This window comes from Pelmatolapia mariae, linkage group LG3_W (genome assembly GCF_036321145.2).
Source record: "Pelmatolapia mariae isolate MD_Pm_ZW linkage group LG3_W, Pm_UMD_F_2, whole genome shotgun sequence".
Classification (NCBI taxonomy): Eukaryota; Metazoa; Chordata; class Actinopteri; order Cichliformes; family Cichlidae; genus Pelmatolapia; species Pelmatolapia mariae.
Genome location: NC_086229.1, coordinates 4,792,600 through 4,864,688, shown reverse-complemented (window position 1 = coordinate 4,864,688; position 72,089 = coordinate 4,792,600). Strand labels below are relative to the sequence as shown.

The 72,089-nt window shown below is 41.1% G+C and overlaps 1 protein-coding gene across 1 annotated transcript; it reads right to left on the bottom strand.

Annotated features, from left to right (window-relative positions):
- Positions 1–38,639: 38,639 nt before the first annotated feature.
- LOC134620210 (alpha-2-macroglobulin-like) lies at positions 38,640–71,349 on the bottom strand. Its single transcript, XM_063466256.1, has 36 exons — positions 71,270–71,349; positions 71,010–71,190; positions 70,758–70,911; positions 68,754–68,806; positions 68,642–68,662; positions 67,928–68,093; positions 67,768–67,852; positions 67,522–67,669; positions 62,471–62,588; positions 62,268–62,377; positions 62,004–62,171; positions 61,539–61,766; positions 60,178–60,241; positions 59,938–60,083; positions 59,462–59,611; positions 58,593–58,736; positions 58,372–58,486; positions 58,151–58,274; positions 57,605–57,830; positions 56,957–57,083; positions 55,881–56,002; positions 55,732–55,783; positions 55,382–55,465; positions 52,162–52,338; positions 51,836–51,911; positions 50,779–50,935; positions 50,181–50,255; positions 46,327–46,489; positions 46,065–46,252; positions 45,366–45,578; positions 44,746–44,870; positions 44,545–44,635; positions 39,175–39,243; positions 38,989–39,094; positions 38,804–38,848; positions 38,640–38,691 (listed from the first exon to the last, which is right to left on the bottom strand). The coding sequence occupies exons 1-35, from the start codon at positions 71,347–71,349 to the stop codon at positions 38,811–38,813; spliced, it is 4,344 nt and encodes a 1,447-aa protein (XP_063322326.1). The 3' UTR covers positions 38,640–38,691; positions 38,804–38,810.
- Between the last annotated feature and the right edge of the window lie 740 nt (positions 71,350–72,089).

Sequence of the window (72,089 nt, the reverse complement as noted above, 5' to 3'; positions counted from 1 at the left end):
CATGTACAAATTCCAAAACACAACGGAAGTGCTCCAGGATGCTAGGGGCAGTGTTGAGCTTTTGTTACCTAGTGGCTACACAAGCCAAGAAGTATCAACGACTGGATTTGGTGTGTGGTAGTAACAGGTAAATGAACATTTCTTTAAAATTATTTGAATATATATGAGTGTTTGTGTATAAATCCACAAACAATACACATATGCTTTCAATTGTGTAATTAAGTGGTCTAGGTAGCTCTGTTTTGGAAGTTCAGTTAATGCTAGCAACGTAGCTGTTTAGTACAGGTGTTGGAAATCCGTCTGTGTATATACACCTAAGCTTAGGGCCGCTCTTTCCCGTTTTAACAGTCCATTGTAAAACAAAAAAGCTGTTTTTTTCATGGAAAAATGTTTTGTTCATACTGTGGCCATAATGTAGGAGAAGTTATCAAGTTCTGCGGTTCATGTGGCAAAAATATTGAGTTTTTGGCGTTTGTCGACAGCATTATGTATTTCACAAATAATGTTAAAATAAAGGCTGTCTCAACCAGTCTATAAGCTGCCATTTGGCTGTTTACAGTTTATTTACAGTTGAATGCAGTCCTAATTTACTATATTATTTTATGTTATATAAATTGCATACATGTTATTTTCCAATCATTTAAACTAGTAATGTATATATCTGTGAAGATTCTTAGTTGTCCAGGTTAGGATTATAGTTGTAGATGTTATTTTTCTTGAATTTACTGAGGCCCAAAGAAGCAGCATATTAATTTAGTTTAATAATGAGAAAATACATTGGCTTTAAAATGTCATTGTTATTTAAAACTGCACATTTCTTGTCTGATGATCTATTGTAACATTTCCCATCTTATTTCTTTTTTGTTTATCAGGATCAATTCAAGAAAAGAATTCAAACGAAGACCTCATTCAGAAATATTTCAGAGACGGTTACTCCCAAACAGAAGATTAGTCTGACCACACTAAATATAGATTAAAAAGTTTATCAGTGTCCCACAAAAAACATTACTCACTTCAGGCCTTGATTCGTGCTGCAATAATAGAAGAGCTGAAGGGACCTCGTGAACATTATGGATAGCGTTCAATGTGGCAGACGCTGCGTCAGAAACACCCTCTTTCTGTGAAAAAGCATGATGTCATGGTGATGATGGCAGAGCTCGACCCATCTGGAGTCAAAAAACGCTCAATGTACGAAGAGTTTACGATTCACCTGGACCAAACCACACTTGGCATGTTGATGGATATGACAAATTAAAGCCATATGGTTTGGCTGTCAGTGGTTGTATTGATGGCAATTCGCGGAAGGTATTATGGTTGGTTTGCAGAGCAACTAACAGCAACCCAGAAGTCATAGCTCAACACTACGTTCAGTGTGCTTCAGAGTTTGGAGTCGTACCAGTGCTACCAGACTGCGGCACTGAAAATGGGATGATGGCAGGAATGCATTGTGCCTTATGGTCATCTCATCAGGATTTTTTTGCAGGAACTGCCAGTCATATGTATGGATCTTCAACAACAAACCAAAGAATTGCAAGCTAGTCGTACTTCAGAAAACAGCGGTAGGTTTTAAATTGTTGCCAGGAACCACTATATTAACCAGATAAAACTGTGGCTGTAAAATATAGTCAGTGATGCAGAAGCCTTGCTGTGTATCACACCACCTTTCCTTTATAGCTTCAATGTGTAGCCAGCATAAGCTAGAAAAAATAAACTGTAATAGTCAAGGAAGAAAGTAAGATGAATAAAAGTCTCAGGCAAAAAGAAACACTTTAATATGCAAAAGGTGCTATTAAATGGTCATTTGTAGTCTAAGAAAATATAACGTAACTAAAGTATCCAAAATGCACGCACTTTACATAAACTCAAGAAACTATTTCATAAACTTAAGAAACAGCAAGGCTTTGAAGGCTGGTGCTTTGTGAACTAACGGTATGTTTTTATGTCTTTGAACGGACCTTTTGAGTGAGATGGAAACACACCTCTTTAATGGTAGTTATAAACACATGTGCTTGGTGCGCTTTATATTCATGGCTGTGCTTCAAAGGGATCTGGATTAAATTAAAAGAAAGTGGAACACGCACCTGATACGCCCGTTAGCCAGTCATGCTGTCCATCTGGTAAAGTGAATGTGATGTAGTACCTGCCTCATAGGTCTGTATCACTCTTGTCAATTCAAAATGTGAAAAATTAAAATTCTGTAATTTAAGTAGTTATCACAAAAATGACACTTTAGACCACCTTTTAATCTATGCACTTGAACATATGGTCTGCTTATACTGTATGGTCATAAAAAGCTGACACCACAGCGTTTGCACCACCAAATATTTGGACTAAATAGGTCTACTTTTAAAGTTAGGGTTAGGGGGTAGGGACAATAACGTCACATTAGAAAGGTATAGTAATCATCCACAACTATTTTCAGTTGCAGATGATAAAGGATGCAGAAAGTTTATTCATGCAGATCCATATGACAGAGAATTTGCATCTTCTTTTTGTTTTCATATTTTAATTTATATTTAATTGTGCTGTGGTTTGCAGTGTTTTGTGTTGTTTCACTTTAAATTTGTTTAAAAGGAAAAAGCTGAAAATTTAAATAGTTAAAAGCTGAAATGTAAATAGTTGGTTTTTGTATTATATGATTTAGTTATTACATTTTATGTGGAGTGAATAAATAAATGCCCCCTAGAGACAAAGCACATACAAACTCCAAAACACGTAAAAACTCCAAAACACGTAAAAACTCCAAAACACGTAAAAACTCCAAAACACGTAAAAACTCCAAAACACATAAAAACTCCATAGCACGTACAAAGATGCTGGGCCTCCCTGCTGCTGCAGGACCCTGGGAGGTCTGCTTCTCTTCACCCCAGAGCAAAGTGAAACATCTCCTGGATCTGGGGGTGGATTGCCCCTTTGAGGGTGATGGTACCTGGACCTGGGGATATAGAGTATGTTTCCATATAACTCTTAAACAGTTATATGGAGAAACCTTTTGAATACAAGCGTGCGCACGCACACAGGTGTGCACACAGGTACTCACAGACACACACTGTCTTTGTTGGCCTGTCATGCATTGTTTCCATCTTTCTTTCTTCCGTCCGCTTGTCTTGTCTGTTCTGATTGTGGTAACTTAAAATAAAAAATAATAAATAACAATAATATATAAATAAATAATAATACAAATTCCTAATAAAAATCTAATAAACTGTAACAATCAAGTGGATCAGTGTAGAAAAGGGTCAACTTCGGAAAATCAAAATGTTGTGCATTTTTCTTGGCCTTCAAACAAAATTTCTGACTGTTAGACAGTGCCAGACAGGACAGGCAAAAAAAAAAAAAAGAACAAATGTAGAAGTGTGAACAAACGCAGTTAGTAACACCATCTAACACCATCACTCAGCTCTGTGTTGTTTCCTTTCTCAGTAACTGTTGTCTATTTTTGTTGTGGTGCTTCCTTGTTCCTGTTTTCTTCTTCTTACCACTTTAAATCATTTTGTCACAATCAAAACTGAGCCTCTTACTCAGTTCAGACTCAGATAAAATAGTGATTTCAGTCACAAAGCAGGGTCACTTATTGCATGCTTTAGATGTCTTTCTGTGTCTTTGATAGTCAAAACACAAAACAAAGTTGAATTACAGGTGGTGAGTTTGTGGTGTTACGGCTTTTTAGCAGCTGCTCTTTTAATGGATGAAGACAAAAATGTGTCATAAATGACATAAAAAATATTTATCTGGATATGAAATATAAGTAGACCAAAGTATGTTATTAGTCTAGAACTACACCTTAGGATGGAGCTCATACTGCTGATCATAAATAGAAGTGTCTAAACACTTTATGATGTCTGACTGAGAGTTCAGTGCTGGAGGATTTATCTTCACTGTTAGCAAGGAAATAGTGTTTGATCTTTAACCCAAGCCAATGCCATCGCAGTAAATTAGTGATATAAAGACTTTGGTGAAGGCAATTTATGCCTGATAGCTGCAAAGAAACACACGAGTGAAGCTTAGTTTGTAAAGGTGGGCTGCCAACCTCTCTAGGTGCACCCATCTCTCATTAGATGACAGCTGTGACAGGCTTCAGCCCACTCTGAATTGGATTAAAAGGTTGAGGAAATGGATGAATGGAAATGTAATGAGCACCTGTTTCAGGTGGTGGGACAGGTGATAAAGTAACGTGATGATTTTTAGCTTTGTAAATGAAAACTAAAGGCTGTGGCTCAGTAAAGTAAGCCCCGCCCTCACCAACCCCTCAGTGTGGCGACTTGAGTTCAGCCAGTGAGACTCTGCATGTCTTAAAGAGGAAGTGATGAAGCTGAAGGCGTCTCCGTGCTTCACAGACTGATGTTCAGTCGTCATCCAGACATAATGAAGACTCCATGTGTCTCTCTGCTCCTCGGTGAGTCAAACTCAGAGCTGCTGCGCTCTTTCATTTATTATCCATTTAATAGAGATTCACTGCACTGAACAAAGAAATAACAGGAAGCTCTTCCTGACTCACAAAGCTGGAGATGAAATTTGATCTAAATTGTCATTAAACTGGATTGAGCCGTTCTACTTTTAAATACTCTAGGAACAGCAAGTAGGCCTGTAGAGTGAGAGCGAAGTGCTCTAATAGGGTGATATGGTACTACAAGGTCATTAAGATAAGATGGGGCCTGATTATTTAAGACCTTGTATGTGAGGAGCAGGATTTTGAAATCACTTCTGAATTTAACAGGAAGCCAAAGAAGCCAAAACAGGAGAAATCTGCTCTCTCTTTCTAGTACCTGTCAGTACTCTTGCTGCAGCATTTTGGATTAACTGAAGGCTTTTCAGTGAGTTTTTAGGACATCCTGATAATAGTGAATTACAGTAGTCCAGCCTGGAAGTAATAAATGCATGAACTAGTTTTTCAGCATCACTCTGAGACAGGATATTTCTAATTTTAGAGATGTTGCGCAAATGGAAGAAAGCAGTCTTACATATTTGTTTAATATGTGCGTTGAAGGACATGTCCTGGTCAAAAATGACTCCAAGGTTCCTCACAGCATTACTGGAGGCCAAGGTAATGCCATCCAGAGTAAGACTCTGGTTAGATACCATATTTCTAAGATTTTCAGGGCCGAGTACAATAACCTCAGTTTTATCTGAATTAAGAAGCAGAAAGTTAGAGATCATACAGGTCTTTATGTCTTTAACCCTGTAATACCCATCAAAAAATAACCAAAAAAATTCAGATTTTTTTGGAACTGAGATGTTTATTAAACCTTCTAACAAAATCCACTTTTCTTTTTTATACTAGCTGCTACTGAAGGTAATGACCTCATCTACAAATGAATGTTTTTAAGGGGTTCATGAAATAATAATAAAAAAATACCTGAATCATTTAGCACCTACATGCTTTAAGTATTCGTACCCATTGAACTTTTACACATTTTGTCACCTTACAACCACAAAATTAAATGTTTTTTATTTAGATTTTCTTTAATAGCCAAACAGAAAATAAGACATAATTGTGAAGTGGTACGAAAATTAAACATGATTTTCAAAATTTAAGCAAATAATATGAAAAGTGTGGCTTGCATTAGTATTCATCCCCCTGTACTCTGATACTCCTAAATAATATCAAGTGCAATCATTTGCCTTCAGAAGTCACGTAATGAATAAAATAAACACGATTCTGATTACCGTATTTCCCGGACTACAAAGCGCACCTGAATATTAGCAGCACAAGCTAAAATCAGGGGAAAATCCTGTTTTGTCCATACATTAGCCCCACCTGACTAAAAGCCACAGGTGTTTCAATGTTGACTTGTCATATGTAAGAGAATATGCACAAAGGGAATTGTCAGGAAAGAGATGGCTGTTTGGAGACACATCCCTTTTATTAATATTTTGAAAAACTAATTAGGGGTACATATTTGCACAACTCTTTAGGTATATGTACAAGTACCGGTAATTACAAGTACGAAACATGTACTGTGCTTCATAAATGAGTAACAAATGTAGTACATAACAATAACCTACAGCACACCAGAAAAATAGATTCAGCCTACCTTTTAGGCTCAGGTGCAGTGACACGGCTTTAACAAGAAGAAAAGTCAGTCATTCACCACCATCTTCCTGCGCACTAAAACCACCAAAGTCCTCTTCTCCAGTGTCAGATACGAACAGGCTCAGGATGGCTTCGTCATCCACTCTCCGCTTCTTTCCTTCATTGTCACTTTCAAAACCAAACAAATCCTCGTTGTCAGTGTCGGAGTCGAACACCCTCAGAAGGGCCGTGGCGGTGTCCTCCTCTCCATCATGCAGCAGTCCAGCCCTTCGAAATCCGTTGGTGATCATGGATGTTTTCACACTTTTCCACGCTGTCAGAATCCACTGGTGGAGTTGAGCATAACTTGCTTTTCGCAAGTTTATCGCCGCTCGTCATCCACGCCTCCCACTGAACGCGTAGCACTACTTTGAAGTTTGTTTTTCGCGCTACTTCGTACGGCACTACGTTGCCTGGCGGATGGACATGTGACCAACATACCACTCTTGAACCCCGATACTGTGTGTCTGGTCACATGCCCTTCCGCCAAGCAACGTAGTGCCGTACAACAGCGGAACAAACAAAACAAATCGTCTTACGATATCACAAAAATCATGGACAATCCATAGAAAAGCCGCACCTGACTAAAAGCCGCAGGGTTCAAAGCTTGTGCAAGAAGTAGCAGCTTATAGCCCGACAATTACGGTAGATAATAGAGTTAACCTGTGTGTAATTTAGTCTCATTATAAATACAGCTGCTCTGTGACAGCCTCAGTAGTTTGTTACAGAACATTAGTGTACAAACAGCTTCATGAAATCCAAGGAACTCCCCAGGCAGGTCAGTGATAAAGTTGTAGATACATTTAAAGCAGAGATAGGTTATAAAATAATATCCCAAGCTTTGAACATCTCAAGGAGCGCTGTTCAATCCATCATCCAAAAATGAAAAAGGTTTACTACAACTGTAAACCTATCAAGACATGACCGTCCACCTAAACTGACAGACTGAGCAAGAAGAGCTCTGGTCAGAGAAGCCTCCAAGAGGCCCACGGTCACTGTGGAGGAGCTGCAGAAATCCACAGCTCTGGTGGGAGAATCTGTCCACAGGACAACTGTAAGTGTGTACTCCACAAATCTGGCTTATATGGAAGAGTGGCAAGAAGACAGATAATGTTGACCGAAGGACATAAAAAGTCCCATTTGCAGTTTGCAGGAGCCATGTAGGGACACAGCAAACATGTGGAAGAAGGTGCTCTGGTCAGACCAGACCAAAGTAAAACTTTTTGGCCTGCATGAAAAGTGCTACGTGTGGTGGAAAAATAACACTGCTCACCACCCTGAACGTACCATCCCCACTGTGAAACATGGTGGTGGCAACATCATGCTGTGGGGATGTTTTTCTTCTGCAGGAACAGGGAAGCTGGTCAGAGCTGGTTTTGGTGTAATTTAAGTGTTAAAACATGTTTAATTCTGAGCTACATTTCACTTTTGTCCTCCAAGACTCTGGCGTCTAACATCACCTACAGCATTTCCGTTCTGTCTCTGCTCACACTCACCTCCCTCATAACTAACTTTCATGTTGTTTTATAATGTCTGCAGTTCCCTCAGTGTGACTGTCACAGATGTCTGCCTGTCTGTTTGGTCACATTCACTCACCTGTGCAGGTACACAAGGTGGTGGAGGAGCCTCTGACCTTTAGTGACCTCTGTCCTCCTGTTGCAGGTGTGTGTGTGCTGCTGCTGTCTGCACTGACTGTTTCTGCAGGTGAGTTGATGGAAGTGAAAACAATCAGTGAGACTCCAACAAGAACACAAATACATTTACTCTGTGTGTGTGTGTGTGTGTGTGTGTGTGTGTGTGTGTGTGTGTGTGTGTGTGTGTGTCCTCCAGTGTCTCTGTCTGTCAGTCCAAACCTTCAGCAGTTCTTCAATGGATCTTCTTCAGTGTCTCTGAGTTGTGTTGATGATGGACAGACAGCTGATGGATGGACAGTGAAGAGGACCAGAAGAGGACTCACTGAGGACTGTGGAGCAGCTGGTTCAGGGTTCTGGATGAAGTTTGGTTCCTCGTGTTTTGTGGATGTTTCTGCTCCCAGTGAAACCTTCTGGTGTGAAGACTCCTCTGGACAGCGGAGTGACAGAGTCTCCTTCAGTGTCCAATCAGAGACTAAAGGTGAGATGTTCCAGCTGTGTCTCTGTCTCTGTGTGACTCTGCTCTCATTAACTCTGTTTGTCTCTGCTTGTCAGAAAAAAATGTTATACTGGAGATCCCTGCACGTCCTGTGAGGACAGGAAGTGATGTCATTCTGCTCTGCAGGCAGAGGAATGGTGCCACAGTCAAAGCTTATTTCTACATTAATGGGCGTCAAGCTGAAAATAAAACTAAACCAGAGCACATCATCACTAACATCACGCAGGCTGATGAAGGTCTCTACTCATGTTCTACTGATGAGGGTGGAGACTCCCCTCAGAGCTCTCTGAGGGTCAGAGGTCAGAAAACTGACATCACTTCCTTTTTAAAAAATTATGCAACATTGTGACCTGATAATAAACTGACTGAACCATCTTCATCACCTCTCCTGCAGATCCTCCGACAATCATCCATCCTCCACCTCCTCACTGTCCTCCTCCTCCTTCCTCTCTCCTGGTCCCAGTTGTAGCAGGTCTGGCCTTTGTGGTTCTCCTGGTTCTGGTTCTGGGTTTGGTTCTGCTCCTCTGCTGGAAACTTAAAGGTATGATAGCTCCCAGTCACCTGATATGAACAGATATAATCTTATTACTGTGCTGACCTTCTGACCCTAAATAGATTAACTTACTGGGCCACCTCAGTTGGGGGGCTATAATGGTCCAGACATGTAGCCATGATGGGTTTGAATATATAATTAAGAAATGTTGGTCAGTGATGCGTCAAATTTTTCTGTAACCTTTCAAAATAAAACGTATTTGGGTCATTTTTGATACTTAAAGCTATATTATTCCACAGAATCAGTTTGTTTTATCAGTGTGGAAGATGTCACAATGTAGTATGAAATGTTCAAGAGTAACAGTAGGATCACATTTGTAAAACATTCTCTAAAATTAATTAGATATATATTCAGAAGAGGAGGCATTTCAGGTATATCCAATGTGTTATAAATCTGTCTATCTCAGTTCAACATTTTTCATTTTCATTCTTTTTTTCCATTTTAAATACCGTTCAAGTCTTTAGGATGTACCGTAGAGCAAGCAAAAGTGCCCTAGCTGATTCTAAGAAGCATATTATATTAAAATAGAGTATATCATATTCACCACAGAGTATTGTGTTCCAGACAAACATGCTGCTGATCCACAAGCTGTCTACTCTGATGTGAGGACTCAAACCGGTGATGATGATGATGATGATGAAGTTTCATGGTCCTTGTGGTGATTTTGGACACTTAGATTTCCAAGTGTGTTATATTCTCTTAATTGTTTGTTGTTTCTATTGTTCTATTATGATTATTATTAACATTATTACTATTCTAATATTCTGTTATTGTGAACTCAAACTCCATTCCTCGAGGGGCAGTGTCCTGAAACTTTTCCATGTATCCCTGTTAGTATAGAAATTGGCTGTATCCCAATTCAGGGTCTGCAGCCTTAAAGTACGCAGCCTTAACGGTCCACAAGGACCGCGTACTCAAAGACCGCTAAGGCCGGAAGTGCGAGGCTTGTGAAATGGAACAGTCTACCCTCCGTCACGCTGCCCAGGTTGCCTAGCAACTATGACACTAACAGTTGGAAACATTTCATACATATTTGACAGAAATAAAGGAGGAAATCTTTTGTTCATTTGTTTCTTCATGAGCTTTGATTTGATAAGTATGTGAGGCTGAGACCACGGGACTTTAAAACATTATTGTTGGGCTTCATTTCTGTACTGAACAGTCATTTTAGGATTAGTTAGTAAATAGCAATTAGCTGATGTTGTTCATGAGACTAAAGTCATCTCACTTTGGTAATGTAAATTTAATATGGCCAATATTAAAGTTATTATTTCAATCAGTATTAGCTATTACGTAATTTATTTATATGATGAGATGAGATGATGAGATAGCCTTTATTTGTCAGTTGCAGGTCTTTTGCCCACAACCGAGATGACAGACCTTGCCGACCGTACATACAATACACAAACATCACATTGGGGAGACAGGTCAGGCTAGGTAGTGAGGAAAAAAAACATCAAAATATGTAACACAAAAGGATAATACAGGAATGCACAGATATCAACACACCATAGCACAATAAACACAGACAAGCAACATGGGAAAGAGTTCCAGTGTGTACATCTGATCTGGGACCGCTGCAGTCTTTCGACTGCGCCTCCAACTGACCCGATGTCCACATCAGAGGGGAGGTAAGCGTTGGAGGTGGCGTTGGATCCGGGGTAGAGAGGGTGATGCGTCGGGGAGTGCTTATTAGTATCAGTATATGTATGTGTGTGCGTGTCCAGAGTTCAGCTGAGACAGTGTCCTTCACCCTGCCAGGCTAAGTAAACAGTCTTCCAGCCAACCCAGGTGGCCTTGCATTGGAATGGGAAGGAACAGACTAAACACAGTCGTTATCAGGGTGTTTTGTTCAGCTCCGGCCTTGCAGCTGGCGCCAAAGGGGTATCTGCATAAGTGATGTTATTTTTTTACTTTAGTGTGAACAGCTCATATGAATTCCAAAGCAGTTCTAACACTGGTCTCTCAATCTCCCGTTGGAGAGCCGCGAGCTTCGCCATACTTGCGTTCTGTGATGTTGTCACTTCTTGTGCTCAAGGAGACAATTTTTGAGAACTCACGGCAGTGTGCCTCCCCGAGATGTCATCCAATTTTGCGCCCAGAGATGTTATTCCTGGCTAGCCCTTCCGAGATGTATCCAGTCTGCAGTCAGAGACCTTATTCTGAGTATTCACAGCAGCCGTAGCCTCTCCAAGATCTTATCCTGACTCAGTGAGCCCATTTTGAGAAACTCCCGCCTCTCCCATCGTTCCAATTCCAGCGGGCAGCCTTGTGGGGGTTTGAACAGCCGGTTCCGCTTTCTTAATTCTTCGATAAGTCAGGGCCAAGCCAGCTCCAATCAGCAAGAACCATGTTACCATGGTTCCGAATAGGTAGATATCTTCAGCAGTCAGGCTCACCCAAGCCCAAACTTCTCATTGAGAAAGGGGTGTCAATTGCATTCAGAGACCAGTTGATCCAATCCATAATTCCTCCTTTAGGTTTTAGAGAACAGACTGTGAGAGAGTGTTCCAGGGAAAATACAAAAAAAACACGAGATTAGACAAGGACATAAGCAGGGAAGATAAGGGAGAGGAGAAAAAGTGCATCCGCCTCCTCCTAGAGCCAAAGAAGAAGTTATATTTCCTGTCACCTTAAATCTTCACTCAAAGACAGGTTCCTTTGACACTGTATATATAAATGTATTATATATAAGAGATAAATATTGTTCTTTTAATATGTTGGCATTACTAAATTTCTCTCAGTGCTTACTTTAAATATCCATGAAATCATCACATTCTCTGTAAGATTAAGGTCAACTACTGAACGGCGTATATTTTAAAGTAAAGGCTTTAAAACCAAGTTAGGACAAACGTCACTAATGCAGGGCTCTAGACTGCGACCAATATGGTCGCAAATGCGACCAAATTTTTCCGTGGTGCGACTAAAAAAAACATTTGGTCGCACTGGTGTGACCAAATGTTACCAACATTTGGTCGCACCTGTTTGGGTAACAAAAAAAAATCTCTGCAACTCTCCATGTTGTCAACAGCAGACACACATTATGCCCCTATCGTGGACTAAACCAATCAGAGACAGTCAGGGGCGGGACCTCTCTGATTGGCCGTGGTCCAGTGGAAAGTGCAGGTAGAAGAGGGAGGTGAGTAGCTTTAATAAGGCGATATCAATTCATTAACGGATTCCACACAAAGACGTAAACACAGAGCGACCCGACGCATCAGAATCAGCTTTGTCTTTCTCGGCTTTCTCACCGCACGGCCCGCAGACGGACACGCTGTCGGAGCTTAGCGATTCTGATGCGTCGGGTCCGCGCTGTGTTTACGGTTTTTTGCGCTGATTCTGAGCTGCAGGTTTTGTCTCTCCAACCAAAATTCGCCGAGCCAAAAAGAAGCAGCAAACTGCGCTTCACATTTGATCAATGTCGTCATGAATTCCCTCTGACTTTTGCTGTTTTGCTTCCACCACGATAAAAATTACACTTCCTACACAGCTCCCTGTGTGTACTTCAAGAACAGTTTCCCGTCTCAAATCTCTGTTTTCTGGATTATTCATTTGCTTATTACCCACCAGTCTACCGTTGTTTACAGCGCTGTCTTTTTCTTTTTTCATGTAAATGACGTCCGACAAGAAAGCCTAATTTCTGCTGTTCAATACTGAAGAAATTTAAACTTCTTAAAATTATGCAAAATTGCAGAATATTGCAGAATATTTTTAAGGTTATCTGCTATAAAACGCCAGACCAGGAAAATCTCCTTCATGTTTTTCTGTGTTTTATTCTCAGTTACTTTTACACAAAGGCATCTGCTGTGATGTTCACAATTCTGATGAAGTCTCACAAGTGTCAGTACTGATAAATGATCAGAATTATAATATTTCTGACTGTCTGAGGCTAAACTGAATCGAATCAGGACTTTGAGAACTGGAATCGAATGGATTATAGAAATCAGTGATGATACCCAGCCCTAGTGAGCAGCCTAGGCCCGACAGAAGTGGATGTAGCTGTGGGTAATAAGAAAAGATGAAAAGAACTATTGATAACTTTTGTGTTAAGTTAAGGACTGATCAGTCTGAAATTCATAGCCAGCTCTGACACAGTGCCATCAATCTTTGAATGCTGAAAAAGCAGCAGTGTATCCAGAAAACACACTTCATGCTGCAATAAATGCACTGCCCAAGTGTCCCCTCTCCCCACTGCCTTTCAGCAGCATGCAACAGCAAACAGGTCGTCAGAGGAGGCCAAGATGATGATTAAGTTTAACATTTTCTACAATATTGACAAAGCACTTTAAGCACAACATTGTTAGTTAATAATTTAGAAATGAATATTGTCTGTATGGACCTCCCCCCAAAGAAGGTGCACATGTAAAACTGCGGTGTTAAGCGAAGCGGTTGAAAAATTTGAGTGCGCCTAACTTTTGTGCCGGTACGCCTAACTTTTGTGCCGGTACGCCTAAATCTTTTAAGTTAGGCGTACCGGTGCGCCCATGTCAAATAGTTAGTCTAGAGCCCTGCTAATGTCACAAAACTTTGCCGACATGTGGCCAACAGTAATGATTTAATGTTCTTCGTTATTTAACATTTGCACATAAATAAGTGACATAATATTCAGTACTTACTTTTGACAGTTTATTCTTCGGCGGCCCCTTTTCCGCCATTTTTTTTTCGGCAAAATTATCCACACCCAACGCCGCGCTATGCATTCTGGGATATGTTGTGCCACAAAGTCTACACCGCCACATCCTTAAAATTCAAGGAAATGAAGGACGCATTTGAGGGCCGCATTTCGAGCAGCCTTTGAATTGGGACAGCCTTCGTTGTGTCGCTGTGATGTAATCGGCCTTAAAATGCAGCCTTTGAGGCTGAAGACTCTGAATTGGGATACAGCCCTTGACTGGATGTTGAAGTGGCAACCCCTGACCCTACGCAAGTAAATTTAAGTAAATGTAAGTGTTTGGAAAAATTTACTTCTAAAAGTACTTTTATTGAACACGTTCATTCACTCATGAGCTGCTGTAACATGAATCAAATGGCTGAATTTCCACCTCAGCAAAACTGTGAGCATTAAACACAGAAACATGCAGACAATCTAATCACTCAACACTCAATATTATATAAGGAAAGACCATCTCTGAATCGAGGAGGGGCCCTAAGGGTTCATCTGTCACCATCTTACAATGCTGTGATTGCAGCCATTCCCCAACTCTCTGTGAATGGTACTCATGGACATTGATCAGTGTTCTTTGATCAATGGTGATGAGAATTTGCATAATTATGATTAAGGAACTGACCTCCCAGCCCATTGTTCCTTCAGTGGGCTTGTTCCAGTCATTATGCAAATGTACTGTTTATAAGATTGAAACCTGCAGTCAGCTGAGACTGAGGAAGTCACTTGGATGAGTGACGAAACGTTTCTCCCACAAAACGCTACGTGCAGATGAACAGAATCAACTTTTTGGAAATGATCTAAGTTACCCTCTTAGATAACTTTATTCAATAGTATTTTATTTACATAGGACTAGTTTTACTATGATGCGTTCTATCTTTAAATGGATTTGAATACTTCATGCCACCTCAAAATCAGATGTTTCTGTAGATGGCTGGCTGTGTGGCAGGCATGGGTAGGACTCCAACGCAGGACTCAGAGTCACTTAACTTAAAGTAGCAGCTTTATTTCTGATTTACCAAACTCAAAATCAGGTACAAAGAAACAAACAAAAGACAAACTACAAACTAAGACGGTATCAACCAGAAACTAACGACTAATAGTGATGGCCCGCTGTGCATGTGTCAGAAAAAAAAAACTCAATGGTATGTATTCATTTTAACTTCAATTCAGGTTGGAGTTTTTTGTGTGTGTGTGCGCAGCACCAAGTTTTTGTCTGTGGAGACTGTGTCAGCAGTGCGCTTAAAGTAGGGGTGTCCAAACTTTTCGCAAAGAGGGCCAGATTTGGGGACGTGAGAATCTGTGTGCAAATGAAGGATTTTTTTTTTCATTTCTTCACACACAAATACATTTTATTTTTAATTATTAATTATTTATTATTAAACATTTTTACCAAGATAAGATATTTGAAGAACACATAAAATGAAGAAAATATTAACATGTAAATTCAAAGCATGTGAGCAGGAAAATAACATGAGCAATTAAGTTATTCAAAAGTACAAAACATTGTGCAGCATATGAATCCGTACAATTGTGTGTGTGGGGGGGGCAGACAGACATATCAACATATCAACAGCCGTCAAGTCCACAGTGTGTATGTTGCAGTTCTCCCAAAACTGTTTCTTAATGCATAAGTTCTTTTCTCCAGAGTTAGTATAGACGTCAGTCCACTGAGATAATCCACATATTGTTTTGATCTTTCCAGCACTTAGCAATACATCGCTTGGCTTCCAAAAGTTCGATTGTTAACAGAGCTCTAATGTTTGCAGCAGGTACAAAATTGTTTGGGTATACATTTAAATTACATAGTTTGGGATCAAGTGGAATCACTTCAGCAATGATTTAGCTTAACAATTTTTTTTACCTTTTCCCGAAAGACTTTCACATGTGGGCACTCCCATATGAAACAAAGATCCCCTATCCACTCCACATTTGATACAGGTGTCTGGGATGTTTGGGTTAAAATGATGCAATTTTGAGGGGGTAATATACTGTCTTGTTAAGCATTTATATTGAAGTAGTTTAGATTGTACATTGATTATCTGACTCTGGGCCAAGGAGCATGATTTATACCACTCACCACTCAGAGATATCCATTTGCAAATCATTTCTCCATGCCTCTTAAATAGACTGTGTTTGATTGTCCCTTTTTTGCCAAGAATTGGCATGGCAGGTGCCACTCACGTTCATTTCATTGTCTACTCTAAAGAAAGAATCTGTAACTGTCAGGTGCATCCCGTGCTGTGTCTCTTAATATCAGATGAAACGTCTTCACACTACAGTGGAGTCAGGCAAACATTGGAAAACTCTTGCTTCTTCTCAGGACAAATTTTCTCCACCATTTTCATCACTAAGTCTTTAATGAATTCACACTCAGAAAAAGGTTTGCAGTGCTTGGCAATCAGCCTTCACACCTCGTAGCTTGCCTTTGTGGTATTTTCATTTGACTCACGGGCTGTTGTGAAAAAGCACTGCTGTGCCATTAAAACAGCTTCCAGTTGATTCAGATTATCATCACATTCCTTCCCAGTTAGCTTGTCGTAGTTTCGTTTGGTAGTACCTCTTAATATTGAATTCCTTGAAAACAGCCACAGTCTCTTGGCAAATTAGGCAGACATAGTTGTTTTGTATTTCAGTGAAAAAATTCAACAATTTCCACTTGTCCTGGAAGTGGCGGACCTCGCTCCCAACTTTCCTTTTTGTAGTTACACTTGTCTTTTTAAAAATGGCATTAACCCTTTAAGACCTACCATAGAACAAGCCCACCAGACCTTATCTTTACATTTTTACATACTGTAGTGCCATTTTTTTGGAGTGTTTCAACTTACTATACATCAATACAACCCTTATATCCCAAATTTTAATAATATGTGTGTAACAAATCCATAGTAACTATAGAAATTGCTAAAAAAAAAAAAAAAAAGTGCAATTAACCACAAACAAAATTGAAAAACGTTTGTTTTTCACATTTTTTTTGATACAAAAATATCAAAGCTACATTACTCAAAATTGTAAATGAAAAAAAGTTGCACAAAGTCCTTTCAAACTACATAAAATGTATTTGGAGTTTTTTCATGAATTCATTTTTGAGATACAATCATTTTTATGACCAGTAGTAAAAAACGAAAATCAATCAAATGCATATCAGGCACAATTTAACAACATGACAATAAAAATACAACATCAAAATGAACTATTTATAATATTGCAATCAAACCTAAAAGTGTTACAGGAATTTATATACAGAAAGGCACAGTCAAATATTGTTGTTCAGTAGCCCTGGTGGAGCATAACCAAAAATAAATAAATTCATATTTTACACAATTTGGCAACATGACAATAATTAAAAAAAAAGGTAGTTTACAATAGTGCAGTAAAAGTTCTAAGTGTCACATTACTTTTAGAGAGAGAAAAACAGTCAAATATCATTCCTCAGCAGCAGTAGTGGAGGTGTGATAGGCCCTGTGACAGTTCCTGTCCACAGTGACGCACAGAGCCACTTTGCATGTCACCTCACACTTGAAGGCTGTGCACTTCCCACACAGCCTGTACTTCCGGAGCCCCTTTGTGGCTTTGTTTTGACCAGATGCCCCTTCAACAATGGCAACTAGGATGTGTTGGTAGCTCTTCGTTCCTGATTGTGAGGACACCCCACAGAGTTCAGCAATCAACTGCTCCTGGAAATCCTGGTGCGTCATTGGCTGCTGCTCCAGTCTGCCACAGAGCTCCTTGCTGACCAAATAGTTGTTTGTGACAGAAATGTGTACAAAGTGGTGCAGCACTGTCACATACCACTTCCTGCTCTTTGTCCACGAAGAATAGGAGCCAATCAGCTGGTCTGACAGGTCAACTCCTCCCATAAAGCGGTTGTAGTCCTTTACAGCTGATGGCACTGGCACCTCAACTGCTCTGTGTTGTCCTTCAGCCTTGCACATCCTTTTCACAGTGTCCCCTGAGAAGGCACTGTGCAGAGCTGAGCACACACTCACGTCCCTTGTGTCCATCCACTTGATAAAAAATGAGAGGGCCCTCTCTGATCCACCCGATCCACTCTCTGATCCACCTGACGTAGTCTATGCAGGCAGTCCTGCACAGGCTACGTCCCCTGTGGTTCCTTTATTTCTGTCATTGAGAGTGTGTTTCGCAGGGTCACTCATATGAATATTCCAAGTGATAGTGAGGAACTGGTCTCTGGTCATGACCTCAGAGGGATATTGCACATGAAAAATCGAAGTTACGTGCCAGAAATCTCTCATTTTAGGCAGCTTTAGAACCCCCATGTAGAGTTTTATGCCAATGTAATAGTAGAGTTCAGCCTCTGTGAGATCAGTCCATGTGAATTTTTTGCCTGCAGCAATATTTTTAGCTACATTTTTATTTGTGTTGACACAGTGTTTTTATAGTAGCATGGTCAAAGTATATCCAGGGGCGGATCTAGAGAAATTGTCTTAGGGTGGCATGAGGGTGGCAAAGAAATCAAATGGGGTGGCAAAATCGAAGCCTTTTTTCCCCAAACACATATGCAGGTGGTTACGTATGGTTAAAATGATTCAAATGCAGTAAGTACACACGCTTTTCATATAAATATAGTCTATAACTTAATTATTGTCTGTAGCCCACATAATTACACACTTTAGTTACATAACACGTGAGTTTTGATCTTATGTACTGTACAGCCTGTATAAATAAATATGTAGCCCAATAAGTATAAAATCCAGAAAGCTACACAACATGGGGCGGTTCATTTACAAACACAAGTCTAACTTAAGTTTCACACTGTTTTTGTTAGAAATCAATCACATTGTTACAGCTTAAATTACACTAAATGTCAGAAATCTGCACTGTCATGAACAAAAATTTAATTTTTGTTCATGACAGATCGAAGCGTGGCCGTTCCGCTCGGCCCTAAAGGGTCAACAGATAACATAGATTGTTAAAGACAAATTTTAATTAATACTAAAATTTTAAAGGGAGGTTCACATATAATACAATAAAACTCTTCATTAATGGATTGCATTTATATAGTGCTTTTCGGGGCCCTCAAAGCGCTGTACAATTCCACTATTCATTCACTCTCACATTCGCACAGCAAGGCTGCCATATCACGCCATCGGCCCCTCTGACCATCACCAGTAGGCGGTAGGTGAAGTGTCTTGCTGAAGGACACAACAACCGAGACTGTCTGAGCCGGGCTTGAACCGGCAACCTTCTGATTTCAAGACGAACACACAACTCTTGACCCACGATCGAGCAACATACTTTAAAAACTCTTTGCATTCAAGCAAATATTGGAAATTTAACTCCAGTCTAGTAAAAAGTAAGAATTACTTTTAAAAATTGTAGGCGCTAGTTCATGAAATTATTAACTCTGAAGAAATAACAACACCAATTAAGAAATGGGAGTTCTTAAAATATAAAATATGCCAATTCACGAATATAATAATATATATATATACATGCCAATATAAAATATGCCAGATCTTGAATTAGATGAACTTGATATCATTAGGCAGTTAAATCTACTGTCTAATAAAACATTTCCCTACCCTACTGATACTGACAAACAAAAACTAGTAAACCTTCAACTTCAACTAGATGAATTATATTATTCAGAAAGCTCGGGGAGGATTAATTAGATCTAGAGCTAAATGGATAGAGGATGGTGAAAAAAAATCATCATAGTTCTGTAGTCTTGAGAAAAGAAGACAACAAAAAACAACATCCCTAATAGTTAACAATAAAGAAATTGCAAATGACAAATTAACCTCCTTGGAAATCTTCAAGTTCTATAGTGCACCTATATACACACCTACACTGTAAAATGTAATATTGTGTTTAATTAAAAATATTAAATAGGCTGAACTCATTTTTTATCAATTTGTTATTAGAACTCGATTTAAATAAGTTACCAGTACTTTTTATGCAAAAACGCTGATAAACTCCATTTATTTGAGTTGTCTTAACTTAGAAAACCTAAGTAAGCTGGAAGTTTTGCTTCTCAGTGCGGAAGGATGAAAGATGTGTTTTGAAAATGCCACGTGACTACCGTCCTCCTCCCTCCCGGATCAGTCATGTTCATGGCGCCAGCATTTTTTATGGAATATATTGAGCAAACCTGGAGATATTATTGTTGTCATTGCTGTGGATCTTTACTGACTTGGTGAGTAAATGTTTACTCTTATTCAAACTGATTTTGTGGCTTCTCTTAGTTTAGCACAAGGTTTATAATCTTGCTAGCTAGTTAGTGTTAGCCTAGCGTTGCTGCTGCCGCTGGGCTCATGTTACTTAAAAATTAACACCACAGCCTTAAAAACCTTACATAAAACTATGTCGGTGAAATTTTCTGTTGATTGTTTGAAATAAATAAGTGAGAAAAGAGCCCAGACAAAATTCTTCGGGAGGTGCAGCCGTTAGGGGTGGGGTGGGTGTGGGGGGTGGATAACAGAGCTCTCCGAAAACGTGGAAGCACTTTTGCAAATATGTGATATTTTGATAAATTAAGTAGATATTTGAGCATTACACAGCTACATTCTCGCCTGAAAATATCTTGAAAGGTTATTTTGTGACCCAGAAAGGGTAGTCTGGGGAAAAGGAGGATCGCATTTGTCGGCTATGTTTGTCAGAGGAGCGCGGCTAAAAAACTTATTACTTTTTCTGGGTCACAAAATAAACTTTTAAGATATTTTCAGGCGAGAATGTAGCTGTGTAAAGTTCAAATATCTGCTCGATTTATCAAGACATCACATATTTGCAAAAATGCTCCGACGTTTTCAGAGACGTCCATTTTTTTCATGCTTTGTGGCAGCTTTTGAACATCTGTGGCATCTATTAATGCCAAATCTAGCCTTTATTTAACAACATAAGCAAACTCTATGTTAAAATGATTGCACAGCCATTAAGGATCAAATCAATGTTCTGTTTTTTCTCCCTCTGCTTGCTTCGTACTGTCTTTGAGGCCGATCGGGACCAACACTCCTGCTGTTGGACAGAAAGACATCAACTCAGTGGTAAGTGTTTTGGTTTTCCAATATATTAGCAACTGTCAGTGACATTTATATTAATCAGGCTGAACTTTAATCATACTTTAGATCAGCCTGTTTTACTTATTGTTTTGTTTGTGCTTTGGTTTGGGGAAGTTGTTTCTTTACTGATCTTTTCCTTTCTTCTGTTATTAGACTTGAGATATGACTGCACTATGCTGTTGCTGTGACTCCAGTTAATTCTACAAGACATGCTGTGTAAGTAAACAAACAACAACAGTTTGGTCTGTATTTCTTGAAAGATCACATCCCCCAAACTTAGTTTAGAGGGTCTACACTGTATATAGTGAAGTCTGCAAGTTTTCTAACAGCAAAATTTGTTTTGTGCCCAAAATCATTTTGCACATCATTAGAATGAAAGTTATTGCCCATGTTTGCATAGCCCTTTTTAAAATGATGCTTTGATGACATTATTGTATGTTGCGTGGTGGTCACAGCTATCCAGACTGACAATTTGGGACATTGAATGTCACCTCTCCGGTGGGGAGGGAGCCTGAGATTGTCTAAATTGGAGTCTGTTTTATACCAGAAGCAGAAAAAAATGTTTTAAGAAAGCAATTAAGTTAAAATATGATTGTTTGCTTGCAGGACACCAGGAGAGATGAGTCCTCCGTCACAGATGGTGTGGTCAGTGAAGATGGTCGCCTGCAGGTTCAAGCTCATTGCATCTCCAACCCACATCCACTGCCACTGTACTTAAGGGAAGTTAAAGACTTTCTTCTGCACTTACATTTGGATCACCTCGATCCATGACAGTCATTCAGGCAGTAATGCCTGGACTGGAAACAAGCCATCCTTAAAATATTACAACATTCCAGCTCCTGTGTTGGAATGGAAAACAAATGTGTTGTTTAAATTAGAGACTGCACTTGTGACAGAACAACAAATATTTTATTTTGATTATATAAGTAATGTAAGTACAAAACAAACTTGTGGTAGGCCTAAACTTATTTTCAGAATAATTACATCTGAGACTTTGTTTCATTGTAAGATTATAACAGTGATGGCAATATAATTGTTTGTTGTTCAGCAGAACAGTGTCCAGTATGTTGGCTGTTGTACTTTGTTGTGTTTGAAAATAAAAGTTGGGCTGATTTTAACATCATTACAAAAAGTGTTGTTAATTATTTTTAATCATATTCAGGTTACCACAAATTGTTTTTTCATTTAGTTGAACTTGAAATGTTTGTTAGTAGGTAAACAATTAGTATTGTACAGTCAGAAATATCAAGTTATTCTTAATACTGCAGACTTGCAATGAATAAGTTGTCCTAACAGTCATCTTAAGTAAGCTTTACTTAGTTTTTTTGAGGCAACGAGTTTCCATAATTTTTTTGAGTTCTGGGAACTAAAAAAAGGCTGTACAGTGTACTCAAAATGAGTAAGTTGCCCTAACTTGGTCATCTTACGTAAACTTGATCCAATTTTTTTGAGTTCTGGGAACAAATGAGCTTGTACAGAATACTCAAAATAAATAAGTTATCCTAACTTAGTCATTTTTAGCTAAGCTTTACTCAATTTTTTTGAGGCAACGAGTTTCCATAATTTTTTTGAGTTCTGGGAACTAATTAGATTTTACAGTGTAGAAGACTGACATTCAGGACCTGATCCCTGACTCAAAAGTGCAGGGATCAAACCCTCTCATCCACCAGGCGAAAACCCAACGTGCAGGCAGCAAGCCGAGGGGATACTAGGAATCCCACCCCAACCCATCACCTCTTACCAAGACCAAATCCAGACTGATATAGAATAGGGAGACTGGTTCCAGAGTACAAGCCATGCATTTCTGTGAGCCCAACTATATCTAGCGGGGACTCTTCGCTCATGGCCACCGCCCGACCCACATTGTATCCAACCACTCAAGCACCTCGTGCGGGTGGTGGGCCTACAGGAGAATGGGCTCATGCCCCTTTTTTTGGGTTGTGCCCAACCGGGCCCCACAGACTAAAGCCTGGCCACCAGACACTTGACATCGGGCACCCTCGGTGGGCCTCACTCTTTGTCTGGTCCCTCACCCAGGACCAATTTGCCATGAGAGACCCTATCATGGTGGCCAAAGCCCCCGGACAACATAGCCCCTAGGATCCCTGAGACACACAAACCCCTACACCATGATAATGTAGCGATTCACGGAGGTGATGTAGAGATGAGAGTGAGGACCCAAGCACAGACAAACGGATGAATTAGAAGGTTTAAACTGAAAACAAGTCTTTATTGGCCACTACACAAAAACTCTACAAAAGGAAAAACAGAAAGGGGCTTAACAAAACCTAAACCGGGTGCAGCTAAAGTAAAGACATTTTGTTTTGGACTTGGTATGTTGTGTGTCTTTACCTCTGTTCTTCGTTGGATCGTCTGTGTATCATTTCTGGTGATTCATCTGTGTTCCCTCCCCAATGTTCTGTGTCTCAGGCTCCATGTTCCCAGTTGTAAGGTTTTTTGTAATGTTTTCCATGTTTCCCGTTTTCTACAAAGAGCACTGGAGCAGAACAGAAAACAGGAGTCATCAGAGGGTGCTGCATAAAATGAGATGTATCAAAGTCACGGGTTAAAATTCAGACAGAGGTTTTTTTGTTTGTTTGTTTGGAGGGTTTTGCCACAACACCGCAACAACTGCAGGAGGTCCAAAAGTTGCGGTCATGGTACTTCAGCCTATACCTAGCCTAGCAGTGAGAATATTTTTAAGTGTCAGCTAATTTGAAATGCAGCATTTCTTTATTTCTGAAGTGGGCCACTGTTTTCTTGTTGTTGTTGGGTTTTGTTTTCACAAAACACTGAAACGACTGCAAGTGTCTATAACTTCAGCGTCCAGCTAGTTCTACTCAACAGGAGCGAGCATAAAGGCAGTAACATTTGTACGTGTCAGGTCATTTGAAATTCAGTATTTCTATCAGCTCAACAAACATCAACAAACACACAAACTGTTTGTGTGCAGTTTGTCTCACAGTGTGTTGCAGTTAAAGGTCCAGCTGCTTATTTCACAGCGAGAGAAAAGAAAGAGAGCTAACTTCACTCAGAGATGGAGAAAGGTAAGCAAGAGGACAGGAGAGGAAGAAGAGTTTTTTAAATCTTTACATGTCACATTATGTTTATTCATACTATGAAATCAAACTGAGGCAGACTAACTGTGTTATATAAAGGCTGTGTGAAAATCCTCTGCAGGTTAGTGCAGGATAAACTGGTTAGTGTGCTGCACTGTGATGGGTTTAGATCAGCTGGTTACAGTCTTTACACTAAGAAAATCTAGTGCAGCTCTCAATAGCTCTCCTGCCGAATCCACTTTAACTTCTGACTGTACACATTTTTCCATTTAGAGGCACATTTACAATGTAGCCAACAGGGAATATTTTTATAGGGATATATTTTTATTTTTTTTTATTTTCAGCTTTTTTTCCTGCTTATTTTCTACCCAACTAATTCAAGCTGAGTATCTTTATCAGAATTAAAATGTACTAATATAATTTAATTATTATTTTATTAATACAGCAAAAGGTTCAGTTATTTTGGAACAAAGAGTATAAACATCCTCCAAAGAACTACTTTTTCTCACGTTGAGTACATTTCAAAGTGTGTACTTTGTTACTTTTACAAATGTAATCAGTACTTCAACTTTTACTGGAGTATTTTTTAACAATAGTATCTGCACTTCTATTTAAATACAGAATTTCAGTACTTTTACCAAAAGGCTGGTGCTCACAAATGGATTAAACCAAAGATCTCATCAATCTCTGATGCTTTCTCTAGAGACGATATAACATTTAGTTTGATTTCACCACATAAGAATGATGAAAAAACAACATTGTTTTATGTACAGCCAAATCTTTCACACAAAAAATAGTATTATAAAATAATCCCCCAAATATTATTTTTTAAATAATTTTAATTATATATAAATCTTAAAATTTGCTAATAGGAGATAAAATATACATCCCCTTCTTTTTATTGTTTTTCTTTCCCTCTGTCTTTAAATATGCAGTGTTTAATTTAGCATTACATCCTGTTAATATGCCTACATTTGTGTACATATCCATATTCACTGTTTATGTTTTCTTTTGTTACATTGTTTTTGTTACGGCAATTGATTATATCTTATGTGCCTAAAAGATGATAATAATAAAAAAAACAACAACAACAGGTTAAACCTTCAGTCTAATACTGCAACCTGTTGATAGAAAGGCGCCATAACTGCTACAGTATCATTGTTTAGAAATCTTTTGAAACTCTGAGATTAAATAATCTACATTTCCAGTAAATGCACCAAGAGTATGCATTAATTCACACAAATATAATGACACATCAGTGGGTCTTATACCCAGTAATATCCAAGCAAAATCAATAATGTCATTAAAAATGCTCCAAGATTCAAGATTCTTTATTTATTCTTTATTCTTTATTTGTCATGTGCATAGTTATACAAGTACAGGGTGGGCCATTTATATGGATACACCGTAATAACATGGGAATGGTTGGTGATATTAAAGTCCTGTTTGTGGCACATTAGTATATGTGAGGGGGCAAACTCCTCAAGATGGGTGGTGACCATGGTGGCCATTTAGAAGTCGGCCATCTTGAATACAACTTTTGTTCTTTCAATAGGAAGAGGGCCATGTGACACTTCAAATTTATTGGTAATGTCAAAAGAAAAACAATGGTGTGCTTGGTTTCAACGTAACGTAACTTTATTCTTTTAATGAGTTATTTACAAGTTTCTGCAAACAGACTGCTGTTGAGTCCTAGATCCCTGAGCTTTGTGAACAGTCTACTGGGCACTATTGTGTTGAACGCGGAACTGTAATCAACAAACAGCTTGCATAGTTACCCTGTTTCTTGTCCACGGCTGAGCGTGGTGTGCAGTACGTGGGCGATAGCATCCTCAGTGGATCTATTGGGTCAGTAGGTGAACTGGAGCGGATCTGTGGTGTTTGGGATGGGAGGAGATGATGTTCTTCAACAGCCTCTTGAACACCTTCATAATCACCAAAGTCTGTGCAACTGGACGGTAGTCCTTCAGGCATGAAGGCTTGGGCAGAGGGATAATGGTGGATCTCTTGAAGCATGTGGGGACCAGGGACTCATTGAAAAAGGAAGTGAGCACACCTGCTAGCTGGTCAGCACAGCAACGCAGCAGATGACCAGTGCTTTCCTTGTGCTCACTCTCCTCAGCGCCGCTCAGACGTCGTGCTCCACGATGCTGATCGCTGGTCCCTCACTGATTATGTCACAGTCCTCAGTTGTCAGGCAGTAGTTAGCATTAGCCGCCTGACTAACCTTGAAACAGGCGTAAAACGCATTCAGCTCATTGGTGAATGCAGAGTCAGCGTTGATTGGCGCAGTGTCCCTGACTTTATAATCCATGATTGTGCATAGTCCATGGCGAGATTGGCGTTGAAGGTGGCAGTCCTGGCGTTCACTGCACAGCACGACTCTCGCAGTGGGGATGACCCCATCCGCTAGCATGTTCACGAAGCTTACTGCTACTTCCGTAAACTTGTTGATGTCGACTGTGCCCGGAACATGTCCCAGTCTATGTCATTGGGCGCGTCCTGTAGCGTAGCTTCTGATTAGACAGACTAGCATTTCACCTGACTACCTCAGCCCTACGTATGTTTTGTTATACTGAAGAATGAGTAAGATGGCGTTGTGGTCAGAATTTCCAAAAGCTGGGTGTGAAACAGCTTTGTAGCCCTGCTTGTATGGCGTGTAGCAATGGTCCGACATTCTATCTTATTAGATTCTACAATAAAGACTTTTGCAGCTGATCAAACACACAAACCCACACATGTGCAATAAGACTGCTATATGTGCAATTCTTCTTCTGACGAAGTTGTGTGTTTGTATTTTCCTACTCAGTTGTATATACTATTTGTATTTCTATTTTATTCTATTGTATATATTATTCTATTCTATTTTATTCTATTGTATATAGTATTTTATTTTATTTATTTTATTTTATTGTATTTTATTGCATTCCAGTGTTTTCTAATTTCTGCTACATAACTTTGCACTTTTGCTGTAACAAAACAAATTTCCCACCTGTGGGACTAATAAAGGCCAACTTATCTTATCTTATCTTATCTGGCCAATGGGCATTGCCATTATGTGTTGCATCCTTCTCCCATGTGCTCTTGTGCTGTCCTCATACTGTTCCCTTGCCACTGAGAGTACATTCACCATCTTACAATGCTGTGATTGCAGCCATTCCCCAACTCTCTGTCACAATCAGTGACCATGATTGCCATTCACAATTTGCATATTAATGATCCTAAACTGAGCTCACAGTCCATTGTTCATTCAGTGGTGCTAGTTTCAGTCATTATGCAAATGTACTGTTTATAAGATTGGGGAAACCTGCAGTCAGCTGAGACTGAAGAAGTCACTTGGATGAGTGATGAAACTTTTCTCCCACTGAAAACGTTCAGATGAACAGAATCAACCGTTTGGGATTTTCTTACCTGAATGATTAAGCATGCTTTAAAATGTTTCTGTTAAAAAACATGTGTGAACACATCTTTCTCCCAGGAGAATTATTGAAGTGAAACTTTAGTGTTCTGCAGGTGCTTCACATCACAATCTTCATGATGAAAAAAATTGTTCTCTCATTAACAGATGTCTGTGCTGTCACTTATTATGAAAATAGACATAACCTGGGTTCAAGCGTCCTCTTTTTCCTTCATCTTTGTTAATTACCATGGATCATAGTGACCACAAAAGATGTGTCATATAATCCCCATAAAAACAGCATTTTTTACAGAAATGATAATACAGATAATTGCCATGTTAAAGAAAAGAAGGAGAGTAGCTCACAAACCCAAAAGGTGGTGGTAATAAACAAATGTTTATTGATAAATGGATATTTACTTGAGAAAAAGACTACACTGTGAAAACAAGTGAAAAGCTGATTTAAGAAAAGTTTCACACTCTATTTTTACCAAGATGTCTGTGTAGGTTGTCAGTCACCCAGGTCATGGTAATCTAAGGAATTTAGAAAGAAAGCAACCCTTTAATTTACATGGAGACATTTAATCTGAGAAGCTTCTTCAGTTCTAAGAACAATTGGTGGAGAGTAGAGATGGTCAGTAATGCGTTACTGTAATCCAATTACTTTTTTCAAGTAACGAGTAAAGTAAGGGATTACTATTGCAAATAAGGTAATTAGATTACTGTTACTTTTCCGTAAGCACGCTGAGTTACTGGGTTACTAAAACCGGGATTTTTTTTGCGAGAATGTCTCATGACAATGACGTAAGTGAGTGCGACGTTCGTGGCAACAGCTGTGTGCAGATCAACAATGGATAATATATCGAGTGCGGGAGAGGGTATGAGCGTGCAGCGTTTAAAGCGTGAAAGTACTGACCTTACTTTGAGTTTGATTCCATAAAAGGTGACATAAACATTAGCGTCTGCTGCTCACTGCACCGGAAGAAAACTTGTTTTTACAGCAAACCCCCCCCCCCCCCCCCCCCCCAAACTTCCAAGCAAGCGCCGAGTGCGCTACGACTGTAATGGGAAATTCACATAGAAACTTGCGGATTCTTCCACTGTCCGCTGCGGCACACCTGCACCAGGGCAAACATATGCCTGCTTTACAGGTGAAAATAGAGCAACAGGACCGCTGAGTCTTTGATTTTATTTATTTTCTGCTGTGTTTTACTTGCATCTATTTGAAAGAGTGAGTGTAAACACAAAAAACAATTTTATTTTATATGCTGGAATGTGCAGAAAATAGGTTTAAATGTTAAACAAATTTCTTCCAGTCAGAGAATGTTGCATATAATTAAATTTTTGCTTGATGCATAAAGTTAAAAGATTTAAAGTTTAAAGTTTTAAAAAGAGACTTTTTCATTTGATTACATTTTGTATGATGGATTATTCAGAAAAACTAGAATTGGGCTGAAAGATCTATCGCTTTATCACCTATTCAGGTGTAAATCGTGTTTTTAAAAAGTAACTAAGTAACTAATTACTTTTTGAAAATAAGTAATTAGTAAAGTAACGGGATTACTTTTTGGGGGACGTAATCAGTAATTAGTTACTGATTACTTTTTTCAAGTTACTTGACCAACACTGGTGGAGAGTCCCAGATTTGATTAATTCAATTCAATTCAATTTTATTTATATAGCGCCAAATCACAACAAAAGTTGCCTCAAGGCGCTTTAAATTTAATTTAGATCCTCTGTCTAATCAAATGAGCCAAGGGGTGAGAACAAGCGTCGGTACAGTCAGCCAAGGTTTTGTGTGAACTGACTGTGAGAAATTGCCCCACCCTATCATGTGATTTACTGAGGTCAATTGATGACCCAAGATGTGAGTGGGCATTAAGGACTCTGGTAAAGGAATGTCAAAACTGGATTATAGATGGCTGACAGTTGGTGTCGTAAGCCCCGCCCTCTGTTCAAAGTTAAAAATCCAACAAAGCTGCTCCTAACGCTTAAATTTACCATTCAGATCACAGTCTGAAAAACAAGTAGGTCAAATAGTAATATGCCTAATGGATCCGACATGTAATTAATTCCACTTTGTATGAATTCAGACCGAATACCAGAATACATACTTGATAAAAAAAAGATGAAACATTAAAACCTAATTAAAACATACACACTAGGGGGAGACGGGGGTGGGTGCTTCATGAATGAGCAAAGCCGCCAGTTATGGAGGGTTTTTCACAAACACATGCACATGTACAAACACACGTAGACATACAATTGTCTTCTTAAGTAAGCTGCTAGTCATATTCTTCTTAGGCTCCTTTCGCAGTTCACCGATATCCGATCCTCTGTATACACAAGACCCAGAATTAATTTTTGGATTAGCTGAAGGATTTTCAAGGAGATATTGAACAACTGCAAAAAGTAAATTGAGCCTGATCAAAGAATTCAACTCTTTAAAAAACAAAAGGGAAATTGTAAAAGTTAAAAACAAATCATGACCTGGAGGACTGAAAATCGTCACAGAGCAGCCTGTTGTAGATGTATTAGTCAGTCAGCTGTGATTGAACTCTGTCTGCAGTCACTCCATCCATCTCTCTGTCTTCAGGTCCTGAGGATGTTGCCTATGGTCAGGTGGTCATCAAAAGCAAGAAAAAAGCTGGCAAGAGAACAGGTAACCATAGTAACCACTACACTGGCACAGCATGGCACTCACTCAATTCAATTCAGTTTTATTTATGCAGCGCCAAATCACAACAACAGTCACCTCAAGGCACTTTATATTGTAAGGCAGACAACAATAACACATACAAAGAAAAACCCAACAATTATACGACCCCCTATGAACAAGCACTTTGGCGACAGTGGGAAGGAAAAACTCCCTTCTAACAGGAAGAAACCTCTGGCAGAACCAGGCTCAGGGAGGGGCGGGGCCATCTGCTGCAACCGGTTGGGTGAGGGTTAAGGTTACTTTATTTATACCTGTAGGTAAATTTGTGTAACAGAAAAATGATAGCATCTGGTATTGCTTTACAAACACAGACATAGTAAAACCTGATAAACACATATTCAGTAATTAAACAAAATGAATCAAATCAAAACAATTATTTATTGAGTTCATTGACAGCAACAGGGACAAAGCTGTTTTTATAACGCTTTGTCCTGCATCTTGGAACTAGAAACCTCCGTCCTGACGAAAGAAGCTAAAATTCACCCCGTAGAGGATAGGAACCAATTGTAAGAAGTGATAAAGCCACAGAATCAAAGAATGATGAAATAAAGTTCAAATTTTGCAGTCAATGTGGAAATGAACAGGTTTCCTGAGACAGTAAAGGTGCTGGAGAGCCTTTTTAGAGACTGTGAAATACACTCCACACACGTACACACACGCAGAGTACTTTGCGCCAGCGGCCACGTTTATTTATAGATTCGGGTTTGTTGTGACAGCACACAGTCTGACAGCTCCGGTCTCAGCTGAGTCCCGGCCTCTCCTCCGCTCCTCTCCCGTCTCACTAAAAAGGCAGGAAAAATGTCATCAGTCCAAACGCCATCAGCTGTTCTCACCTGCCTCTCCAGCACCGCCCCATTGAGCTCACTGCGCCACTCTTCCCCTGCAGCCGCGCCCGGGACCACACCTCCGCCACACAGACCAATTTGCAATTTTCATCAAAGTTCAGTTTTTCATTGATTATGGTCCCAAGTTATTTATATGATTGCACTTGCTCTATTTTCTGAATAATAATAAGGGTGTTAAGACACCCCTGGAGAGAACCTGTGGAGGAGAGCACTGGGTCAGACAGAACCCCATTTATTCTCACTCTTTGTCACCTGTCAGTTAAAAAAATCTAAAATCCAGCTAACCAGGTTGTTCCTGATTTCAAACTGTTCTAAAAGTCTTTGAATTAAAATATGGGGCTGTATTGTATTAAAAGAAGTCTTGCAAATGTCCCTTTGCTCTCTAGATGTTTGAGAATCAGATTTAGTAGAGTCAAAAGCACATCTTCCACTCCTCTGTTGGGCGTGTATGCAAATTGCATTGGATTGCATTGTTGTTTTCTGAGGTGACCTTTGGGTGGTGCTTTAATTTGGTGTTCGCTCTCTCTGCGGTAGAGTATCACTTCCTGTTCCATTTCTAACACACAGTGGTGTTTTTGCGTAACTCATGTCATAGTCTTAAACAGAAGCTCCAGGTACACCACCAACCTGTTCATGTGTCTAACCATTTTTCACCACTCTGCGACACACCCGCCGGGGGTCAAACTCTGGCAATTGGTGATTCTGTTCTGACACGTGAAGTTTGAGACACCAGCAACCATAGTCAATTGTCTTCCAGGGGCCAGAGCAGGCGACATTCAGGAAAATTTAAAACTGCTGGCTAAGGGTAAACGTAAATACAGTAAGATCATAATTCACGTCGGCAGTAATGACAGTTACGTCAATCGGAGGTCACTAAAATCAATATTGAATCGTGTGTAACTTTGTCAAACAGTGTCAGACTCTGTAGTTTCCTCTGGTCCCCTCCCCTGTTCTCTGCAGCTCCTTTCCTCCTGTTATGCCCCCAAAACCCCATCCGCATAGAGACTGTGTCAGCTCTCAAACAGACTAAAAACAAACCAAAAACCAGCAAAAAACGACTTAAACATAAAAAATCAAAAAGAAAGAACAATACAGTATCCACATCTGAACCAAAGAGTAAAACAGTGAAATGTGGATTATTAAATATTAGGTCTCTCTCCTCCAAGTCTCTGTTAGTACATGACTTAATAATTGATCAACAAATCGATTTACTCTGCCTTACAGAAACCTGGTTGCAGCAGGATGATTATGTTAGTTTAAATGAATCAACACCCCCGAGTCATTCTAACTACCAGAAACCTCGAAGCACAGGCCGAGGGGGCGGTGTGGCAGCAATTTTTCACACCAGCCTATTAATTAACGAAAGACCCAGACAGAGTTTTAATTCATTTGAAAGCCTGATGCTTAGCCTTGTCCACCCCAGCTGTAAAACTCAGAAACCAGTCTTACTTGTTATCATCTATCGTCCACCTGGGCCTTACACAGAGTTTCTCTCTGATTTCTCAGACTTTTTATCTGATTTAGTGCTCAGCTCAGATAAAATAATTATTGTGGGTGATTTTAACATCCATGTAGATGCTAAAAATGACAGCCTCAAAATTGCATTTAATCTGTTATTAGACTCAATTGGCTTCTCTCAAAATGTAAAAGAACCCACCCACCACTTTAATCACACTCTAGATCTTGTTTTAACATATGGCATAGAAACTGAACATTTTACAGTGTTTCCTGAAAACCCTCTGCTGTCTGATCATTTCCTGATAACATTTACATTTACAATAATTGATTACACAGCAGTGGGGAGTAGACTTTATCAAAGTAGATGTCTTTCTGAAAGCGCTGTAACTAAGTTTAAGAATATAATCCACCCACTGTTATCATCTCCAATGCCCTGTACCAACATAGAGCAGAGCAGCTATCTGAACGCTACTCCAACAGCGGTCGATTATCTTGTTAATAATTTTACCTCCTCACTACGTACGACTCTGGATACTTTGAAAAATAGTGCCTCAAATCAGAAGTACTTGACTCCCTGGTATAATTCTCAATCATGTGTAACAGTCACAGTGGTGTGGTGTCTCTTTAATGCAACCTAAGTCAAGGGTTTATGATGTCATTAGTATGCGCCACTGCCCTCTCTGTGATTATAGGAACAATGTGCTTGCACACAAGTGCATGAAGAGAGAGGGACTTTATATGTTTTACCTCTCCAGAAACTTTTGCATGAACACTGTGTGTCATGTTTGATAAGCAGCAGCAACTGGGCCTTGTACGGTTGTTGAAGAGAATGTGCATTAAAGGATACGCTGTGGAATTCCCAGTACCAGTGTGATTGTGTGTTCTTCCTACTATCCTGCTAAGGTTTCTGCCACCTCCTCTCAACCACTGAACACAACCCAACATTACAAAATGTACATCTTCTCTTGGACCTCAGTGTGCAGTATCTTCGAGCAGCTGATGATTGATACATTAAAAGGTACATAGCGACAAAGTGGATGTCTGCCATACTTCACGGAAACAGACTAGGCTGGCCTAGACGTGGACGTCGGGTGGATCACCGGATCATTATTATAGTGTATATTTCAAACTAATTCATTATTGATTCTCACTGGCTTAACAGTTCTCATTAGGAAGCTGTTTTAAGTGAATTTGACCAGAAAAGGTGCTACTCATACATAGTTATTCATAAGTTTAGATGTATTTTGCAGCTAAACATTTTTGGTTTGGGGTGTTTACTTCTTCTACCTCCGTGTTTCAAAGTGAGATGAAACATTTCCTGCTAAAATTAAGAATTCAAATGCTTTGGATATTTTTGTGTGATCAGAACTAAATTTGATTTCAGCACAGCTGTTACCTTATATAGATTTGGGTCTTGATAAGTGTGTATTATGCTTACTCAAACCGACTTACTGCCAGACATAGTACTGCTGACCTTGGGCATAAAGTGCAAAGTCTACAAGCAGAGGTTGATATGCTTCAGCAGTGCCTTCATGAATCTTTGGACCTCCAGAGGAATATTTTGGAGCAGTGGACTCAACAAAAAGGACCAGTCCCAAAAGTACCAGCTGCCCAGATTACTCACCCTTTTCCTCGGGCCTCCTCTACTCCATATGTGCCAGGCCTACCGACCAGGGAAACGGAGCAATCTATCTCAGCACCTGGCCCCACGCAGCCCGCCAGCACCCTGTCCCAATCCCAGTCAGATTCTCTGGAGCTAATTAACACAACCAGAGTCCTTGCTGCAGCACTGCACCAAGCTAAATTAGAGCCCACTGTGTTCGCTAATGATGGCAGTCTTCACCCAGAAGAATGGCTACAGTCAGTTAATGCTTATAAAACCTCCTTGGACTTAACAGACGCCCAAATCCTCAAAGAACTACCACACTTCCTAGCTAAGGAACCAAGGAAGTGGTTTAGTGTGCTCAGTCCTCATGTATCGACTTGGGCTAAGTTTTGTGAACTTTTCAGAACTATGTTTTTGCCTGCTGACAACCAGGAGCACATTTTGAAAGGCATCATGGACCGTTTCCAGCATCCCAAAGAAACTCTGCCAAAGTTTGTTGCCCATATGCTCAGTGAATTCAGGAGACTGAGGAGCCTACCATCTGAACAGGAGCAAAACTCATCTGTAAACATGCAGTGGAGAAGTACAGAGTAGTGGTGTGCAGGATGCCTGTAAGGTCAGTAATTGACCTATTGTTGCGTGCCCATGAGCTGCATTTTGTTCTCGGCACCAGCCTTTCACAGCCTTCCCAATTTCAGCTGAAAAACGGAGCTGAGAGAGTTGTTTTAAATGTGCCATGCCTGGTGTTACATCTCGCACGTACGCTAACTGTTCCACTGATTTTCAGGGAGCTCGACACTCTCCCAGGTCGGCTCCGGAGCTTCCCCAAACGCTGCCTCCTGATCACCATCCAGTTGCTCAGCCTGCAGATCCAGATGAAACTGACGTTGTCAGTGAGACGAGACCAGCTGGCAGGAGGCAGGGAAACCTCAGGGGGTGAGAGTGTTTCACAGGGGCAACCCTCCCCCCAGCCAATAACTCAGCTCTCATTGCCTATGTCAAACCCAAGTGTGCCACCTGTGCTCAATCACGTTGAAGATGGAGCTTCGCAATCACCATTGAACACCCCTCTCAGAGTTAAAGTAAACTTCAATGGGGCAGCTCTGGATGCCACACTAGATAAAGATGCATCTCTTTCAGCAGAAAATGCAGACCTGTTACCTGAAAAAAAAACCAAAATGAGTCATTAAAGAATCTGTGGGATTCTCCACCCATAAGACTGGCCAGTGGCACTAACTGCAGTCCATTAAGAATAACCTGGTTAACCATTGGATTCATGGGCAAGCGTGTCTATCAGCGGTTCGTGATAGTGCAGGACCTGTCATCCTCCTTGGTTCTTGGGATGGACTTTATGAGTCGCACTTCACTAACAATACATGTCCTAACAAGAACTGTAATTATGGATGATAACCCACCATGTCATGATGAACTCTGAGAAAATGGCTTTGTGGAAGCTGATTTTGAGTGTGGAACAATGACACTCAGCAGCTCTCTGTCCATGACAAGGCTGCAGAAGCTAAGAGACAGAAAAACTGTTAGAGTTATTAGAAAGTTACAGCGACCTGTTTGATGGCCACCTTGGTTGCACTTCTCTGGCTTTTACTTTGGGATACATAATAATCAGCACTGACTCAGAGGTGTGTGTGTATGTGTGTGTTGTACACCATAATTCCTGCAGAGGCCTGTAGGTGGAGCGAGGAGCACCACTGAGCTAACCTGGAAGATATAAACATGTGAAACACACATACAGGTGTGCGATACTCTAATCCTGTGTGTGTGTATGTTTGTTTCAGAGCAGTCAGCTGATCCATATGCTGTTTACTCATCAGTGAGAGCAGGTAACATTTACACACAGGTGTATCTAAATAAAGATTACAGGTGAACAGCTGACATCAGTGATGTTTGTCTCTGAACAGGAAGCTGAGGACACACTCAGTCTGATGGACGTCCTTCATACTTCACTCTGCTCCTCTTTCAGAGCCTGCTGAGGCTTCATCAGTTATTCCTGAATCCCCATTAGTCAGTATTGATCATGGTGGAGAAAGGTTCTACTTTAAGTATTAGTTTTAGCTGTTTTCATTCTTCTGCAAACATGTTAATGACTTTAAAGGATCCATATATATGTATTAAAGGAAGGACCTGTGTTTAATAAAAGTTTGTTTAAAACATCCCAGAGGTGTCTGTGTCTTTTAAGTCTGACTGCCTGTATCAGTCAGTCCCTGTGAGGTCCTGATGTGTCTGAAACAGAACTGATTCCTATAGTTCTGAATGATTTGATAATCATTTGATTGTTGATTGTTTTTCTCTGTATGTATTACTATATGTATTACTGTAAGGTCTACCTTTCCTACCTACCTACTTTCACAATTTTCAAAAATACTGGAAAAAGTTTTCATTTATAGACTTGACAGATTTAAAATAAACATAAAATAATAATGGACAGTCAGTATGTTTTCAGACCAAATAGATCAACATCTATGGCATTAATGGAACTAATTGAAAATATGACCAACAATATAGATCAAAGACAATGCACAGTTGGTGTTTTCATTGACCTAAAAAAGCTTTTGACACAATTAATCATGAAATATTACTTGATAAACTGGAGTACTATGGCATTAGAGGAGTGGTGCTAGACTGGGTAAGGAGTTATTTGAGAGACAGGCAACAATTTGTGAAGATTGGTGAATATCAATCAGAGTGCCTGGACATTGTTTGTGGAGTTCCACAGGGGTCAGTATTGGGACCAAAGCTGTTTATCCTGCACATCAATGATATATGTAAAACATCTGATATATTACAGTTTGATTGAACGATTAAACTGAAAACATGGTTTGACAGAAACACGTTATCACTAAATTTGAAAAAAAACTACATTTATGTTATTTGGAAATTGTAAAAAAAGATGCTGGAGAAAAATTGTTAATAAATAATGTTGAAGTAGAGCAAGTTATTATAACAAAATCTGCTGGAAACCTCACATAAAGCATATACAAGCTAAACTGTCAAGAAGCATCTCTGTACTGAGTGAAGCTAAACATTTTTTGTCTTCCAAATCACTCCGGGTACTTTACTGTTCACTTATATTGCCATATTTGGAATACTGTGTGGAAATCTGGGGAAATACATACAAAACTTCACTTCAACCATTATGTAAAATTCAGAAAAAAGCAATCAGGATGATTACTAAAACAGGATTTAGAGACCACACTAACATCATGTTCTTGAAATTACAAAATTCTGAAGTTTATGCATCTTATAAAATATAAAACTGCAAAAATTATGTACAAAGCCAGATAAAATATTTTACCAGGAAATGTACAGAGGATGTTTTTTTGACATAGAAGGGGACTATGAATTAAGGGGAAAATTAAATCTGAAGACTCTTAAAGCACGGACAAAGGTTAAAACCTTTTGTGTTACTGTGGAACAGTTTTACTGTGGACATACAGCAATGTTCAAGCATTAGTCAGTTCATAAAGATGTTTCGAAAACTGCTTTTGGAAGAATATGAAACTGATAAAGTTGATCACCCATTGTATATCTATCACTGTTTGTACATGTCCTTGTTTATTGCGTGGGGTAAGTGATGATGGGAAAACCAAAACAGAGCTACCTAGATCACTTAAATTACACAATTGAAAGCATATGTCTTTTGTTTGTGTATTTATACACAAGCACTCATATATATTCAAATAATAAAAAAAGAGTTAATTTATCTCTTAATACCACACACCGGTCGTTGGTACTTCCTGGCTTGTGTAGCCTCTAGGTAACAAAAGCTCAACACTGTGCCTAGCATCCTGGAGCACTTCTGTTGTGTTTTGTACGTGCTTCTGAGTTTTTACGTGTTTTGGAGTTTGTACGTGCTGCTTTGTCTCTAAGGGTCACCGTAAATATACTTTTATTTATTCACTCCACATAAAATGTAATAAATAAATGATATAATACAAAAACCAACTATTCACATTTCAACTTTTAACTATCTAAATTTTCAGCTTGTTCCTTTTAAACAAATTTAAAGTGAAACAACCCAAAACACTGCAAACCACAACACAATTAAATATAAAATAAAATATGAAAACAAAAAGAAGATGCATTCCCTGTCAAATGGACCTGCATGAATAAACTTTCTGAATCCTTTATCATCAGCGACTGAAAATAGTTGTGGATGATTACTATACCTTTCTAATGTGACGTTGTTGTTCCTGGCTCTCTTTCTCTCTCTCTCCCTCCCGCTCTGTTCCTGTGCGAGTGTAACTACCGCCCCTCCCCCTTCTTCCCAGCGCAAAGCACAAGGGTCGCGTGCGGAGTGAAGCGGGAAAAAAGTGCGAGAGAGAGAGAGAGGGCGAGAGAGAGAAAAAAAAACATGGCTTGCCTCGTTCACTTCATAGAGCCGGCTATAAGAGCCGTTTCGTTCGCGACCGACACATCAGTAGTGTGCGCTGCGTGTGACGTATGACACATTTGTTCCAACAAGCTCTCTCAAACTGATCTTTGTATTTTTCTATGTAACACAGTGAAGTATGAAACATGCACACAGTTTAATAAAACTGTAAAATGATTGAAATGTTTTACAGACAGAGACTAATTTGTTAACACAGCCTGTTAGGAACAGACATTTACTTGTGTATAAATGTACATGTACCATTAGATGTTATTTGAATGACATTGTGTACTTTTACAGTTTCATGTACAGTTAACATTTATGGTTGGCTGCTGTATCCTGTACACTGTTAAAGGTGTCCAGTCTTTGGGGAGGAAACAGCTGTGATGTTGTTCCACTGTCACAAACACACAAGTACATGAAGTACATGAAGTACATGAAGTACACAAGCCAAAGAGCCGCTGCTTTGTTGGATTCCACAGACACTGAACGTCTCCCAAGAGCACGTTTTGCTTTTTTTAATGTTTTGCCCACTTGCACCATTTTGTTTTTGCCTAAACCTGCACAAAGACAGAAATGTGGCATAAGGCCAGTCTCAGGGGTGCATTCACAGCACTATATTTTCCATTCTGCCTATTATTTAAAAATAAAGCATGTTATTAAAGAAGCATTAATAATACTGGAGCTGTTAACACACACGCACACACACATGTGAGCAGAAAAAGTATCTTTATTCAAATGCAGGTTGAAACCTCAGGACCAGCCACACCTTCTTCAAACTGTGAGACGAAGAATAAAAGTTAGTAAAAGTTCAAAGTTGGTCCTTTTCATTGATGCTGTGAACATGAACGTGTGTGAAAGGTGTACTTGTGTGTTATTACAGCTTCTTACCTGCAGCTCACGACACAAACATGTATTGGGTCTCAGCCTGGTCACCTGACAGAAACATGGTAGAAAAACATGAAAGTGTCATTTCTCTGTGTCCCACTGATGGAAACATCAGCTTGTATGAACTGTTCAGTCTGATGGATCCTCTGAAGTGAAGCTGTTGGAGTAAAGCTTAGCTAGACTTGGACCTGGTTGGTAGTAGTCATAGATCTTGACCACGGCTGGCTTCAGGTTGTCCACTGGGAGCTCCTGGATGATGTCTAAGCTGTGGTTGATGGGTGTGTCCTTTGATAACTGGACGAGACAGAAACAATCGCAGACACAGTTTGTACCAAAGATCATCATCTGGTGTCCCCACAGTGACTTTCACTTACCTCCTCTAAGTACACCAGAACATGATCCTCCTTTTGTTCAACACGACTCACCAGGGAGCCACGTTTGAGCTGTGAGGAGATGACATCATTTTTATTATTATCATCATGTCATGAACCGGCTGTGTGGAGGCAGGAGAAGGACCCAAACGCAAAACTCACCAAGACCAAAAGTGAACTCAAAACACTGCTTTATTGCAGGCTAGCACGAAAAATATAACAAATCTAAACTGGGACATGGATAACTAGAGACACATAGGGAAAACACAGCCAAGAGGGAGAACGCGACACAGAACTGAGGGAGACGCAGACCTAAATACACAGAGGGTTAACGAGGGGAGTGGGAGCACACGAGGAACACAGGTGACACTGATAATCATAACAAGACGAGGCAGGAGTAAACGCAACACTGACGGGAGACTGACAAAGTAAAACAGGAAGTACAGAGGTTCAGACAGGAGGAGAGAGAGCACAGACATAACGGGCTGGGGAAAACATGGAATAAAACACAAGGAGAGACGAGGGCTCACAGATACACAGAAGGGCACACAGGGGGTAATCAAATAAGGAACATTTTGGCAGAACCTAGGAACCATGGCATAATGAAAGAACAAAAGTACAAAAACACATGAAAACTAAGAATACTGGGCCAACGTGGCCCAGGACCATGACATCACCCCCCCCTCAAGGGCTGGCTCCCGACAGCCCAAACCCAAGAACCAAAAGACAAGAAAAAACAAAACAACCCACCCAGGGCGGGAGGCGGGGGACCAGGACGGAGGGAACGAAAACCAAACAAAACAAGGAGCAGGGGACCAAAACTGAGTCCACAAATACACAAAACAGGTCAAAACAGGGAAGCAAAGTCCAAAAAGGGCAGAAGGTCAACCCAGGAGGCGACGGCAGAAGAGTTCACAGTTCGGCTGTTCCGGAGGCCGGCCACGTGAAAAGTGGCAGTGGTAGCAGAACGGGTCCGGAGGCCGGCCGCGTGGAAGACGGCGGCGGCAGCAGAGCGGGTCCGGAGGCCGGCCGCGTGGAAGACGGCGGCGGCAGCAGAGCGGGTCCGGAGGCCGGCCGCGTGGAAGACGGCGGCGGCAGCAGAGCGGGTCCGGAGGCCGGCCGCGTGGAAGACGGCGGCGGCAGCAGAGCGGGTCCGGAGGCCGGCCGCGTGGAAGACGGCGGCGGCAGCAGAGCGGGTCCGGAGGCCGGCCGCGTGGAAGACGGCGGCGGCTCTCAAGCATCGGGCGTACTGGTCGAGGCTTGGTGGGCACAGGACCAGATGGTGGCGTGGCAGCCACGGGCGACGATGGAACCGGACCAGACGGTGGCGTGGCAGCCACGGGCGACGATGGAACCGGACCAGACGATGGAACCGGACCAGACGGTGGCGTGGCAGCCACGGGCGACGATGGAACCGGACCAGACGATGGAACCGGACCAGACGATGGCGTGGCAGCCACGGGCGACGGCGTAGGCGGAGCTGAAGCAGAGGCCGCGGCTGGACCAGGCGGAGCTGAAGCAGAGGCCGCGGCTGGACCAGGCGACGGCGAAGCTGGAGCCGATGTAGAGGCCGGACCAGGCGCGGGCGAAGCAGATGCGGAGGCCGGACCAGGCGCGGGCGAAGCAGATGCGGAGGCCGGAACAGGCGCGGGCGAAGCAGATGCGGAGGCCGGAACAGGCGCGGGCGAAGGCGACTTGGACCCTCCAGCGGAGACGAGGAGGTGCTGGCCGGGCTGACCTGAGCCGCCAGCGGAGACGAGGAGGTGCTGGCCGGGCTGACCTGAGCCGCCAGCGGAGACGAGGAGGTGCTGGCCGGGCTGACCTGAGCCGCCAGCGGAGACGAGGAGGTGCTGGCCGGGCTGACCAGAGCCGCCAGCGGAGACGAGGAGGTGCTGGCCGGGCTGACCAGAGCCGCCAGCGGAGACGAGAAGTGGCCGGAGAGGTTCTCCTGAACCCCCAGCGGAGACGAGGAGGTGCTGGCCGGGCTGACCTGAGCCGCCAGCGGAGACGAGAAGTGGCCGGAGAGGTTCTCCTGAACCCCCAGCGGAGACGAGGAGGTGCTGGCCGGGCTGACCTGAGCCGCCAGCGGAGACGAGGAAGTGCTGGCCGGGCTGACCTGAGCCGCCAGCGGAGACGAGGAAGTGCTGGCCGGGCTGACCTGAGCCGCCAGCGGAGACGAGGAAGTGCTGGCCGGGCTGACCTGAGCCGCCAGCGGAGACGAGGAAGTGCTGGCCGGGCTGACCTGAGCCGCCAGCGGAGACGAGGGATGGCTGGAGCGGTTCTCCTGAACCGCCAGCGAGAAGAGATGCAGAGCCAGCAGGTGCGGAGACCTCTGGCTCAGCGGACGCTAACTGTAGCTGCACAGGGCACGCAGTCGGCTTGGGATGCAACGGCTGGGGCTGTGCAGTGCAAACAGTCTGTCCAAGAAGTGTCAGCACCACGCAGTCCTCAGCTGGCTGAGTGGGCTCACAAGAGCTTCTAGCAGAGGATGGCAGTAACTGAACGGGTTGCAGAGCTACTAACTGAGCTGGTGACAGAGTTAATGACAGAGCGGATAATGATTGAGCTGATAACTGACTTTTGGCTGTTCTCCTCTGGGGAACAGGAACGGGTACTGGGCCTGGCCGAACACCAGTCATCCCCACCCGAGAAACAGAGACGGGTGCAGGGACGAGCTGGGCTCTGGCTGCCTTTACCCTGGGTGCCGGTGTAGGTGCAGGAAATAGCTGGACCTCTGCTACTCCCACCCGAGGAACTGAGACGGGTGCAGGAGTCGGCAGGGTCACAGCTGACCTCACCCGGGGAACCGGAACAGGTGCAGGCAATGGCTGGGTGTCCATCAACCCCACCCGAGGAGCAGGTACGGGTGCCGGGATGAGCGGAGCCTCTGCCAGGCTGGGGACAGAAGCAGGGACCAGCTGGACCTCAGCCACCCTCACCCGAGGAACTGATACAGGTGCAAGGGAAAGCTGGGCCCGAGCTGCCCTGGGTACAGGAACTGGAGGTGGAGAGCGACGCACAGGAACAGTTACAGTCACTGGGTAAATGAGGTTAATGGTGCTGAACACTGCACTAGCAATCAGACACTTATGGCAGGCTGATTTCAGCAACTCTGCTGTTCTTAAGCTGTCCATCTTATCGTTAGCAGTCTTCAAAAGAGTGAGTTCAGAAACATTCACAGGTACTGGAGAATTCACACAAGCAGTGTTTGGGTAACCTGGATGTGAGATAACACTACACACAGTTGTACAGGATGTAGCCTGAGACGTAGTACACACAGAGTCCATGAAACTTGGCCGAAAAGCATGGCGCACAGAGTTAAACTGACACGACCGGGGAACAGAAAAGTTAACCTGTGCAACCAGCTCTGCAGTGCTCAAACCAAATTCTTTTGCCAGTGAATGTATAGCAGACAAAACCTTACGGCTCTTAACTTTAGCAGGCATTGAATGCACAGTTTTAAGGAGTCCACAAGGAAAAACACAAACAGAGTCAGGCTTAGCAGGCACGGGAGAAGGTGAGGTTACACAGGTAGCGTCCGAGTTAGCACTGTCAAGTTCTGGTACAGAAAAAACCACAGCCTGAGAAATCGATGGAGGAACACTGGGAGTCACAGATACAAGAGCTGGTCTAAAGATTAAACTGTTCATAGCAGAGGAATGGCTAATAGCCTCTGTGTCACCTGGCTCAGGCAGAACACTAGGAGTACACGTTAAATTGGCTTGCTCAACAACACAGGCCTCATTCACAGTAACTCCTGGAGGAGCTGAGAGAGCAGTGGCTGGTTGAGAAGTTGGCTGAGAAATATCAGAAATGTCTAAAGACAAAACGGGCTGGAACATGAGACAGTCACTGGAAGGAGCATCACCTAGGGAACACTCAGTCTCGGATGGTTTGTGCTCCACAGCATGCACTGTTGCATCTAGAGCTGATGGTGGTGGTGGTGGTGGTGTGTGGCTGAGCTCAGACTGGAAAACCACAGAATGTACAGGCCGAGTAAAACAGTTCTGCGGGACTACAACGCTGGTAGCAGTATGTAGGTGAGTCTGGTGTGGAATAACAGTCTTAGGTTCAGCTAACTTCACAGGTGAAACATTCATATTGGCTAACTCAGAGGAAACACTGCGAGCATTACAAAACTCTGAGGGCTCAGAAACACAAAGATTACTAGTGAGAGCAACTGGTGAATTATCTGACACGGAGGTGCCTCGCTGTACCGTGTCTCTAGAGTTCAAACACAAAGTGGCGGAGTTATCCGATTCAGGTAACACAATGGCGGGCAAAACAGAGTTACTCACAGTAGTGCATAAGTCGTGAAGTCCGGGATCAGAAAACTTGGGCTGAGTGTGTGAAGCACAGTCACTCTCTCCCACGGGTGCAGCCTGCTTGGCTGTACGGGAGCGACGGCGGCGTGAACGCCGTTTTCGCCGAGAAGGGGGAGGAGACGAGCCAGGCCGCGAATCCTCCAGCGGACCGGGCTGAACGTCCTCCGGCTCTTCATACTGGAGCGGCAGCTCCGGGCGGATGCGTATGGTGGAGACGAGGAAGTCCTGGATGTGGGGATGTAGCGCGCCGAACAGCCATGGGAGTCCGGACACCATCCTCTGTAGACGGATGGCTACGGTCTCCCGATATTCTGCCCCTGGCAGCGCTGCCCACTCCTGACAGTGATACTCCACCGTGTAAATTAAATCCTCGCGGAGCTCAGCGGAGGGATTGTGAGCTGCTGGGTCCATTTTCTGGTCGCGTTCTACTGTCATGAACCGGCTGTGTGGAGGCAGGAGAAGGACCCAAACGCAAAACTCACCAAGACCAAAAGTGAACTCAAAACACTGCTTTATTGCAGGCTAGCACGAAAAATATAACAAATCTAAACTGGGACATGGATAACTAGAGACACATAGGGAAAACACAGCCAAGAGGGAGAACGCGACACAGAACTGAGGGAGACGCAGACCTAAATACACAGAGGGTTAACGAGGGGAGTGGGAGCACACGAGGAACACAGGTGACACTGATAATCATAACAAGACGAGGCAGGAGTAAACGCAACACTGACGGGAGACTGACAAAGTAAAACAGGAAGTACAGAGGTTCAGACAGGAGGAGAGAGAGCACAGACATAACGGGCTGGGGAAAACATGGAATAAAACACAAGGAGAGACGAGGGCTCACAGATACACAGAAGGGCACACAGGGGGTAATCAAATAAGGAACATTTTGGCAGAACCTAGGAACCATGGCATAATGAAAGAACAAAAGTACAAAAACACATGAAAACTAAGAATACTGGGCCAACGTGGCCCAGGACCATGACACATCACAATTATCACATGAGACACACGTGTTGGTAGAATCTGTCTAATTACTCACACTCTTCAAAGACTCGGGGTCTGGGGAAAATCCAGAGAGCATTTTGATGTCCAGGATCACCATGTTTGTAGTTTTCTCCTTTCCACTGTACCTGTGTTTGAACAGTGTGATTATACTGACCTGTGTGCACACTTGCTTTTCATCTACCAGCAGTTCCTCCACACGGCTAAAGAGCACTCCTCTAACCTGTCACATACTTACAGCGATTGTATTTGCACAGTGAATTTGGGTCTAGCAGATTCACTGGTGGTGTCGACCTCTAGTTGGACTTTCACACTGAGAGTGGTGACATCAGCAGGTGTTGGGATGTTGTAGGTGGCAGAAATCTGGGAAACACACTTGGGTCACGTGTGGAACAGAACTAATCACACCTCAATGCACCCTGCTGTCACTGCTCTACACCATGACACATATTTGCACACATACTTTTATATTCATACCTATATGTCTATATTCATCTTAATATGAGTATCTCTGTTATATCTACACTCATTTTATACGAGTGCTTCATGTTTGTTGTATATTTGCTGCTATGACAACTCAATTTCCCTCTGGTATAAATAGTTTCCCTGATTCTGATACAGACAGAAAGTTCATTTATTTTTGCTCAGTTCTCTAATTTAGTTTGAAATAGCATTGTACTCTCTACAGTTATTACTGCCAGGTCTAATGTCTTTATTGTGTATGAAAATAATGTGCAAGATTAGCTTTATTACATGTGGAAATGCTAATGCTCTCTAAAGTTTTATAAGTAAAAAGAAAAAGAAGAAAGCCTTTCTCTGACATCAACCAGGAGCTTGTCACATGATGCTGTCACTGACCTGCACTGAAGCACATGCAGTGCCCTTCACCTCCAGGCTGTATTTTCCTGACACGTCCTGCAGCGCCTCCTCCTGGTAGAGCAGTTTGTTGCTCTGATTTACATCAAATGTCAGCTGACTGCTGGGAGCCTGAACTGTCACTGTGCTCCAACCTTCAGGACTGAACACCAGAGTGGAGTAGAGAGCCAGAGCCTGAAGAGCCACCACCGTGTCCTACAGGATGGATGCATTGTGGTTAACACACACAGCATATGTCTCCATATTACATGGGCTTAAGTGGAATAGACATTAAGTTAAAACTCTCACAAAAGAGATCCTTAATCTCAAGTTTTCTAAATTTCACTTCCTGGTTAAATAAACGTTAAACAGGTTAAAATATCTTTAACTGAGAATCATCAAAGTATAGAAATTACAGGTATAAACTTGCAGGTGATCTGTTATTTACAGGCTGTTACGTGTAGTTAGTGTGCAGAAGTCTGAGGTGACATTGCTATTCTGTTAACACAATAAATTTTTAGACAAAACTTAAATGTCATATTCTAACTAAAGAATAAAAACATCCCTGCCTGGCTAAAACAAATCTGTTTTACATATCTGATAGAAAAATGAAAGCTTCAGTATTATTTCTTCTGTCTCTGATTCTGTCTAAGACTATATTAACTCAAAGATGAGCTTCATGCTGTTCGGGTGGTGTAGTACCTGAGTGGAGGAGAAGCCTCCGTAATAGTTCTGCTGCCCAGTCAGCCACCTGATAATACCAGAGACATATCCCAGATCCTCAGCAGTCGGGGAGGCGCTGAGTTTGGCCAACAGCACATAAGAACTGATCTCCACTGACAGGGAGGCTGATGTTTCTGCTGCTGTCTGAGACCAGTAGAGGAAACCTCCTACAAACACACACAATAACAGTCACAGTGATGCTAATAAAGCCTGAATGATGTCCTGCTAAAGGATGACTGACCTTCCCTCACTGCAACTGTGTCTAAGTGCTGCAGAAGGTGAGCTCGGGTCTCCACGTCTCCTGCCAGAGTGAACACATAGGCCAGCAGAGCTGTAGTGTAGGTGTTGCTCAGGTCACTGAGAGACTGCTTGAGACAAGCCAGGCTCTTCTTCATCACAGGATCCTTTAAATGATCAAAACAAAGAACTTCAATGGAAAAACAGAAATCTTCTTACATTAAACCCAGTAAGAGAAGAATAGGAGGCAGTTTTCCTGATTTAGTCACTCAAAACATCAGCGTGATAATAGAAAGTGGCAGATGTGGGAAAGCACAGCAATCAGAGGAAAGTACAGATCAATCTTCTAGTAGTATTTACAACATAAAGAACATATTGAAAAGACACTGTACAGGTTGGGTGGTGATACAAGTTCTTCCTGGTGAGAGTTCAGGTATGTGGATGACACCTGGGTGGAAATCAAATCTCAGGACGTTCCACAATTCACATTAACTCGGTGGAACGACACATCACGTTCACTGGGGAGGATATGGAAAGTGTCAGGTCAGCCTTAGACTGTGAGATTTCCATCAGTACTGGGGGACATTTAAAAGCTGATGTGTACCGTAAACCTAAGCTCCAGCTGATCCAGGAGAGAAGGACAACTGCTGCCTAAGTGAAAACCTGTAGTGATCCCGTACGTGTCAGAAGTATCAGAACAGCTGAGAAGCATTTCTTTTTCTAAACACTACGTCTCTGTGGCTTTTAAACCCCAAAACACACTGCGGCAAAAACTGGTCCACCCTGACACAAACAGAGTAACATAGTGTACGCTGTTAAGATCCAGGAGGATTACCAGGATCTATACATCGGGGAAATCGAACAACCTCTGGCTAAGAGGATGGCACAACACAGAAGAGCTACCTCGTCAGACCAGGACTCTGCAGTCTATTTACACCTACAGGCCAGTGGACACTCTTTCAATGATGAGGATGTACACATCCTGGACAGGGAGGAACGCTGGTTTGAGTGTGGGGTCAAGGAGGCCATTTACGTGAAAAAGAAAAGACCATCTCTGAATCGAGGAGGGGGCCTACAATGCTTACAATGCTGTGATTGCAGCCATTCCCCAACTCTCTGTGAATGGTACTCATGGACATTGATCAGTGGTCTTTGATCAGTGGGTTTTGGTCAGTGGTTGTTGATCAATGGTCATGAAAATTTGCATAATTATGATTAAGGAACTGACCTCCCAGCCCATTGTTCCCTCAGTGGGCTGGTTTCAGTCATTATGCAAATGTACTGTTTGTAAGATTGGGGAAATGAAGAACTGAAGAAGTCACTTGGCTGAGTGACGAAACGTTTCTCCCACTGAAAACATGCAGATGAACAGAATCATCTTTTTGGGGTATATGTAATATATGTATTAGATTGTATATTTTATTGTTGGTTTATACACTTTTGTGTATGTATGTATATATGCATACCGGCTCGGATGTCGCCCGGATCAACTATTGGAACAAGAAGTCATTGGTGGGCAAGAGATGAAAATAGGGCGTTGTTGGAATGCTACTATACAACTAACCCTGGCAGAAAGAGTTAAATGAATAGGATGAGGGACCTATGGAATCTTCGATACCTAGCATCCACATTAATGGCGAAACAACTAATAGCTCAGTGTTCCAACATTTGAAAGAAGGGTATTGCTTTCACAGTTAGAGATTTACGAGGTACAACACAAATGCTACGGCAACGGGGAGCCAGGACGACAGGTCCGTGGGGAAATGTCATCACCTCCACCCGAGATTTGTACTCGGGTACCCAAGTGCTATAGTGTGAGAGGAACTGACCTGAAAGATAAGATAATGGCAAAACTTGAAATCTGGATCCCCCATAGCTGGACTGCATGTACTGTACCAGTGTACCTGCACATGTGACGTGACAATAAAAGTGATTTGATTTGATTTGGTTACCAAGATGTGAAGATCTGCTAGATGATGTAAATGCGATACATACAGCCACAATTATCGAGACTAACAAGCTGATCTACACAACAGCAGCAGTGATCAGAGAGATGCTTGGCTACAGGTTGAACAGCCACAAGGAGAAGGAGACTAGAGGCTAAGATCAAGGAGGGAGGTTATCCAACTATCGGAGCTGCAGAAAGGTGTGACAAAGACGGTGCCCAAGAAGAAGTATAGCAAGCTGTCCATGGAAACTGCCAAGCAATGACTAACAGCCTTTGCCAGCACCTTGCCATACACTAGTGTGGCTCACACCTACTAGTGGAAGAAGCTGACTGCACTCCACGAGCGTCTGGCAGCACAAATGAGCCAGCTGTTAGTTGACGAGAGACATCCAGAATGGCTAACTGTAGGGCAGACAGTCCTGAAGGGATCGGTCCCATCCAACTAGGATGGACAGTCTTGAAGGGATCGGTCCCATCCAACTACCAACCAATAACATGCCTCAGTACCACATGGAAGCTCCTGTCAGGCATCATAGCGGCTAAGATGAACAGACACATGTTCCTGTGCCCCACTCATTGGCAAGAATACAAGAGGTGCAAAACACCAGCTACTTGTAACAATCAGCCGAGACTGCCTGGATTGATTACAAGAAGGCCTATGAATCAATGCCCCACAGCTGGATCCTGGAATGCCTAGACCTGTACAAGATCAACAGGACTCTAGGAGCCTTCATGAAAAACCCAATGGGGATGTGGCATACAACACTAGAGGCCAACTTCAAGCCCATAGCACAATCACCATCTACCAAGGAGACGCTCTGTCCCTATGGATACTGACTACAGAATGAGTTATTGTTAATGTTGTCAGCCATCTCCTGTACATGGATGACATCAAGCTGTATGCCAAGAGTGAACGAGACATTCACTGATCCACACCACCCGGATATACAGCAGCGACATTGGAATGTCATTTGGACCGGAGAAATGTAGTAATGATAACAAAGAGTCAGAACTGAGGGAATTGAACTACCAGAAGGCAATATTGCAGACATAGAGGACAGCTACAAGTACTTGGGGATCTAACAGGCAAATAGGAACCCCAAAGAGGCTGCTGGGAAAGCTGCAACCACCAAGTACCTGCAGAGGGTCAGGCAAATCCTGAGGTGTCACAGGATCCGGCCTATCAAAACCTATGCCCTGCCCGTCATCAGGTACCCTGCTGGGATAATAAGCTGGCAAAAGGAGGCTGGGGACTGGTGAGTGTCAGCATCACATTCCATAATGAACAACGAATATCCACAAGTACGAGGAAGATGGCCCCAACTGACCGAGTGCTCAGTGAATACCTCAGGCAGCAGAAACTCAAGAAAGAGGAGGAAGGCAAGGAACCATCATGGAAGGACAGGCCCCTGCACGGTATTTACCACCGGCAGATAGAGGAAGTAGATGATACCCAGAAATCCTACCAGTGGCTGGACAAAGCTGGACTGAAAGACAGCACAGAGGCACTAATCATGGCAGCACAGGAACAACAAGCATACCAGCCGGGTGCAAGATGCTAGCAGGCAAGGCATACATGGAAAGCCATAACCAAGTTGCCGACATACTATACAGAAACGCCATGATTGATGTAGCGTTTCCGAACGACAACAGAAGCTCGAGAAATACTAAGGGTTCAGAGAAGAGCTCAGGAAGATGTGGAGCATGACGGTAACGGTAACTTGATGCATGCTCCATATAAGAATGCCAATAGAAATAGCAAACGTGAGCTGTGTCATCTGGTGATGTTGGATGGTAGTGAGACCTGCTTATGTGTAGGGACTGCTGGTTGAACCTAACTCCATGGCTCAGCAGCACAAACTCTACTCCTTTTTTTGTTAAATACCTTGATATTCTTTGAGTCTACTCACATGTTGGGATGTATTCATTTCCAAGAAGGCAGCTGTAACGTACGCACTGAGAGTCACTTCATCAGATACACCACCCTGTCAACAGAAGACATCATAGACACTTTATCATCAATGCACCAACATTCAGGGAAATGAAGTCATGAAAATGATTTTTAGCTGCATGTGGTTTTAGTATCATGAATGTCTTAATGCATGTTCAAACATCCAGCTAAAGAGTTGAACAGGAAGTTGATTTTGTTCATCTGGACATTGTATTTCCAGTGAGATGGATGTTTCTTCACCTCGGGTTTCCCCAACTATATAAACAGTTTGTGTAATCATCTACTAATCGGAAGGCTGATGGTTTGATTCCCAGCTGCTCCAGCCTGCATGCAAAATATTTGTTGGCAAGATCCCAAGTTGGTCTCTGGTGCATACTTTGTATTTTGTATATATATGTGTGTGAATGCTACATAGAAGGCAGTGCTGGTGTGAATGGAGCAAGATGTATGGGAATGATTTCTTAAATATTATAATAGAATGTACTGGTGTGAGCTATTACAGTGTATCCACACTGGAGGCTGTTTCCACAGTCTAACAGCAAAGAACTGCAGGTTACCTTCATTCCATTGTGGAAGAGTTTCCCAGACTTTTCAAAACAGCCATTTTCTTGTTGTTTATGTTGCAGCCAGGACTTAGACTCTTCGATCTTTCTGGGATCAATATAGACGAAAGACTGAGCTTTGGCAAAACTTCTTACCACAAACGCAGTCAGCCTGACAAAAAGAAAACAACACTTACACGTCTTACAACGATGGAAATGTTTGACTGTGAGGTCACATTAAGAGAAAGAAATACTGATCATTTTGAAAACAAAGTTGAAATTTCAAAATTTAATTTGAAAATGTATTTTGAGAAAAAAGCCAAAATGTGGGCGAGTTATTTCAGGACAAACTGCCACGGTTGCTTTACCCTCTGAATTAGTGAAATCGTACTTCAGACTCAGTTTTAGTAACAAGGAAGGAACTGATGTCACTTGTAGCAAATAAAACCGTGTGGCAGTAAGTATAAGTACACTGAAAACCAGAAAGTGGTGCAGAAATCTGCATGTGGTTAGATTTGTATAAAAGGAAACACTGCTAATGTGCAGATGCAAGGATACCAATGGTTACACGCTCGTGGAATAAAGAGGATCTATGCTGCATCACAGGAAGACTGATTTATTTCACTACATCTACACAAGGCATTTTCTACAGGGTATAGCAGTTGTTTGAAACAACAACTGTAATCATTTTAACTGTTTTCTTAGATTTGAATTTGACTTTTTTCACAAAACAGTATTAAGACTTTATTACTGAAATAGTATTTAGACTTTTTTTTAAGTAGAATTACAACTTTAATCTTTAAAATTTGACTTTATTCTAATAATGATCAATAACATTTATTGATTATGTGGCTCTAATGCTCCTTCCTACCTACTAAATTACACAGTATTAACCAAAAGTTTTTAGCTTATTCAAAGGATTAAATGTAGAATTATTTTAAGTATTAGAGGCAGACATGTTTATGTTATTAATGGTAGTCAAACTTCAAGAAACGTCTTCTGTTTGGTGGGATATTTAAAAACTAGTGTAACCTCTCTGGTTTATGACATGTTTGATCAGTGATGTTCTCACCAAGTGTTTCCTGGTCCTGTTCCAAATGTGGTGTAAGCACCATCAGCACTTTTGTAGTTGAGCTGTCTTTGGTATCCTGTAACAACAGGGACACAATGATCGAGACATTGTTGCTATGGTGATGATTGGACTCCATTTGTTTATGGATCTGCATGTGTACATCAAGATTTGGGAAATTCTACGACTCTTGCTGACAGATGAGGAAAATGACACATTTGACCAAAAACTGTGGCTAATGTTCTGCCTCATGTCGGCTTGTTTCTTGAACCGTGTGTGTTGAAGTGATTCAAATGATTTCCTTCTTAGAGGAAACAATGAAAACTTGCCACTGGTGAGGAAGTTAGTAGCTTTTTCCATGATGGCTGTGGTGAGCTGCTGTGTGCCTTTCAGGTAGTGGAGGATGTAGATGTTGGGGGCCAGGAGAGCCATGTTCTGCTCCCCACATCCATACGGCATCTGCAGCAATCCATCCAGGTTCTTCAGAGCCCGGCCGAGGATGTCACCTGATCAAAAACACTGATTCACTAAAACTAACAAAACTAGCGTGAAACAACTTTGTATTATTGGGCAAAGATAACCTGAATAATTTCAATATGCAATTTTAAACGATGATTTCATTTGCTGAGCGAAAAGACATCCAAACTGAAAATCGTAGATTGACTGTGATTAACCAAATATTTCTGAGAAGACTGAGTTTCATTTCACCAACCAGACCCAGACCTGATTAAGGCCAGACCTGCTGGATCAAGAAATCACTCAAGTACCATCTGTTTGACAAATGGAAGCAGGCTAAAAGATGTCAAAAAGAAACACGTCATTGCCATGACCAAAAGAAATTCAAAAATAGGCGAGAACTCTTGAGATCTATCAGTTTGGACAGGGTTAAAAACAATTTCTACAGCTTTGGAGCGCCAGTGCAGCATGTTGGAACCCATTATCCACAAACTGAGGAAACTAGAAAAGATGTGGCCAAAATTACTCCATTAGCACATCGACGACTCACTGAAAAAGTCCAACGAATCCCAACAACACCCAGAACTGAAGGCCTTGCCTTCCTCTGTAAAGGTCAGAGTTAACGATTCAACAATACAAAGGAGACGGGGCAAAAACAGCATTCATGGACAAAACCACTGCTGACCAAAAAGAACACAAAAGCTCATCTCACATTTGCCAAAAAACATCTCCATGCTCCACAAGATATTTGGAAGAATATTATGTGGACTGAGGAGAAAAAGTTTTGAGTTTTGTTGCATTTGGCTTAAAAGTGACGCATCATAGAAAGAACATCATACTAACTGTGGTGGTAGCAGTGTGAAGCTCTGGGGCTATGAGGCGTAGGGGTGTCTGTGGCTCAGCTGCAGGGGAGGGGTGGGGCATTGGGTTCAGGTGGTTAGCGACGGAGGAGTCTGGTTAAGGCAGCTGGTGGCCAGTGTTAAATCATGCCTCTGCTGTTTCAGTAGCACGCCACGACCTGGAGGGAAGAACTCTCTACCAGGAGAATGTCCAGCTATCAGTTTGAGCCTTGAATCTCAAACTTGGGCAATTAACCCTCTGGGGTCAGGGTATAATTGGCCGTTTTGACTACTTTTGATTTTACCTCTATATCTCACCTTTAAAAACTGTTTATCTTGCCTTGTTTGGTATCGTTACTTTCAGCACAACTTCAAATATCTGAAATTTGAGTTATTTTTTCATTTTGGCATACTATATTAGAACAATTGATCTAAATTCAGAAAAAAGTAGAAAAAAGTTATATCTTTTACTGTAAAACCCACAAACATGTTTAACAAATCATTTTCATAACTTGAAATGCAAATATGAGTTGTGCATTTCTAAAAATTATGCACAGGTTTTGCAAACAACAAAATTATATGGTACTATTTACCTAGAAATACAGAAAAGGCATCAGGCGTTTTTTATATAACCATTTAAATCTATTTACAGAACAATCAGGTGTGCTGCATCAAATAAGAAGGCACACAAATTATTTGTGCCAGTCCAAAAAAATCGTTTGTGTTCAGTATAAGACAGAGGAGAACAGCACAGGCTTAAACCGCTTTTTTGGAGCAAATGTGACATTCAGCACTATAACTGACACACAATACAAAACAATAACTACACAACACACTAACTATAGCCTCCAAACACGCTAAACGTCACTAATGTCTCACATATGAAAATTCGCTCTCTCTCTTTCTCTCGCTCGCCCGCTTTCCGTCACTACTAAAACTTCCCCTTCTCCCTAAACAACCAAGTGCCACATGTTGCCATATCATTTTTTGATTGGCTGACATGTGTTTTGCAGTGTTTTGTGTTCTTTCACTTTAAATTTGTTTAAAAGGAAAAAGCTGAAAATTTAAATAGTTATAAATTGAAATGTAAATAGTTTTTTTGTATTATATGATTTATTTATTACATTTTATGTGGAGCGAATAAATAAAAGTATGTTTACGGTGGCCCCTACAGACAAAATACGTACAAACTCCAAAACACTTACAAATCACAACAGAAGTGGTCCAGGATGCTCGGCGCAGTGTTGAGCTTTTGTTACCTAGTGGCTACACAAGCCAGGAAGTACCAACGACCAGATGTGGTGTGTGGTAGTAACAGGTAAATGAACATTTTTTTGAATTATTGGAATATATATGAGTGATTGTGTATAAATACACAAACAACACACATATGTTTTCAATTGTGAAATCTAAGTGATCTAGGTAGCTCTGGAAGGTCAGTTAATGCTAGCAATGTGTTTTTGAGTTTGCAAGTGCTTCGGAGTTTGTGCGTGTTTTGGACTTTACGTGCTTTGTCTCTAGGGGCCACCGTATATATTTATATATAAACATATAAATAAATTCACGTTTTTTTTACATTAGTAATTTCTTTTGTGCATAATTTTATGTTGCTGTAGATAATAAATAAAATAAAGCAACAAAACAACCTGAAGAGCCGGTTGAGAGCTGAAAGACCCGGCTCTTTTTAGTGAGCCGAGCCGAAAGAGCCGGTTCTCCAAAAAGAGCCGGAATTCCCATCACTATCTTGTAGCTGTGTCGTCTTAAATTGGTCATGTGATTTTGACGTGCCGGCGCGTCCGTCGACCCCAGAGGGTTATGATGGAAAATGATCCAGAACGCCAGAAAGTGGCCGAGTCAAAATCTGGACTTAAATCCTACTGACATGATTCTGCATGACCAGAACGATTACGCTGGAAAACCCTCTGGTGTGACTGGGCCAAAACTCCTCCACAGCGTTTCAAAAGACACTTATGACAAAAGCTAGACTGCAGTTCTTCCTGCAAAGAATGGCAAAACCAGCCTTTTGTTTTTGGGGTCCATTTATTTTTCACATAAGGCCAGGAAGATGTGGGTCACTTTTTTCTATTTATAAATGAAATCATCTTATAAAAGCTGAATACGGTTTTTACTTTTACTTGAAGATGAGGTCCCTTTTATTTTCTGTTGTTTTAGTAATTTACCTTTTTAACAAAGCTTTAACTTGCCATATTTTTATTTGGCTGAATCAAAATTGAGATGAAATCATGAGGTTTACCCAGGACTGATACAGAAGTGCGGGCAGATCCTTCTATCACATTCTCAGGCAGATGTATCTCTGCTTCCTCTGTCAGCGGGCTTCCTGTGTACAGACACAACAAAAGTCCAATCAGGAAGTCACGACTGCAACAGAGTTACTGTTCAAAGTCACCAGGTGGCCTGATCTTCAGCACATATCGTTACATTCTGTGAAAGTAACAGGTGAAAATTTGGCACATTTTTATTAACATTATTACTTTAAAAATAACATTTTATTTACACAATGCACTCCACTGCTAACTTTGAGCATTTAGGTCATTTGTTTATTTACATTATGTAACTGGTGTTGCTGATGGACATCACACTGACCTTTTGGACAAAGAAGCCAGTTGTACGTCTTTGTCATCTCAGTTCCCTCAGCCTGAGGAAGAGGACGTGCAAAATTATCTTTAAAAAGAGTAACAATTTAAATTTTATGAGTAAAAATGTTTTTCTGGTCTTGTATTTATGACACTGACCTTCACTATGAGAGATTTGGTGACCACGTCGATGCGACCTCTGTCTGGTACGCTCACAACCTCATTATCACATGACACATGGGACGCTACGGCCTCAGCAGACACAGTCACATTCACAGCCCCTAAAAACAGCAGCACAGGTCACCTTCTTTATCTCTCCATTAAAATTCCTGAGGTTATTTTACAGATTTTGTAGAAACTAGAAGGAAATGTGTTGGGACAAAAGGAGACAGTTAACTGTGATCACACTAGATCTAAATCTAGATCTCTAGATTTAATGTTGGATCTAAATCGAAGGTAAGATAAATTATAATTGGAAATTTTACTGCATCAGGCATGAAAACCATGAGCTGAAAAAAAAACAGTCCAAAATGATGTCAGGGTTGCTGCTGAGTCCTGCTGGAGGCCAAAGTACTGCAAATCATAAGATCTAATTAAGATTAAGAAGAAATTATTTACATGGTAATGCAACTGCAAACAGTCTTTTCTAATCATACTGTCCAAGGGAAGCATGCATAATGTAAATAATTAATGAGAATTGAAAGGAAGGTTTCAAAATGACTTATAATTGGCTAAGACAGCTGCATTAAGTAAAGCATGAGGATGGAGGCAGCTGCTCCCCTCAGACTGGAGGTATAGACGTTCTGCCCCACTCCCTACAACCCCCACGTTTAGCCTTCTAAACACAGGGGTTATATTCTTGGTTTACCTCGATTTGCAGCTGGATTTGACTGTCTACATGTCCTAGCTCTACACTGCACACTCACTGTTGTCTAATGCACATACAGCATTCTAAATTCCATGAATATAGCTTATTGGGTCTCAGATTGTCTAATTTTATTATAACTTATATTTCAGCAGTAGTTCCCACATAGTGTTTTTTTATAATTGCTCTTTATTGTTTTAATCTCCATTTATTCTATTTAGCCATCTTATGTGGATTCTTTTTTCTTGAAGCTGCTTTTAAGTCACTTCCTGAGAGTTCACTTCCTGCTCTGGGTCCTGCACTTGGGTCGTACTCAGTCTGCCACACAGCGGTTTCCTGGCAGTGTGGAGGACCAAAGCCTGATTCTCACCTAAGGCTGTTGGGATCATGGTCCAGCTGAGGGTCTTACGCTCGTTGGCACACAAACAGGATGTGTACAGGTCACCAGAGAGAGGCGTGAGGGTGTAATCTGAGGACGGCCCAGGAGTGACAGTAACCTGTACGAGGAACACAGACAATATATTTTAAACTAGCTCAACAATCTCATGGCTACATTTAAACCTGAGTTCAAATGTGAACACATTTTTAAGCATCTAAACGAATGCACAAGCCTGATGTTATGAACTCATGATCAAAGTAGACCTTCATTTTACTTGGATACTTTAATCACTCCCTTCCTAATCGTTTCCCTCCATCTGTTTTCTTACAGCTTCCACACTAAACTCTGTTCTACAAGGTGCATGAGCGCACAAAGAAAGCTAGAGGAGGGTTGGTAGTGTAAAGACATTTGATTGGGCGATCCTGTTGTCAGTATTTGCAGGTGAGCTTGTAGGTGTTGGTGAGCAGGGGCCCTTCAAGAACGGCCTGCATCCTGCATGGTTATATTGCCAAAGAAAAAAATATTTTCTGTTGTATTTTAATAACTATGATATAATTTTTGCTTAGACAGTAATTTTTTCAGTATGGTTTTCCTTGGCTATGAACAGAAATGTATTTAAACACTTTAAACATTCATTACCATGATGCAGCTGGTCAGGTAGTTAAAGACAGTCGCCTTCAGTTCAAAGTGCTCCCCCCGGATGATGGAGTAGGGCATGGTGAGTTCAAGGAAGAAAGGTTGGAAGACTTTCATTTCTTTACGAGGAGCCAAACCAAAACCCTGAGAGGACAAACAGAAAGCCTCCGTCTCCCAGGTGGTGATGGTGTCTGGGACAGTCAGGGACACGCCCCTTTTTCCATCGTCTCTGAAGTAGCAGATACACACAAACATATTCTATAACTGCAGTGTGGATTTCTTGTATATGTTGAATTGACAAAGTAAAAGAGCTCCGCATTGCTAAAGAAAGTTAAATAATAATACCCAAAAATAAAGCACAACTTTAAATATGACAAAACATCAGCCTGAAGCATCAAAACATGCTTAAGAAAAAACTGACAATTATTCTATTTTTGTTTTTCATGTGTGCAAAGACACAGCAGAAAGTTCACATGGGTTTCTAAATGTGATCGTATAAACTTTTTTAAAATGTAATATGCATCTGATCTCTTCACAAGAGATACTTACCCAACTTCCACCAGATCCCAGATCCAAGTCTCAGGGAAGAAAGAGCGAACTGTCTCTATTGGGGCAGCTTCAGGAACTGATCCCAGACCAGGACCAGAAGTACCAATAAGATTCGAAACCACATCTAAAGAAAAAAAAGGAAAATAATTACCGGTTTTCTTTTTGGTAAATACAAAGAAAATTTGTATCAAAAACAAAATGCAAACAAGTAAATGATTCACCGTAGTCGTAGACGTGATAATTTTCGGTTGAGCCATCATGGTAGACTTTTCCTTTGAACTTGACGCATGAAGGCAATCGAATAAACAAGTTTGTTGCCATCTTCAGTCCGACTTTCTAGATATTTCAGCAGCACACAAAGATCAGCAAAAACTGGTGCAACAACAAAATCTATTGCATTTACATTATGTTTGACGGACTCACAGGTATACATGTATTTTACCTGGAAAACTGCATAAGCATCATTTTGCCCTTGACTGGGGTATGGCAAAACATATCTTTTTGGTCTCACATTAAGGCATTCTGTAGCATCTTCAACCTCATATGGGATACCTGACGATTTCTTGAGTGGGAACAAGTCAAATATCTGAAAAGAAAAGTGCAGTTCAGCAAAACCTCCAAACATTTTTAGTCCTTTGAAGTTTTGACTGATCTATCATGATCAATGTCACATTTGGTCCACATATTTGTTAAACTCTTAAATGAAGTACTGGTGTAAATACTAGAACCGATTAGTTTCAACTGAACTGCTAGTTTACCTAAGAAGGGTTCTTAAAAATAAATAAATAAAAATGATCAAGTTAGCAGCAAGCCTCCACAGATATGAGGTGTTGTAGTTGAGGGATGTTAAGAAAGTTGTACAATTTCTTTATAAACTGTTCGTTCTTTGTGACTTTATATGGCTACAGTAAGTCTTCTCCATTTGAAGCTGTCTCTGTAGCTCCTTTACCTCCTTTAAGTCTCACTTTTTCCAGGTTTTGCTGCATGTTCAACATCAACAAACACTAATGTATTTGAGGAGTTTTGATGTAAAGTTAAAGTCTTTTCAATAAAGTAGACACTGACTGGCAGGTGATACACTTACAAGACTGTCATCACAGACACATGCATATGTAACCTTGTATTATTTCTATACCAGTATGCTTCAAGACAAACTCAGCATTTGACTGTTTAAAACAGTTGAATGTACGACTGCCCAAAGAGTACTTATCAGTACCAGAGCGAAGGCGTGAGCTGTTGGTAACTCACGACACTACGGGCTCTGGAAATAAGGGATGTGTCCATCTCACTGGTGTTAATATCAGCAGTTACCTTATCTGCATCCAGAGTCTTCCCAGGCTCCTTGATGAGAACGCTCTTGTCGATGGCGCTCACACCACACAGAGAACGTGGCAGGGCCGTCACCTCCATGTTGGTCTCTTCACCTGGGACGGCTGAAGACGGTGAAAACTCCACTGACACCTGACACACACAAAACACTTGCACAAGTTTAGTGACTGTGATAACTCCCCACTCACTGCTGGCTAAATGTGCTGCTTCACTGTGGTGAGTGACAAACCATGAGTCCTATGGGATGGCTGCACACTACATTGGACACTGTATGAACACTGTGTCAGTGTTAGATAGGTGCTTATATAAATGGGTGTGAGCGTGCAAATGAGGTGGTATAAAGGAGCAATTTGAGTCCTCAGGTAGAGTAGAAACAGCTGTGGAACGATTTGAACACCAGAGCATGGCTGCAGACAAATGACACCAAGCACACAGCACACCCCTAGAATTACACTCACCTTGTTGCTGAAGCATTTGTCAGTAGAGAAGTCAGCACTGTGGGCAATTACATCCTCACTTGGCAGGACGGCATAAGCCACAACCTGGAACTCTGGAGCCATCTCAGGAGACACTCTGACTTTAAAGGACACCTGGCCCTCATTCACTGAAACACAGGTCCAAACATACATCCACAGATCAACAAAACAGACCAACGTCAATGCTTGGCTGTGGCATTTGTGGAAATATGGGAATTTTACCCGATCTATCTTGCACTTCAACCTGTTTTTGTCCTTGCATGGTGACAGCTCCTCTGGACAACACCTGGAAGACAGAAATCATTTAAAAACAAGAATAGAATAGAATAGAATAGAATAGAATAGAATAGCCTTTATTGTCATTGTACAGGGTACATCAAAATTGGAGTGCCACTCCCTTGGTGCAAAAATACAATAATAAATATAAATGTAAAATGTAAAAGGTACATTAAAACAAACAGTAGTAAGTACGATATATACAGGAAAACAACTTTTTCCAAAATTTTGGACATAAAAGAGAGTTTAGAAATTGGCCTGAAGTTAGAAAGAACATTAGGATCAAGATTTTCTTCTTAATAATGCCTCTGATGTCTTTTATGTTGTGAGATTTGAACATTCATGTGCTGAGGTGTTTTTTCTGTTCTCAAACCGATCTCCCTTTAACGGCTCAGTCTGGGTGGGTCTTTTTTTCTCCTCGTCTCTCCTCTTGTATTGTGTATTTCCATTGTTCTACCTCTTCTGACCTGTAGTCCCTATGTGATGTTTGTGCAATGTGTGACAGGTTGAAGGATTACTGCATATAAAACTGTTTAGTTAATACTAATTCATATCAGTTGATATAAGGACAAAAATAATGTAAATATGGTAAGAAAATGGTTAAGAGGTTATTATTTTTCGTGTTATATTAATGGCTTTCATGTTACTTAAGAGAACTGCAATCTATACATCACTGATCGGCTAGTAAGCCTTTTCTGGGATCGATTAGTAGTGTCTCTATTCTCCACTGGGGGCTTGTTCTCCTCACTGCAATAAACGAGTGCATGACAGATGCAAGTCACAATCACTCTCGTGATTCTTTCCCCCTGTTTTCAGGTAAAAGTGTTTAAAAGTTGATATATTTCCAAAGCATAATAACTATAATGAGGGCTAGAATACAAACAACTTTAACTGAGAGCAGAACCCAGATGACTAAAACTAAGACGGCCTAAGAATTTAAATACTTAGCAGAGAGAAAACTAAGGATATCATGAACAAAGGACTAAACACTGAGGCTAATTACTACGTAGACAGAAAATGATAAGGGACAAAGCAAAGGGACCACACAGGAAGTCTGTGGAACCAGCTTCCAGTTTGGATTCAGGAGACAAACACTATTTCTACTTTTAAGATTAGTCTTCAAATGTCCTTTTTGCTAAAGCATATAGTTTGGGCTGGATCAGTATTTATGCTGAGGCTCCTATATTCTCACGATGGACTGAGAGTGTCTTCTTCAGTCATGATGGGTTTTACAACAGTAGGTTTTTAGCAAACACACAAAAAGTCTGGTCATGTTCAACTTTGTAGTAAACCCAGAGATAACTCACCAGATAAATGACATCCACAGACCCTGGAGACTCTCCCACTATAGTGTAGTTTACTGATATGTCTTCTTCTGCATCACAGGGCACTGCTTTATCGTTCGTCTGTACCTCTAGAGAGCTGATTGTTTTAATATCAGGAGAAGACGGCTGGGACATGGATAATGTGTGAAATCCCCTGTCATAGTATGCAGTTCTATATCTTGGGTAGCCCAGTGTTGGTGTCAGGCTTGCCTAGTTGGGGATAAGAAACAAAAATTTAAAAACTGATCTAAAAATAACATTGGACAATGAGACCGTTTTTATATGCAAGGCAAAGGTGGAGGAAGATGAGTCATAAACTGTTTCAGGATTGCAGCTTATTACTGTGGGAGGTATTTGGACATTTGCAGCCTATCAGAAACCAGTTGTGGCTTCAGGCTGCTGTGATGGCTGCATTAAATTACACATTGTTTCAGTGTGTCAGCTCACATGGAGTTGGATATCCTGGTCAAAGTTATCAGTGCTGAAAGAAAATGAGGCCACACCGTTGCTGTCAGTTGTCAGATTTTGTAGTGAGCGTGCTCGCCACATTTGTCCCGTGAACAGGTAGACCGGTGCGTCACAAACTGGTGTATTATTGTGGTACACTACTCTGACCTGTTGAAACACACAATGCTCTATCAATGGACAATACAAACAATTTAAATGTGCTTTGTACCATAAACTAAGCAGAAAACAACATGTTAGGCTCACTTTTCCTTCCACATTAGATCCCCGTTCCCAAACCTTGGGCATGTTAATGAAAGACACTTTTCCAAGGACATAAGAAATCCTGATTCTCTTCTCTTGAGGGAGTGAAATACCTGAATGTAAAAACTTTCATGTTATAATACTGTGAATGCCTTTTTGGTTAAATATATATTAATATGTCATTTTAAAGGAATAAAAAACCTTGCCTGTTCCCTTTTCTTCCACTTTGGCTCTGATATCCAGAACATGTTGAAGCACCTTTTGGTCCATTTTAGTAAAAATTGACATGTTGAAGGAAAACGTTGCACAGCCAGTCTTGTCTGCCTGTAAAGAACAATAAAGAAAGAAAATGACTACTGTGTGCGATACAATCTTACTAGAATAAACCAAAATTATAATCAAATCTCATTCACAGTCGAATCTATAAAATATATTAAAAGTTCAGGCTATGAGATTTTAAAGAATCATGAAAAATATGAGCTTATTTTGAATTTGATGAAAGCAATATGCTTCAAAAATGTATAGTGGGGGGACAAAAGTCTGGAGGGGTCAGTTGTATTAAACTAACACAGCTGAGGGAACATTTTGCAACTGATTATGTTACCTGGCAACAGATCATTTAGATAAACGTGTATAAAAAGATCATCATAGAGGCAGAGTTTCTCAGAAATACAGATGGGTGGAGGTTTACAAATCTGCAAAAGACTGTGTCTACAAATTATAGAACAATAACATAATAATTTCATTAATGAAAAATTATCAAGACGGGGAATATCTCATCATCTGCAGTGCATAATGTCATCAAAACATGCAAAGGATAAGGCTGAAATCCACTATCAGATGGCTGCAGTCTCCAGGCCCTCGGGCAGCAATGCATGAAAAACTGTCGTCATTCTGCCACTCAGATCACTGCATGGCCTCAGGAACACTTCCACAAATCAATATCTGTGCACAAAGTTCACCGTGCCACCCACAAACGCAGGTTAAAGCTCCATCGCGCAAAGAAGAAGTCAAATGTGAATGCGAACTGGAAACGCTGCATTCTTTTCTGGGCAAAAGCTCATTTAAAACGACAAAAACTGCTCTGTACTCCACAACATCCCAAACATCCTTTGGAACTGGGCCTGTAAAGCAGTATGATGGTATCACCTTACAAAACCACTGTGTCGTTTAAATTTCACAACAGCATCTCATTTACATCCTTAAAATCTCAGTACTACCATATATATGTTATAGAGTACTGTGAAAAACTCTTCACCCAACCACCTTTTTGTGTGTTTGTTTGTTGGCTTCCAACTAACCAAACTTTCTTGGTATTTTTTAAAAAGGGCTTGAGCAGTTTGTGTTGAGACTTTGGCAGCTTTTACAGTCATTTCCAGTTCAGTCCCCGTACCTGATCATTCTTAGAGAACGTTTTTTCATTCCTTTATTTGGATCAGGCACTTGATGTTGACCTATGAACCATCAAAGCACAACAAGGACACCTGCCTCAAGGGATTATTGTTTCTATACATAACAGACAACTTAGCAAAGAACCAGTTTGAACTTTATCCTATTGTCGAGCAGCCTGTTGCAAAAACACATCTTTTACTCCCATTTCCTTCTTTGAATCTAAAACAAACACCAACTCATCAAAGCTTGCCTGAGAGAGTTCAAGCTGCATTTCCATTTGTGTTTGCGTGTTTCAGTACCTGCAACATATAAACAAACTAGGGGTGGCTCAATATCTTTGCACTGTATTATGATGCCATAATGTGGCCTGGAAACTACTAAAATACTATGTTCATAACGCAAACAGACAAAACAACACTGTACTGTACCAGTAACAGTGTTGGGGAGTAACGGAATACATGTCATGTCATTCTGTCAAGTTAAAGCTTAAAAAGTTGGTATTCAGAATACAGTAACTTTGTTGAAATAAATGGATTACATGGCGGCCTTTTCCTGCTTCATATGTTAGGCCATGTCACCCCTTCTTACGGCTTTGAGTGAAGAAATATTTTTTAAAATTAATATTCAAAAAACTATTTAATGTGAAGGCAATAGGCAGAGTGTTACAGGCATAGCCCTGAGGAATGTAGCCTCATGGCCAGTGTAGTCAGTGGGGAGAATGGACTGCCATACCCATTTGTGTGTCTGTGAGAGTGAGAGAGGGAGAAAAAGGAGAGCCGAAAAGTACGAGTTGTTACCGACCAGAAACGGGAGATGGAAGCATGTAAATATAATAATAACCACTGCAGCCAAAAAGAGTGCCTGACGAGCCCAGCTGTAAGTAAGCTACAGTGGCTCGCAAAAGTATTCGGCCCCCTTGAACTTTTCCACATTTTGTCACATTACAGCCACAAACATGAATCAATTTTATTGGAATTCCACGTGAAAGACCAATACAAAGTGGTGTACACGTGAGAAGTGGAACAAAAATCATACATGATTCCAAACAGTTTTTACAATTAATAACTGAAAAGTGGGGTGTGCGTAATTATTCAGCCCCTGAGTCAATACTTTGTAGAACCACCTTTTGCTGCAATTCCAGCTGCCAGTCTTTTAGGGTATGTCTCTACCAGCTTTGGACATCTACAGACTGAAATCCTTGCCCATTCTTCTTTGCAAAACAGCTCCAGCTCAGTCAGATTAGATGGACAGCGTTTGTGAACAGCAGTTTTCAGATCTTGCCACAGATTCTCGATTGGATTTAGATCTGGACTTTGACTGGGCCATTCTAACACATGGATATGTTTTGTTTTAAACCATTCCATTGTTGCCCTGGCTTTATGTTTAGGGTCGTTGTCCTGCTGGAAGGTGAACCTCCGCCCCAGTCTCAAGTCTTTTGCAGACTCCAAGAGGTTTTCTTCCAAGATTTCCCTGTATTTGGCTCCATCCATCTTCCCATCAACTCTGACCAGCTTCCCTGTCCCTGGTGAAGAGAAGCACCCCCAGAGCATGATGCTGCCACCACCATATTTGACAGTGGGGATGGTGTGTTCAGAGTGTTGTGCAGTGTTAGTTTTCCGCCATTCATAGCGTTTTGCATTTTGGCCAAAAAGTTCCATTTTGGTCTCATCTGACCAGAGCACCTTCTTCCACATGTTTGCTGTGTCCCCCACATGGCTTGTGGCAAACTGCAAACGGGACATCTTATGGTTTTCTGTTAACAATGGCTTTCTTCCTGCCACTCCTCCATAAAGGCCAACTTTGTGCAGTGCACAACTAATAGTTGTCCTATGGACAGATTTCCCCACCTGAGCTGTAGATCTCTGCAGCTCGTCCAGAGTCACCATGGGCCTCTTGGCTGCATTTCTGATCAGCGCTCTCCTTGTTCGGCCTGTGAGTTTAGGTGGACGGCCTTGTCTTGGTAGGTTTACAGCTAGATTAACGTGATGGTGTTGTGTTTAGTATGTTGCTTTGGTTTTTTTTTTTGCTTGTTTTCTCTTCTTTTTCTCTCAACAGGTGATCCAGGAGATTCTTTTTTCTTTGTCTTTGTAAGTGCCCTTTCTCACTTTCTCTTTTCCCTTCTGTTTTTCTTTTCCTTCCTCTCTTTCTTTCTCCCTATCCTATCCCCCAGTCATGTCTGTCCCATCTGTAACAACTGCAAATAAAATAAATAATAACAATAAAGGTTGATCAAATGGACCAATACGGCAATGCCATGATGATCCATTTGGCAAAATAAATCCATTTGGTATCCTTGTTGGTCTTCAGACAACAATTCTGACGGCTAAAGAACCAAATGGGACAAAAAAAAAAAAAGGTTTACAGTTGTGCCATACTCCTTCCATTTCTGACTGATCGCTTGAACAGTGCTCCGTGGGATGTTCAAGGCTTGGGAAATCTTTTTGTAGCCTAAGCCTGCTTTAAATTTCTCAATAACTTTATCCCTGACCTGTCTGGTGTGTTCTTTGGACTTCATGATGTTGTTGCTCCCAATATTCTCTTAGACAACCTCTGAGGCCGTCACAGAGCAGCTGTATTTGTACTGACATTAGATTACACACAGGTGCACTCTATTTAGTCATTAGCACTCATCAGGCAATGTCTATGGGCAACTGACTGCACTCAGACCAAAGGGGGCAGAATAATTACGCACACCCCACTTTGCAGTTATTTATTTGTAACAAATGTTTGGAATCATGTATGATTTTCGTTCCACTTCTCACATGTACACCACTTTGTATTGGTCTTTCACGTGGAATTCCAATAAAGTTGATTCATGTTTGTGGCTGTAATGCAACAAAATGTAGAAAAGTCCAAGGGGGCCGAATACTTTAGCAAGCCACTGTATTGAGACTCGACTGTACTCTGTGTTCGTGTTTTCCTCCAAAACAATAAGTTCTGTTGGAGCAGCCTTTCAACGCTTCTCTCTGTCTCTCGCAAGCAAAGTTGACCCAGACAACAAAGTAAAGCTAGTTTTCAGCTAAGAACCTGACACTAACCCGACGTATTAGCCAGAGGTCCACTACTGTCGGACCTGTTTTATAAAAGCGCGGGATAGTTTTCTATATGAGCTCGCTGCAAAAAGTGCAGCCTTACCTAATGTCCAGCTACTGTTACTCGTTTTATATTAAGATTTAAAAATCTAGTTGGTATTGGTATGGCGAGTAGCCTTCAGTAATAGTAATAAAACACACAGAAAAAGTTCATTCGTGTAGTAGTAAAAAGAATGATAGGTTATTAAGTAATCCAAAGTATTCAGAATACGTTGCTCTCATTGAGTAACGTAACGGAATACATTACAAAATACATTTTGAGGCATGTATTCTGTAATCTGTAGTGGAATACATTTTAACCTTCCCAACACTGAGCAGTAACTCAGTAAATCAGTCTAAATTGTTCAAACTTAAAACAGGAGCTGAATCTTTGGATGTGTGTATATTCATTCAGCTTGTTTAGGTGTCACTGTCTGATCAGAGTATTTTGAAGTTCTTTTGTGTGACAGACATAATGCGACACACCACTTGCCTTAGCCTTACCAGTAATGCTAATCATCTAGCAGATATTAGAAACACCAACACAACCTATGCAGCCTTTTAGGCACAACAATAACCATCCAAGAAGGATGAGACATCACTAAAAATTCCAATTCGTGGATGAAACAAGTACGGGATGATAAAATGTAGGGAAAAAAAGTGAAGAGAACATACGGCGCCAGTTTAGCTGGGTAGAGCAGGCAACCTGTATGCTGTAATGCTAATGCAGGGGCCTGAATGTACCCAAAGTATCAGGGAAAAAAGGTTAGAGAGAAATAAAGCCATAACTGTACCTGCTTTGTCTCTGTGTGGCAGGGCGCAATCTGCAATAGCGCCAAATCATCCTCACTGTGCACCGATACACCACGGGAAAAGTACCTATCAATAGGTCTGCACACATTAACTGTAACACGTCCTGGTACAGGCTGTCCATACGTGTACCTGTTCAAAGAAAAATAATTAAACATTATGAGTCATTTGCTCTCCAAACTCCAGATTTTCAACAACACATAATTTGTCCAGAAAGAACTTTTCCTTACTTTGCACACACTTCAGCTTCAATGTCTTCCTGCCCAATACTCACTTCTTCAGATATATTTACTGTCACATCAAATTTGGGTAAAACTGGGGGAAAATATGAATGTCAGCATTTTCACTCCATTACAACAAAGAATTTAAAAATAAATAAGACTGACTTACCATACTTCTCCACTTTGAAGTTGTGAGATATTTTCGTCTCACCCATTGACACAATGATCTGGTACGGTCCCTCACGGGCCTCAGTGTCCAAGGAGTAAGAAAGCTGCAGTATTCTGCTATTGGATGTTTCATTTAGCCACTGTCCAATCCTGTTACTATTTGGATCCTGTTAAATCAAATGACAGTGACAGCTACTACACAGGTGTAAATACAGTACCAACTAGATTCTATATTTTCTTTTTCAACAACATTAGAGCTAAAACTGGACAATATAAATTTAGAGGGACTTAAAAATGTCCTGTCCTCATTTGTAGCCAGCTTTGTCCCCTTCTAGATGTGAAGCACTGTTTATAAATGTTTAAAAATTAAGTGACATTAAGAAACCTAAGCTGTAATGACAGGGAAGCTCTGGCTGTGTTTGTGGATTAATTAAATCAAAATTATTATTTTGATTTAATCCCTGTCATTTTATTTTTACATGTTGGGCATCAAGTGACAGAATAGGCCCCTGCACGCTGTGTATTACATACATGCAACCCAATTTGTCCAATTTTTAAACCTTGCACTGTCAGTAACTTGGAGTAATACTGCAGAAGCAGTGTGTATGCAAGCAGTGAGCAGGAAACCTTCAAGTCTGTCTGACTGCATATGTTCAGTGTTGTGTTGATGCATTTACAAGAGAAGTAAAAGCCTTTTCTAGACACGCCCTCTTACCTGAAGTTCAATGACATCATACTGAAAGAAAAGGGGAGAAAGACAGGTGGAGTTAAGAAACTGTTCCCAAAATTCCAAACAGCATTATTAATAATATTGTTCAAAAACTCACCAGCTGATTGGCAGGTCGCATTTTATTATCCATCGTAACGACTCTGAAATTCACTTTGAGAAAAATGGAGAGGTTACCTCTGTTTCTCTCTTTATACTTTAAAACAAAGTCACTGCAACTTATCAAAAACAGATCTGATTGGTCACCCTACACAGAAAGCCAAGACAGATCTCAGATAATGGACTGACATGTATTAATCATATATATCTAATTTATTGAAATTGAACTGATATTGCTAATTTATATTTTAATTAATGACACATTTAATTTATTATCTAATTATGTGCTTAATACATTTTGGCACCCAAAGCCCTCCATATTCTTCCCTCACATTTTTTTTTACTTTGAATTCCAAAGCCATGTTTAAACATATTTATTTTATTATGAAGTTTTAAAAATTAAAACCGTTAAACTGTCACATAAAAAGAATTTGACTCTGAAATAAACTAAGAGGTATTACTCAGACATGATTCATTTTGTGCTATCTGTCCCCGTTTACAAAGTTAAGCTGAATTACTGTCTAATTCTCCATCACAGCAACAGGTCTCAAAATGGAAAATATAATATGGCCTTTGCCCTTTGGGGGAAGTTGTGCACTCTGAGTATTCTGCATGTTTTATTTCTCATTACTGTGAAATAACTGCATACCATTCGCTGTCAGTAGCTGTCTTTTGCAATGTGAAGTTCATCATTAGTGTGAGCTCAAATATGAAACTTGTGGGATTTTTTTTCATTTTGTTTTTTTTAAAAATACCATATTTTTCGGACTATAAGGCACACTGACGATGTGCACAATTCTAGGGCGCATTAAACGCCTTATAATTTTTGCTATGTAACTTTGCACTGTCCACTTTCTGCTGTAACAAAACCAATTTCCGACGTGTGGGACTAATAAACGTTATCTTATCTTATAATAATGACTAACCTGGTATTGTGGATGGATTATCTCAGTTGTTCTCCTGACTGAAGTTTGGTCCATTTAAAGCATTTTTCCATGTGATTGCATTTGTCAAAAACCATCGGAAACTTTTATTGAGCGGAAAAAAGTTAGCGTTCATCCTCCAGCTTCACTGTGTTTATGTTATGCTAACATAGTTGTGTCGCTAGCGATCACATAGCACATCATTATATACCAGCTAGCCCAACTTCAGTAACCCTACACACATCACTGCTGTTTAGTTTTCTGTCTTCATTTATGTTGGAAGTGATAGCAGAGCTGTACATTTTATTTTTATCCAGAAATCTCTCAGTCAGAACATGCTATATCATGTTTAGGTAGCTAGCAAAAACCAGCGAGCTAACTTCCTGCTAACTTCTAACTCTGTTAAATTTAATAAATTCTGTTTTCATGGATGCCTGGATATTGTTACACCTGGTAAAGCAGCAACACTGATCATTTTATTAAAGAGGAAAGAATTTAGACAGTTTTTAACTCTCAGTGATGCCGCAGTGTTCGTTTGACTTTAGGACCTGAAGCAGACGGCGTTTAGGACCCAGATTACGCTGAGTCCGTGAGGCTTCTGACTCTTGTAGCCATAATGCTCCGAGAATCCATCAAGCAGTGCGGCTTCGTACCTTACCAAAGGCGTACTAAAAAAAAATTTTGACAGATTTTTGAGCGCTGTGTACCACGTAAAATCTGTTCGTGGTCAGTAAACACAACCAGAATTCATACATAAGGCACAATGTCGATTTTTGAGAAAAATAAAGGATTTTAAGTGCGCCTTATAGTCTGGAAAATACGGTAATTATGTTCAAAGATGGAGTCGGGTTTCAAAGTGCGAACAAACATCTCGGTCGATGGACTGTATTAAATGTTATATTAAATATCTTGAAAAACATTTGCTATATAAAGCAAACATTTCACATCAATCACTGTATGTGTGTCCAAATTTTGGACCATAAAACTTTTTATGCAAATTGGAGATGGTGGAGCAGCTGGCTCATGATGATTTGATAGGGGATGAACTACATGTTATGAATAACATAACAACACATTGTTACCTTTTTGTCCAGGGAGGTAGATGGGTTTGTCTGTTTGGATGAATGTGAAGGGATCATACGCTTGGATCATCACTTTTCTGACTTGTTTGGAGTAAAATGTGTCTCCTCGTACCTCCACCTGAAAAATTTGCACCTCCTTTTGTACCAAAGGAGCCTGAAACAGTGGGATATTGTAAATAGTCATTAAAGCCAATAATGCTTACAATAAAAACTAACAAACACACTTTGTGTGTGAAAGTGCTGGTTGTGGACCTTAAACTGAACACAGGTTTGAAAGGGCTCATTTGAGGTATGTGTGAATAAGGTCGTGTTCTTCTCTCGGGACTTCAAAGTGACAGTCATGACCAGAGTCCCACTGGGCTGTCGGAGAGTTGCACAGAATTTGGCCTCAGCTCCAGCTTCAATAACTGCAGGAATGGCCACCAGGTACTGGCTGCATACAGCATCGCACATACAGCAGTTACTGCAGTGAACAACTCACACAGACAAAAACACGCTGAAGACAAACTCACGGTTCAGCCACTGCTTGATCCACATGCATCCAGCTCAGGAGGACACACAGAGTGCAGCTCAGGATCCAGAGACGGTCCATGACTGGTTGTGAAAATTCTCAGTGTCAACTTCTGCTAAATATAGGCTGATCGTCCCCACCCACATACACTGTAACAACCACGTGTTTGAAACGCACTCATGTACTCTGATCTCCACAAAGTCAATCACTTACACATTTACAAAATCCCAATCCTAATGTGCCTCTTTTACTTAATAATGTGCATTTTCCTACCGTCAGTGCTGGGCTATCCCACTGTAGTGTGTAACCACTGATATTCTCTAAAATCACTGGGATTTAGAGTAAGTGTAGCCACCAACACTGACCTTTACCCAGCGTGGGATGTCTGACTACCATGCTTGTGACGTTATTTTTCAGGAAAGACTAAAAAAACGTTTGTGTAGTGATAACAGGCTCAAACACAACTGATGGATTCATCAGTGATGTCACAGACTGCTATATTTGCTTAAAAGACAAATATAACAATGTTTCTGTCTGAATTCAAAATGAAACATGTTAAACAGCTATTTGTTGCACTTTAGTAAAGACCACAGATCAAACTTCAGCCCACTGAAATAACTGCAGTGACAGTCACACTGCTGCTGTGGATGGATATGTTTTCTCATTTTTAAACTGAGACATAAAACTGCTGAGAATGAGTCATTATCCCTGACCCTCCGCACGCAGCAGTGTTACCCCATGTTATTCTATTTGTCCTGTTTGATTTGCCTTTACGGGAAAAGGATTTTTGTTTGTTGTGTCTTACTAATGTGCTGCAGTGG

Excerpts from the sequence above, each read along its gene's own strand:
- LOC134620210 (XM_063466256.1), bottom strand. The coding sequence starts at position 71,349 with ATGGACCGTCTCTGGATCCTGAGCTGCACTCTGTGTGTCCTCCTGAGC. Across the intron at positions 57,084-57,604 it reads ACCTGACCAGCTGCATCATG|GTTACTGTCACTCCTGGGCC; the intron begins GTAATGAATGTT and ends TTCCTCGTACAG. Across the intron at positions 38,849-38,988 it reads CTATGACTACTACCAACCAG|GTGACCAGGCTGAGACCCAA; the intron begins GTCCAAGTCTAG and ends TGTTTCTGTCAG.